At 39.1% G+C, this 66,059-nt stretch overlaps 1 protein-coding gene across 1 annotated transcript; it reads right to left on the minus strand.

The window, feature by feature from the left end:
• Positions 1-24,182: 24,182 nt before the first annotated feature.
• Positions 24,183-47,004, minus strand: LOC131946597 (fructose-1,6-bisphosphatase isozyme 2). The gene is made up of 7 exons (XM_059307478.1): positions 46,683-47,004; positions 41,347-41,509; positions 38,002-38,094; positions 37,195-37,335; positions 36,901-37,038; positions 29,551-29,667; positions 24,183-27,378 (listed from the first exon to the last, which is right to left on the minus strand). The coding sequence occupies exons 1-7, from the start codon at positions 46,853-46,855 to the stop codon at positions 27,190-27,192; spliced, it is 1,014 nt and encodes a 337-aa protein (XP_059163461.1). The 5' UTR covers positions 46,856-47,004; the 3' UTR covers positions 24,183-27,189.
• Positions 47,005-66,059: the final 19,055 nt, after the last annotated feature.

The raw sequence follows: 66,059 nt of genomic DNA on the forward strand, positions 1-66,059 counted from the left end.
TTTGCAATTAATTTTACAATTTCAATACAATACAAAACTTAATTTATAACAAAACATCTATTTAAAACAATGCTATACTTTATGATTTTTGTTTTTTCTTAAAAAGAGTATACAAAATATTTAAAAATTGTTACATTAAAAGGTTACCTCCCCTGCTCATAGACCAAATGACCAAATCTCGTATAATGAGAATTTCACTCGCAGTCATTTTTAGCCCTCTTCGAGGGCTTTGATGCTGACCAACAGTTTTTCCATACGGCCCATTCATCTATAGAGGTGTATGCAAAAAATTAGCCAGTTATACAAAGAGTAAGTACCCTAAAATTTGCGTAGAAATTACCCTGTTTTCCCCATAAAATACAAAGATTATATAGGGAAATACAACTGGTCAGTTTTGACCCCTTTTCAAAGTTTTCCCAGATATGGCGAGTTTTTTGTGACACCCCAAGGCGGTCTCCTACCACCTCACAAAATATCAATCGGGGGTCGTCGGAGGAAATTTTTTTCCGTAATAGAGCTCATATAAAGAGAATTTCACTCGCGGTCACTTTTTAGACCCCGTCGAGGGCTTTGAGTGAAACCGACAGGTCAGCCGTACGGCCAAGCCATTTACCTATAAGCATGCCAAAACTTAGCCACATGTAAAGAGGGTAAGTGCCCTAAAATCTGTTTTGAAATGACCCTCTGTTTTCCCCATAAAATACAAAGATTATATAGGGAAATACGACTGGTCAGTTTTGACCCACTTCCCGATTTATCCCAGATATGCCGAGTTTTTTGTGACACCCCACGGTGTTATCCTACCACCTCACAAAATTTCAAGGGGGGTCGTCGGAGGAAATTTTTTTTCCGTAATAGAGCTCATATAAAGAGAATTTCACTCGCGGTCACTTTTTAGCCCTCGTCGAGGGCTTTGAGTGAAACCGACAGTTTTCCCTAAAGGTCAAGCCATTTACCTAAGAGTATGCAAAAAATTAGCCAGATATACTGAGTTTAATACCCTAAAATCCGCGTTGAAATGACCCTCTGTTTTTTCCCATAAAATACAAAGATTATATAGGGAAATACGACTGGTCAGTTTTGACCCCTTTACGAAGTTTTCCCGGACATGGCGAGTTTTTTGTGACACCCCAAAGCGTTCTCCTACCACCTCACAAAATATCAAGGGGGGTCGTCGGAGGAAATTTTTTTTCGTAATAGAGCTCATATAAAGAGAATTTAACTCGCGGTCACTCTTTAGCCCTCGTCGAGGGCTTTGAGTCAAACCAACAGTTTTCCCTAAAGGTCAAGCCGTTTACCTAAGAGTATGCAAAAAATTAGCCAGATATACTGAGTTTAAGTATCCTAAAATCCGCGTTGAAATGACCCGCTGTTTTTCCCATAAAATACAAAGATTATATAGGGAAATACGACTGGTCAGTTTTGACCCACTTCCCGATTTTTCCCAGATATGCCGAGTTTTTTGTGACACCCCAAAGCGTTCTCCTACCACCTCACAAAATTTCAAGGGGGTCGTCGGAGGAAATTTTTTTCGTAATATAGCTCATATAAAGAGAATTTCACTGGCGGTCACGTTTTAGCCCTCGTCGAGGGCTTTGAGTGAAACCGACAGGTCAGCCGTACGGCCAAGCCATTTACCTATAAACATGCCAAAAATTAGCCAGATGTAAAGAGGGTAAGTGCCCTAAAATCCGTTTTGAAATGACCCTCTGTTTTTCCCATAAAATACAAAGATTATATATTGAAATACGACTGGTCAGTTTTGACCCCTTTACGAAGTTTTCCCGGACATGGCGAGTTTTTTGTGCCACCCCAAGGCGTTCTCCTACCACCTCACAAAATATCAAGGGGGGTCGTCGGAGGAGATTTTTTTTTAATGTAGCCCATATAAGGCGCCGGTCAGTCGAGGTCAGTTTTGACCCCCTCCCCGTAGACTTTTCGGCCAACCGTCACCGGCCCTCGTGTTCTATCGACCCAAGGCACCATCGTGCCAAATTTGACGCGCCTGCGGCGCCGGGAAGTGCCCTATCGGGCACCTGACCACTTTGCTTTATATATGTTACGGTCAAAGCCCGAAGTCGGCCAATGCTAGGATTGGCCGGCCAATCCGCGCATTGGCCAATATCGCCTCCCATAGGTAGGTCAAAGTCCGAAACTTTGCTTGATTTCGGCCTTTGGCCGGCCAATCCGCAGACTGGCCAATGTGGACCGGCCAAAGTCTGAAATAGCTCTTCATTTCGGCCTTTGGCCAGTCCGCGGACTGGCCATGGTGGACCGGCCAAAGTTTTAATTAGAAGATCATCTGGCTAGGGACGACCGGCCAAAGTCCTAATTAGAAGATCATGAACAGATTTTGGCTATTTATGCAGTAAGGATCATGAAATTAAGTCTTTATTGATTATTAATTACAGTAAATGACAGAAATATTCAAATTTTTTATTGTTCTAGTCTCAATCTATCAATATCATCATTTGTTACAACGAGTTGAACTTTTATGGCATTTAGAATTACATAGCAGCTTGTTATTTTTACACTTGAAGCGATTTGTTGTGCACTTAATTGTGCAATTGCTGCGAGTGTAGCCTTGGCCCCCAGTCAATGATTGTGAAGATTCGATGGTTCGTAGAGATTTTTCCTCAGTGCCAACTGACGACTTTATGAGCAGTTTTTCGTGAATAATTGAAAACTCACTTCTAGAATATATTTGTTTTAGAACACCATTGTCACCCACTTCATCCTCTTTAAATTTTGTATTTGATGTTTTAAGCATCTTAGCACCTTGAGTTTGCAAGCCAGTATGAGCTGCTGATCTGTGTTCCATGATGTCTTGTTTGTTGTGACACAATCTGAAGGTAATGTTCCCTCCGTACCCTTCGTCTGCTTCATTGGGTATTCCACAAATAGCAAGGACATCGTTGCCACAGGATCCAAAAGAATGAGCTGCACTACAATGTTTTTCACAAACTATACAGAATCGGTTGGCCACAGTATTGTTACGCAACTGGTCTGGACGTTCCGCCACGGCAGTAGATGTGTTAGCTGAGGATGTCGTTGCATTTATGGCAACCTCTATTTCTTGTTCCATGTTCTTAAGATCTTCCTCAGTAACTATTTTATCGAGAGCCCATATATGGAAACTAACATGGATTTACATTTTTTTCTTTTGACAGCCATCTGCTATGTCTGTCTCATGGACTGACGGCCCTTTTGATCCATGTCGCCTTGCATATAGAATGCTATACAAACAAGAGCTAAACAATACGTTACTCTCAATGAAAACGCACCCAGAATAATGAAAATGCGATCACAACTTAGTCTAGATAGAACATTGGCCAGGACATCCCGGCCAGTGCGCGCATTGGCCGGCCAATGTACAAAATACGCTGTCAAGTTTAAGCTCTTCGGACTTTGGCCAGTACGTCCCGGCCAGTGCGCGCATTGGCCGGCCAATGTACGAAATACGATCTTAGTTCTAAGTTCTTCGGGCTTTGGCCAAGAGAGCCGGCCAATCCTAGCTTTGGCCGCACTTCGGGCTTTGACCGTAACATATATATAGACTAGGCATACTGCCTAGCTTCGCTTAGGTTTTTAAAAAACATTTGAGAATTTGAATACTTAATTATTTAGCGATGGATTGGGTGTGGAGTGCTTAAATTTATACAGTAATGCTTACTTTAGAAAAAATGTTGTTTGATGTTTAAATTCCGTTCTCAGAGAAATTTTTGGAAAGTGCGCAATGTATAACTAAAATGGAATTAGAACTACACAGGTTCCATGAACAGTATATCTCATAATTTATGTTACAATGCCTTTTGAAATTAATTAATTAATTTAATTAGGATACGTAACTGAATTAACAACTTAATTTTGTACCAAAACAAATGCTATATCGTCATTTTCTGTTTCTGTTTAAAATAGTATACAATTATTTGAAAAATAATAGTTTTAAAAATGTTACCTCCCTTGAAAACTGACGTATGTCTGTTAATTTTTTTTTAACAAACAGTTGCTATGCTTATATAAGAAATTACGATATATGAACATATTTAACGACTATAATGGCTGTTTCCGACGGGAATAAAGTTTTTTTTTGTTACCCTCCAGGGTCGGTCTACGACGTCACATAATATTAATGTGAGCGGGTGAATGGATTATTTATTTTGTATTAATTTATTTGGTTCGAATCTGTGAGTGCATGGTGTTCCAATGGGGAACGGCCACGGGGTCCCCCTTCCGTCCGAAGCGGTCAGTATAAATTGACCGGTCGGATGATTTTCTTCCTTTTTTTTTGACCCGAAGCGAGATGTAGGTCGGGTCAGGTTTCGGTGTCTGTGTGGGCGCGTGGCGCACCTCACGCGTGGAGTGAGGTTGCTTGTGCAACTTGGCTGGGTGTTTTGTTGTATATAAATTGTTTTGTTTGGTTTAAAAAGTTTGTTGTGTACGTATTGTTTTCTACGTAATGTATTGTACGTAACGTATTGTACGTAGTGGTTTTACATAGTGTTTTGTTTGGTGTGGACTTTTGGATGTCGAGAATGGATGAAGGGAGGTTTCTGTGTGTCAGGGCCTGGACCATCCTAGACATCATAAGTCGGCGCAACACCATCAAATGGTCAAACGTAATGTTTTGTGTGGTGTAAAAAGTTTGTTTTGTTACGTTAAAGTTCTGTTTTGTTAATCTATTTTTTATTTATATAATTTTGGTTCCATGAAATAAATTTTATTAATTTGTTAAAGTTTTTCTGTTTTTTTTTTAATTTAGACTAAGGTTAGGGTTTAACCACTGTGGGTTCTACCACGGTTGCACTGACCGGACAGATTAGTTAGTTAGATAAGCCTAGAAGGGTAGATTTTAGGTATCCCCCCCCCCCCTAGCAGGGCTTACATTAATGGGATCGTTCGTCAATTTATTTATGTATATCTCATATAAGGAGAATTTCACTCACGATCATCTTTTAGCCCTCGTCGAGGGCTTTGAGTCTGACCAATAGTTTTTCCATACGACCTAGTCATCTATAGTAGTGTATGCAAAAACTTAGCACGATGTACGGACGTTAAGTAACCTAAAAATTGTGTTAAAATTTCCCGGTTTTTGCCATAAAATACAAAGATTATATGTGAGCGGCTGGAGTGTGTTTATCTGTTATTATAATTATTTGTAACTAAGAAGGCGAATGTAGCTTTTTATGTTCCTTTGAGGATTGTTGTGGTTTTTAGTTAAGTAGTCCGCTATTATGGCGCTGATATGATTTCGATTTTACAATGGTTTGTAGCCTGGTTATTGTGTCTTGTTTATATTTTAATGTTATTATTTATGCAAACTTTGTTTTGGATTGTTGCTCCACTTTGCTTTATGTCCTAAATGTTACTTATTATTGTATTAGGGACTATTTTCTTGTGCGTAGCATTGGTTTCTTTGTTCGTAGTATTGGTTTCTTTGTTGGTGAATGTGGTGTGTCGACATGGAGGGACATTCTGCTGGAATGTCGAGGCCTGTGTGTTGAAGAGTTTCTGTGTCACGTTTATGTGGTGTATGGACGGTGGTCCGAAATTGGGTGTTTTGTTCCGTTGAGTTCTGTTTCTGTTTTGTATGTCTCCAGTGTTCTGTTTTACCTAAATTCTAGTTTGTTTATAAGCTTGGTTCCATATTTATTTTGTTAAATAAATTTTATTATATTGTTTAAGTTTTTGTTTTATTTTTAGTAGTTTTATTATTTAGACTAAGGTTAGGTTATTAACCAGTCTGGGTTTATCCGGGCTTGCACTGACCGGACAGTAGTTAGTTAGATAAGCCTAGAAGGGTAGATTTTAGGTATCCCCCCTAGCAGGGCTTACATATATAGGGAAATACAACTTGTCAGTTTTGACCCCTTTACGAAGTTTTCCCATATATGCCGAGTTTTTTGTGACACCCCAAGGCGTTCTCCTACCACATCACAACATATCAAGGGGGGTCGTCGGAGGAAATTTTTTTTCGTAATAGAGCTCATATAAAGAGAATTTCACTCGCGGTCACTTTTTAGCCCTCGTCGAGGGCTTTGAGTCAAACCAACAGTTTTCCCTAAAGGTCAAGCCATTTACCTAAGAGTATGCAAAAAATTAGCCAGATATACTGAGTATCCTAAAATCCGCGTTGAAATGACCCTCTGTTTTTCCCATAAAATACAAAGATTATATAGGGAAATACGAGTGGTCAGTTTTGACCCACTTCCCGATTTTTCCCAGATATGCCGAGTTTTTGGTGACTTTTTAGCCCTCGTCGAGGGCTTTGAGTCAAACCTACAGTTTTCCCTAAAGGTCAAGCCATTTACCTAAGAGCATGCAAAAAATTAGCCAGATGTAAAGACGGTAAGTGCCCTCAACTCCGTTTTGAAATCACCCTCTGTTTTTCCCATAAAATACACAGATTATATAGGGAAATACGACTGGTCAGTTTTGACCCATTTAACGAATTGTCCCGGACATGGCGAGTTTTTTGTGACACCCCAACGCGTTCTCCTACCACCTCACAAAATTTCAAGGGGGGTCGTCGGAGGAAATTTTTTTTCGTAAAAGAGCTCATATAAAGAGAATTTCACTCGCGGTCACTTTTTAGCCCTCGTCGAGTGCTTTGAGTTAAACCGACAGGTCCGCCCTACGGCCAAGCCATTTACCTATAAGCATACCAAAACTTTGTCAGATGTAAAGAGGGTAAGTGCCCTAAAATCCGTTTTGAAATGACCCTCTGTTTTCCCCATAAAATACAAAGATTATATAGGGAAATACGACTGGTCAGTTTTGACCCGTTTCCCGATTTTTCCCGGACATGGCGAGTTTTTTGTGACACCCCCAGGCATTCTCCTACCACCTCACAAAATTTCAAGGGGGGTAGTCGGAGGAAATTTTTTTTCGTAATAGAGCTCATATAAAGAGAATTTCACTCGCTGTCACTTTTTAGCCCTCGTCGAGGGCTCTGAGTAAAACCGACAGTTTTCCCTAAAGGTCAAGCCATTTACCTAAGAGTATGCAAAAAATTAGCCAGATATACTGAGTTTAAGTACCCTAAAGTCTGCGTTGAAATGACCCTCTGTTTTTCCCATAAAATACAAAGATTATATAGGGAAATACAACTGGTCAGTTTTGACCCCTTTACGAAGTTTTCCCAGATATGCCAAGTTTTTTGTGACACCCCCAGGCATTCTCCTACCACCTCACAAAATTTCAAGGGGGGTCGTCGGAGGAAATTTTTTTTCGTAATATAGCCCATATAAGGCGCCGGTCAGTCGAGGTCAGTTTTGATCCCCTCCCCGTAGACTTTTCGGCCAACCGTCACCGGCCTTCGTGTTCTATCGCCCGAAGGCACCATCGTGCCAAATTTGACGCGCCTGCGGCGCCGGGAAGTCGCTAAGTTGTCTGGTTGCCGAGATATGGGCCAAAAACTGCATTTTTTTGGAGGTTTTTTGGCTTTTCCAGGAAATCCAGGAAGGAATCCCGGAATTTTTTTGGCCCACTATCATCCTCGTAACTTGCTTAACATAATTGCTTTTGGAACTAGTCCTCGATATTGCTTCGTTGAGGAGGAGATACGACTTAAAGCTGCGGACACACATCCATACATTCATCCATACATTCATACATCCAGAAATGACGGGTTAATAAACGCAATTCTCCAGAATGGAAATTGCGCTAACAATGCCTGCGCTTGGATCATATTTATCGGGACAGGGGTTTACCTACACTACCAAATGAAATCCTTGAATTTTCGTTAATCACTCACCGAAATAATGAGGTAGAACACACTTCGTGACCACCCATGTATCAGAAACATAGAGAGGCACTCTCGGGAGCCCCCCAATAACACTACCGCAGAGACGCAGCGTAGGGCTGTTGGCTCTTTAAAAATAACAAAGTGCCAATGTGCTAAAAGGATAACCCAGAGCGACATATAGCATCCAGAAACAATGATGCAGATTGCATCATTCGCTAAAGTTACACAAATCAAAAGGGTTTTTAACATGTACAATTATTTTTTTGTTGAAATGTTATAAACATCAGTTTGACTGCTGCAATTTGTTAGCGTTACTAATGGTATATTATTAGAAGCTCGATCTCAATTTCTGATTGGATCGTCTAAAAATAGATGCTAATTGCATCATTCGCAAAGTGACGAAACTGTACAGCGGATTTCCTCGCGTTACAATGTTATTTTTAGAAGTGTGACTTTTATTTTTTATTTGAGTTTCCCTTCTAAACTTAACTTTCTACTTAAATATTTACATTATTTTGAGAACTGTAGACTTTGGAATTCTTTGGATATTTTACGGACAATAGGAAACAGCCTAGTGTTAATAATCTAACCTTGGTTAATTTTCCTGATTATTAAAAAGAAAACGTATTACAGGGCCCACAGCAGCCCGCGTGAGCCTGTGAGGTCCGAAACTGAAATTTTTGTTTGCAGCCAGATCGCACCCTTCCAGCGAGCCGGCTGACACGCATGATTCAAATTAGTGAGCGACTGTAACGGCCCATCTTAACCATTATCTACCGCACTGTTTAGAACAAACGTAAGTGCCATTACGCTCACGGAAAAGCACAGGGCGCCAAATTAATCCTGCCGGGGAACCGATGGACGCGCCTGGTTCGATATAGTCAATGATTATTGTTGCCCATCGTGTGTTTAGTGTATAGCCTTTTTTAATAAACGTAGGCGCCATAGTGTTCTCATGAGAGCCCGGGGCGCTTTATTCGGGTCGTGCAATCTACAGGCCGCCGACGGTTGCGCCTCTTGAAGCTTTTACGCTGAGTGTAGTATTACTCCTTACCCGCTATGCAGGGCCCACGATTAGCGGATGCCACGTGCTAACGTATCCGCTCTGGAATTCTGGGCGCCAAATTGTGTATTAATGAAAATAACACCCTTGCAGGCGCCACTCATATCATATTTTCATTATTTTGTTCACAGAAACCTTCTTGTGAGTATTCTAATAAACTCCCCAAAGTTTCATGGCACATGGATGAAAGGTGTTGAACCGCATATGTTATTTTTTATATACCGTATATACAGAAAAATCGAACCCTCCCGTGGCGCCACCCCTGGAAATTTTGAAAATGTTTTATGCGCAGAAACCTCCCCCAGGAGTATCCTCAACATCTTCCCAAAGTTTGATGGTGATCGTGTGAACGGTGTCATTGTAATTCACTTTTATTATTTTTATATACCGTACATTGTGAAAAATCGCACCCTCTCGTGGCGCCGCCTTTGCGAAATTAAAAATGATTTTTTTTTCACAGAACCCTTCCCCGGAGTCTTCTAATGAACTCTTCAAAGTTTGACGGCGATCGGATGAACGCTCTCAAACCAAAATCGACTTTTATTTTTATATACCATATATAGAGAAAAAACAAATCGCGCCCTGCCGGGGCGCCACCCCTGCGAATTTGAACTTTATTTTTCCGCAGAAACCTCCCCAGAAATATTCTTAACTTCTCAAAGTTCCACGGCGATGTGATGAGATCTGTGCTATAGATCGGTGCGAATGAATGTTGGTGCGAAAGGTATGTTGAACGCAAGGAATGATGACGCGTATGGTGCGACAGTGACGTTCTGGTGTAGAGACTGGTTGCTGGGTATTGTGCGTGAGTGAGGAGGATTTTCTTGGCCTTGGTGGAAGGATGTATGTGAGTTGAGAGTACAGAATTAAAGATATGAAAAGAAGCCTGCGTTCCTCTCATTGATTGGTGGTTGTCCACGTCGTCTTGGTGAATGATGGTACGATGCATGTCTGTGGGCACAACATCTCTACATGGTAGTGGTTAAGACAAAATGGTATTGAATCAAATAACCAAAGCCACTCACTCAGCGTAACACATGCATTGCTTTATATATATATATATATATATATATATATATATATATATATATATATATATATATATATATATATATATATATATATATATAAAGCAATGTATGTGTGTGTGCCTGTTTGTTGATTTGTTTGTTTGTCTTTTGTGCAATATAGGCGATCCAATCAGAAATTGATATCGAGCATCTAATAATAGACCATTAGTAACGCTAACATATTGCATCAGTCACACTGATGTTTAAAACACATCAAATAAATTTTTTTTTACGTGTTAAAGAAAAAAACCCTGTTCATTTGTGTCACTTTAGCGAATGACGCAGTCTGCATCATTGTTAACAGGATGCTATTTGGCAATTGAATCGCCGCCGAAGTTTTCACGGGCGTCCGCGCCCCAGGGAGAGACTTCCAAAATCTATAGCGATGACGGAATGACTGACACACTACCGTTATATTATACGAGCCGACCGGCGGCATATCATACGGCGCTATTTAGTTGTTTTATTTTCTACTTTTCAGTAATTCATAATTTGTGAATTCGACAGTACCAATGCTGCCACCGAAAATATTTGCTTTAAAACACTATCAGTAGGTCGTTAAGGACAATACTACCCCCACCCTCCTTACCCCCCCCCCCCCCCCGTGAAAGCAGCCTCCTCTTAGATACCTCCCCTAAGTTTAAAATCGTTTCAAACTAAATTATCTGCCCCTAATAGCCGTCACTAAACCCGGTTCCACGAATGTAAACATTTAGCGTGAACCACAGCTCACCAGACCATGTAGGGGTGGGGGCGTTAGATAGCACGCTTACAGCTTGTTTTCTAGCGTATCCCAGAAGAAAAGTATATATATATATATATATATATATATATATATATATATATATATATATATATATATATATATATATATATATGTGTGTGTGTGTGTGTGTAACTAGTGTAGTTACTAAAGACTATTGTTAAGAACGCATTACAGTCTGACGCAATGAGTACAGGGGGTGTGGACTGATAACGAACACAAAGCCATTGCGTAGTTTGGGAAGCGATACGACAGAACTGCGTAGTTCATAGTTCTGATGCAACGGATGGAAAGGATTACGAATACGAGGGATATAATAAGACTGCGTATTGGAGACGGGACAGTTGAGAACAGAGTTGAAGACTGAACTGTGGAGACGTGTTGTGATTTGTGAGAATAGGAACGATGGACACGTGTATTCTGATATGTGAGGACTAGTGAGGACAGTGGGGGTCAGTTGGTTCATTGTATTCTTGTGGAACATTGATGCATTGCTATGTGGAGCATTTCTATTGATTCATGTAATAAAGAGATCAATGTAAACCTGCACTTCCGAGTATCTGTATTGTGGTCGATGTTGTGTGCTGGTCAAAGATAGCACGAGTAAATACACTCGGTAACATTTGGCGTTGTCGATACACTCGGTAACATTTGGCGTTGTCGGTAGTGGAATTCAACTAGACCAGCCGTCAGCGGTACCCATTGTCAACCTAGTTAATAACTGTGTTTCGTGTGTGTGAATTCGGACAATCAGGAACAGGGAAAAGTATTCTTACATAAACGGTAGGAAAGGTCTTTTTTTTTTGAAGAAAATATATAAAAGGGAAAACTGAAATCAGAATCTAGGAAATTGAAAATAACAGATATGAGACACCTTTCATTATCATTCTGGCTTGGTGTCACATGCTCTTTTGCCGCTGCAAGCATGTGGCCCAGTATACCCCTAGTTGTAGCACCAACTACCCTGGGGACAGCTATGGGCCTGACCACCAGCATCCAGATGACTGGCATTGGCATCTCCAACTGGGTTGTTGGACAAATACTAGGCAAAGATGACAACCAAGATATAGACGTAACTCTTGGACACTGGAAATATGTCATGATCTCCCTTTTGGGCAACACTATCTGCTGCATAGCTGCAACATTTTTCCTTAATGTGAATGACAGACGCAGGAGTGGTATTTTAAATATCAGAAAAAAACAAAAACTCCTGCTGGCCCAACAATCTGAGCCAGATAAAGATAGCCCAGAGATAGACAGCAGTGAAGATGGCCCTTTGCCTCCAGATGGACCAGGACAGAATTTCGACGAAAAGCCGATCCATATTGTGGTCCTGCCCAGAGAGTCCCACATAAACAAATTTTATGGGGACGGTTATTCAACCCTAACTAACAGGTTCAGTGAAGAGGTGAAAGCTGCCTGGGCCTCGAGATACATGTCACCAGAGGAAAGATTAAGGTTGTTGATGAGCAGTATAGGGGAGACGGTTAGGGCGGAGGTCGAATGCCACGATAAAGACCTCCAGAAAGACCCAAATAAGGTGCTAGATCTAATTGTGGAGACCTTTGGGGAGAGACGGTCGGGATCGCAACTGCTATCGGTGTTCGTAGGTATAAAGCAGAGACTGGCGGAGAGTGTGATGGAATATTCACACCGAATGAACAGGGCCTTTGAAGCTGTAAAAGGCAAAATACCCGACATAGATGCGCGCCTGCTGAGGGACCATTTCATCGAAGGGTTAGCAACCCCTATGCCAAGAAGATATTTGAAAGAGGAGGTATACAAAGACCCACAGTTGACCTTCCTTCAGGTCAGGAACTCAGCGATCCGCAGGTCCGAGTATGAGGACGAATCGAACTGCTCGGTAGACAAAGTCTCTGTGCCGGAACAGAAACAATCACCACCCACAGGGACCGGCACGATGGAAACCATGATGGCTCAACTGTTGGCTCACCTGGATAAGTCTGACCAACGGTTGGAGAGGTTAGAAAGCAGGTCAGCAGCAGATAATCAGGGCAAAAACTGGACAAAACATAGACAAGTTAGACAGCCGCGACCTGCCAATCCATCACTCCAGTGGACAGCTGACGGTTGACCAATCTGCCTGTCCTGCTCACAGCCCGGACATATGGCACGGTACTGTCCGGTGAAACGATCGCCCTATGTAAGGCAGGTCCAGGCTACAGAGGGGCGAGGTTATGGCTTAAGAAACAAAATGGGACAAACAATGAAAGAGTCTCAAACAAGACTTGAAGAGAAATTATCAGATATTGAAAAAGAACTTCAAATTACACAAGAAAAATTAGATTTGAAGCTGTCTGAACTTCAGAATTGTGAAACTAAGCTAACAGATACTATAGCCTTGGTGGAAGAACTTAAGAATTCAAAAGACTTGTTAATAATAGAAAAAATGAACTGTGAAATGAACTTGGATGTTGAAAAGTTTCAAGTGAACAATTTGTTGGCTAAGAAAAATGATGATAAGGAGGAAATTGGTAGACTTAATAATGAGATCTCAATGTTAACCATGAAACTGGATAGGGAAAGTTCATGCAAATTAAAAGCACAGGAGAAATGTTCATCTTTAGAGTGTCTGTTATCTGAAGAAGAAAATAAAAATATTAGACAACAGAACAGTATTGGCAAACTAGAAGAAATGATAGAAAAAGAAAGGCTATTGAATCAACAGTTGGAAAAGCAAGTATTAGAACTAATGAAAAAGGTTGAAAATAATACACTTCTTATAGCAGATAAAAGAAAAGAAGTAGAAGTTTTGCACATTTCTATTGAGAATCTTAAATCAGTGAATACAGAAAAAGAAAATGAAGTGAAGAATTATACAGATGAACTTGAATTGCTACGATCTAATACAAATATGCAGCTAAAAGAAATAGATGATGAATCTGATGAGAATGATATATATATAATCGTAGAAGATTAAAACTTGAGGAACACTATGATCCTTTTGAGGATGGAGAGCCTAGAAGGAAATCTATTCGTCGCAATACTGGTAAAGCTGCTTTTAAAACACTTGGAGCCCTTATTGGCCACACTGGGCGGGTGCATGAGAATTGGAAATCTCCCAATCAGAAGATCTTTATCCGCTCAGTGTGTGAGAAAAGATTTACCAAAAGAAAACTTTCACCTTACATGTGTGACATGTGGCATGAAACTTTCAAGCGCAGGAAACTACTTTTGGAGCATATCGGTAAAATTCATGTGTCTCATGGAGAATCAGCTAAGGCTGCAGGCATACATTCGTGAGATTGTGTGGAACTTAGCTATGATTGTTAACTGATGTTTTAGAATGTTTAGAAATTGAAACATAGATATGTTGTGATTTTCTTTCTGAGGAAGATGATGTAGACACATTTGATATGTTGAAATAGGGATAACTGTCAATCTTATACGAATGTGACGACATTGACAGTGAGTGGAACAGTAAATTTTTTTTACGGTGTTGCGTTTGACATTGGAGGAGTGCACCTGCCAAGCGTTGTTTGTGGTTGAAAACACACAAAAAAAGGCGGGGGTGGATGTAACTAGTGTAGTTACTAAAGACTATTGTTAAGAACGCATTACAGTCTGACGCAATGAGTACAGGGGGTGTGGACTGATAACGAACACAAAGCCATTGCGTAGTTTTGGGAAGCGATACGACAGAACTGCGTAGTTCATAGTTCTGATGCAACGGATGGAAAGGATTACGAATACGAGGGATATAATAAGACTGCGTATTGGAGACGGGACAGTTGAGAACAGAGTTGAAGACTGAACTGTGGAGACGTGTTGTGATTTGTGAGAATAGGAACGATGGACACGTGTATTCTGATATGTGAGGACTAGTGAGGACAGTGGGGGTCAGTTGGTTCATTGTATTCTTGTGGAACATTGATGCATTGCTATGTGGAGCATTTCTATTGATTCATGTAATAAAGAGATCAATGTAAACCTGCACTTCCGAGTATCTGTATTGTGGTCGATGTTGTGTGCTGGTCAAAGATAGCACGAGTAAATACACTCGGTAACATTTGGCGTTGTCGATACACTCGGTAACATTTGGCGTTGTCGGTAGTGGAATTCAACTAGACCAGCCGTCAGCGGTACCCATTGTCAACCTAGTTAATAACTGTGTTTCGTGTGTGTGAATTCGGACAATCAGGAACAGGGAAAAGTATTCTTACATAAACGGTAGGAAAGGTCTTTTTTTTTTGAAGAAAATATATAAAAGGGAAAACTGAAATCAGAATCTAGGAAATTGAAAATAACAGATATGAGACACCTTTCATTATCATTCTGGCTTGGTGTCACATGCTCTTTTGCCGCTGCAAGCATGTGGCCCAGTATACCCCTAGTTGTAGCACCAACTACCCTGGGGACAGCTATGGGCCTGACCACCAGCATCCAGATGACTGGCATTGGCATCTCCAACTGGGTTGTTGGACAAATACTAGGCAAAGATGACAACCAAGATATAGACGTAACTCTTGGACACTGGAAATATGTCATGATCTCCCTTTTGGGCAACACTATCTGCTGCATAGCTGCAACATTTTTCCTTAATGTGAATGACAGACGCAGGAGTGGTATTTTAAATATCAGAAAAAAACAAAAACTCCTGCTGGCCCAACAATCTGAGCCAGATAAAGATAGCCCAGAGATAGACAGCAGTGAAGATGGCCCTTTGCCTCCAGATGGACCAGGACAGAATTTCGACGAAAAGCCGATCCATATTGTGGTCCTGCCCAGAGAGTCCCACATAAACAAATTTTATGGGGACGGTTATTCAACCCTAACTAACAGGTTCAGTGAAGAGGTGAAAGCTGCCTGGGCCTCGAGATACATGTCACCAGAGGAAAGATTAAGGTTGTTGATGAGCAGTATAGGGGAGACGGTTAGGGCGGAGGTCGAATGCCACGATAAAGACCTCCAGAAAGACCCAAATAAGGTGCTAGATCTAATTGTGGAGACCTTTGGGGAGAGACGGTCGGGATCGCAACTGCTATCGGTGTTCGTAGGTATAAAGCAGAGACTGGCGGAGAGTGTGATGGAATATTCACACCGAATGAACAGGGCCTTTGAAGCTGTAAAAGGCAAAATACCCGACATAGATGCGCGCCTGCTGAGGGACCATTTCATCGAAGGGTTAGCAACCCCTATGCCAAGAAGATATTTGAAAGAGGAGGTATACAAAGACCCACAGTTGACCTTCCTTCAGGTCAGGAACTCAGCGATCCGCAGGTCCGAGTATGAGGACGAATCGAACTGCTCGGTAGACAAAGTCTCTGTGCCGGAACAGAAACAATCACCACCCACAGGGACCGGCACGATGGAAACCATGATGGCTCAACTGTTGGCTCACCTGGATAAGTCTGACCAACGGTTGGAGAGGTTAGAAAGCAGGTCAGCAGCAGATAATCAGGGCAAAAACTGGACAAAACATAGACAAGTTAGACAGCCGCGACCTGCCAATCCATCACTCCAGTGGACAGCTGACGGTTGACCAATCTGCCTGTCCTGCTCACAGCCCGGACATATGGCACGGTACTGTCCGGTGAAACGATCGCCCTATGTAAGGCAGGTCCAGGCTACAGAGGGGCGAGGTTATGGCTTAAGAAACAAAATGGGACAAACAATGAAAGAGTCTCAAACAAGACTTGAAGAGAAATTATCAGATATTGAAAAAGAACTTCAAATTACACAAGAAAAATTAGATTTGAAGCTGTCTGAACTTCAGAATTGTGAAACTAAGCTAACAGATACTATAGCCTTGGTGGAAGAACTTAAGAATTCAAAAGACTTGTTAATAATAGAAAAAATGAACTGTGAAATGAACTTGGATGTTGAAAAGTTTCAAGTGAACAATTTGTTGGCTAAGAAAAATGATGATAAGGAGGAAATTGGTAGACTTAATAATGAGATCTCAATGTTAACCATGAAACTGGATAGGGAAAGTTCATGCAAATTAAAAGCACAGGAGAAATGTTCATCTTTAGAGTGTCTGTTATCTGAAGAAGAAAATAAAAATATTAGACAACAGAACAGTATTGGCAAACTAGAAGAAATGATAGAAAAAGAAAGGCTATTGAATCAACAGTTGGAAAAGCAAGTATTAGAACTAATGAAAAAGGTTGAAAATAATACACTTCTTATAGCAGATAAAAGAAAAGAAGTAGAAGTTTTGCACATTTCTATTGAGAATCTTAAATCAGTGAATACAGAAAAAGAAAATGAAGTGAAGAATTATACAGATGAACTTGAATTGCTACGATCTAATACAAATATGCAGCTAAAAGAAATAGATGATGAATCTGATGAGAATGATATATATATAATCGTAGAAGATTAAAACTTGAGGAACACTATGATCCTTTTGAGGATGGAGAGCCTAGAAGGAAATCTATTCGTCGCAATACTGGTAAAGCTGCTTTTAAAACACTTGGAGCCCTTATTGGCCACACTGGGCGGGTGCATGAGAATTGGAAATCTCCCAATCAGAAGATCTTTATCCGCTCAGTGTGTGAGAAAAGATTTACCAAAAGAAAACTTTCACCTTACATGTGTGACATGTGGCATGAAACTTTCAAGCGCAGGAAACTACTTTTGGAGCATATCGGTAAAATTCATGTGTCTCATGGAGAATCAGCTAAGGCTGCAGGCATACATTCGTGAGATTGTGTGGAACTTAGCTATGATTGTTAACTGATGTTTTAGAATGTTTAGAAATTGAAACATAGATATGTTGTGATTTTCTTTCTGAGGAAGATGATGTAGACACATTTGATATGTTGAAATAGGGATAACTGTCAATCTTATACGAATGTGACGACATTGACAGTGAGTGGAACAGTAAATTTTTTTTACGGTGTTGCGTTTGACATTGGAGGAGTGCACCTGCCAAGCGTTGTTTGTGGTTGAAAACACACAAAAAAAGGCGGGGGTGGATGTAACTAGTGTAGTTACTAAAGACTATTGTTAAGAACGCATTACAGTCTGACGCAATGAGTACAGGGGGTGTGGACTGATAACGAACACAAAGCCATTGCGTAGTTTTGGGAAGCGATACGACAGAACTGCGTAGTTCATAGTTCTGATGCAACGGATGGAAAGGATTACGAATACGAGGGATATAATAAGACTGCGTATTGGAGACGGGACAGTTGAGAACAGAGTTGAAGACTGAACTGTGGAGACGTGTTGTGATTTGTGAGAATAGGAACGATGGACACGTGTATTCTGATATGTGAGGACTAGTGAGGACAGTGGGGGTCAGTTGGTTCATTGTATTCTTGTGGAACATTGATGCATTGCTATGTGGAGCATTTCTATTGATTCATGTAATAAAGAGATCAATGTAAACCTGCACTTCCGAGTATCTGTATTGTGGTCGATGTTGTGTGCTGGTCAAAGATAGCACGAGTAAATACACTCGGTAACATTTGGCGTTGTCGATACACTCGGTAACATTTGGCGTTGTCGGTAGTGGAATTCAACTAGACCAGCCGTCAGCGGTACCCATTGTCAACCTAGTTAATAACTGTGTTTCGTGTGTGTGAATTCGGACAATCAGGAACAGGGAAAAGTATTCTTACATAAACGGTAGGAAAGGTCTTTTTTTTTTGAAGAAAATATATAAAAGGGAAAACTGAAATCAGAATCTAGGAAATTGAAAATAACAGATATGAGACACCTTTCATTATCATTCTGGCTTGGTGTCACATGCTCTTTTGCCGCTGCAAGCATGTGGCCCAGTATACCCCTAGTTGTAGCACCAACTACCCTGGGGACAGCTATGGGCCTGACCACCAGCATCCAGATGACTGGCATTGGCATCTCCAACTGGGTTGTTGGACAAATACTAGGCAAAGATGACAACCAAGATATAGACGTAACTCTTGGACACTGGAAATATGTCATGATCTCCCTTTTGGGCAACACTATCTGCTGCATAGCTGCAACATTTTTCCTTAATGTGAATGACAGACGCAGGAGTGGTATTTTAAATATCAGAAAAAAACAAAAACTCCTGCTGGCCCAACAATCTGAGCCAGATAAAGATAGCCCAGAGATAGACAGCAGTGAAGATGGCCCTTTGCCTCCAGATGGACCAGGACAGAATTTCGACGAAAAGCCGATCCATATTGTGGTCCTGCCCAGAGAGTCCCACATAAACAAATTTTATGGGGACGGTTATTCAACCCTAACTAACAGGTTCAGTGAAGAGGTGAAAGCTGCCTGGGCCTCGAGATACATGTCACCAGAGGAAAGATTAAGGTTGTTGATGAGCAGTATAGGGGAGACGGTTAGGGCGGAGGTCGAATGCCACGATAAAGACCTCCAGAAAGACCCAAATAAGGTGCTAGATCTAATTGTGGAGACCTTTGGGGAGAGACGGTCGGGATCGCAACTGCTATCGGTGTTCGTAGGTATAAAGCAGAGACTGGCGGAGAGTGTGATGGAATATTCACACCGAATGAACAGGGCCTTTGAAGCTGTAAAAGGCAAAATACCCGACATAGATGCGCGCCTGCTGAGGGACCATTTCATCGAAGGGTTAGCAACCCCTATGCCAAGAAGATATTTGAAAGAGGAGGTATACAAAGACCCACAGTTGACCTTCCTTCAGGTCAGGAACTCAGCGATCCGCAGGTCCGAGTATGAGGACGAATCGAACTGCTCGGTAGACAAAGTCTCTGTGCCGGAACAGAAACAATCACCACCCACAGGGACCGGCACGATGGAAACCATGATGGCTCAACTGTTGGCTCACCTGGATAAGTCTGACCAACGGTTGGAGAGGTTAGAAAGCAGGTCAGCAGCAGATAATCAGGGCAAAAACTGGACAAAACATAGACAAGTTAGACAGCCGCGACCTGCCAATCCATCACTCCAGTGGACAGCTGACGGTTGACCAATCTGCCTGTCCTGCTCACAGCCCGGACATATGGCACGGTACTGTCCGGTGAAACGATCGCCCTATGTAAGGCAGGTCCAGGCTACAGAGGGGCGAGGTTATGGCTTAAGAAACAAAATGGGACAAACAATGAAAGAGTCTCAAACAAGACTTGAAGAGAAATTATCAGATATTGAAAAAGAACTTCAAATTACACACCACCCCCCCCCCCCACCCCTCCACCCCCCCCCCCCCCCAAAAAAAAAACATGCCTACCGTCCCATTCAACGAAATATAATTATATACTTTTTCCAGTGTCCGCCCCTTCCCCGAAAATTCTACCCCCGCCCCCGAAAATTTCAAGTACCCCCACCCCTCTCTGGGGAGGAAAAAGTCTAAACTAAAACCACCCCACCCCCCACACACACCACCCCCCACCCCCCACACACACCACACCCCCCACCCCCCCACCCCCCCCACCCCCCCCCCCCCCCCCAAAAAAAAACATGTCTACCGTCCCATTCAACGAAATATAATTATATACTTTTTCCAGTGTCCGCCCCCTCCCCGAGGGGGGGGGGGGGGGGGTCTCAGACATTCTTACGCGGGGGGTGGGGCTTCGCCCCTACCCGAAGAATTGTATGCAAGAAACTCTTCACGCAAACCATTAAGATTAGACAACATTTCCTTTTTATTCAATGTTAACGCGAAAATCAATGACGTCATATAACTTTGAGCACTCTCTGGGTTTGAGATTATTTTCTACTCTGTGCGCTAAATGTGTCGACGTCATACTTCGTTTTTCGAATTACTGTGCATGTTTTTATTTTCCTTGTGTTTTCTCTAGAGCGTTCTTGTCAGATAGATAGATAGACAGACAGCGAAACTATTAGTATTAATTAAAGTAAATGACAGAAACATTCAAATTTTTTTATTGTACTATAGTCTCAATCAATCAATATTATCATTAGTTACAACAAGTTGAACTTTTATGGCATTTAGAATTACATAGCAGCTTGTTATTTTTACACTTGCAGCGATTTGTTGTGCACTTAGTTGTGCAATTGCAGCGAGTGTAGCCTTGGCCCCCAGTCAATGATTGTGAAGATGCGATGGTTCGTAGTGATTTTTCCTCAGTGCTTCCTCAGTGCCAACTGACGTCAATAAGAGCAGTTTTTCGTGAAGAATTGAAAACTCACTTCTAGCATACAGTTGTTTTAAATAGAACACCATGTTCCGTTCCTAATTTGTAGAAACCGCCCTCGGCTCTCATGACAACTGCAATGACGCTTCGGGGATCACTGCGACCTCTGTCAACATCTGGAACACGGATGCGTACATTGTCACCCACTTCACCATCTTTAAATTTTGTATTTGATGTTTTAAGCATCTTAGTACCTTGAGTTTGCAAGCCAGCATGAGGAGCTGACCTGTGTTCCATGGTGTCTTGTTTGTTGTGACACAATCTGCAGGTAATGTTCCCTTTGTACCCTTCGTCTGCTTCATTGGGTATTCCACAAATAGCATGGACATCGTTGCCACAGGATCCACAAGAATGAGCTGCACTACAATGTTTTTCACAAACTATACAGAATCTGTTGGCCACATTATTGTCACGCAACTGGTATGGACGTTCCGCCACGGCAGCAGATGTGTTAGCTGAGGATGTCGTTGCATTTATGGCAACCTCAATTCCTTGTTCAATGTTCTCAAGATCTTCCTCAGTAACTATTTTATCGAGAGCCTCTCTTGGTAGATTTGAAGTGCTAAGTCCACTTTTGCTTTACATCCAAACAAGGCTTCGTATGGCGATTTTTGGATTCCTTGATGAAAAGAACGATTTTTCATAAATTGAATGAATTTGAGACTCTCAACCCAATGAGCTGATTCATTTGTTTGCATCCATGTCATCATCATGTTTTGAACATCTTGGTTAGAACGTTCGACTGAACCTTAGCTTTGGCTATACATTGGTTTTCCGTGAACTAGTTTAAGTTCAGGCCACATGTTCCTTAGTTCAGAAATAACTTGATTCACAAATTCTCTTCCATTATCTGATTGAAACACACTTGGGGCACCAATAGTGAAGATATTTATCATGCAGTCCAGTCAAGACGCGGTGATGGGTCTGCTTTATTTGGTAGTCCCCTTTTGTTGAGGAAATATGGTTTCTGACGCCCACGCCATCTCAAGTCGCTTGGACACTATTGTTCAACTTACAAGGAACGCGGCAAAGTCTTTTGAACGTTCCGTCTTGTTGCATGTGGTCGGTGACGCCGACTGTCTTTGATTTTGTTCTTTGATGATTGTCTCAACTCGTCATCATGGAGGAGGCTGTCACATACAGTTGTAGCCCATATATGGAAATTAACATGGATTTACATTTTTTTCTTTTGACAGCCATCTGCTATATCTGTCTCATGGTCTGACGGCCCTTTTGATCCATGTCGCCTTGCATATAGAATGCTATACAAACAAGAGCTAAAAAATACGTTACTCACACTGGAACCGCACCCAGAATAATGAAAACGCGATCACAACTTAGTCTAGATAGAACATTGGCCAGGACATCCCGGCCAGTGCGCGCATTGGCCGGCCAATGTACAAAATACGATCTTAGTGCTAAGTTCTTCGGGCTTGCTTTGGCCAAGAGAGCAGGCCAATCCGCGCTTTGGCCGCACTTCGGGCGTTGACCGTAATATATATATATATATATATATATATATATATATATATATATATATATATATATATATATGTCAGGGACGTAGAGGGACGCTCTCGGGGGTCTCCGATTACACTACCACAGGGGCGCATTGTACGGCCCCTGATTCCTTAAAACTAACGAAGTGCTATAGTGCTCACAAGATAACCCAGGGCGCTAAATAGCACCCTACCTGGGCGCCGGGAAATGCCCCTGATTATGTTTAGTGAACGACTCTAAGACCCCATAGTCTATCGCACAGTAACTGTTGAAAACTAACTTAGGCGCTGTAGCGGGGAGTTCCTGTACAGCCCATCAGGGTTTGTCTTACGAAAATTAAGAAGCCTTAAACGTTACAACTTTAAAAAAATTATTTTATCTGGATTTGCAACTTTGATAATGACTTTAAAGAATTAAATTCCTGAATTATTTTCAATAATTAGGGGTCATCCATAAATGACGTCACGCTTTTTTTGACGATTTTTACCTCCCCCCCCCCCTCCCTTCCGTCACAAAAAGCCAGACACCCCCCCCCCCCCTTCTAAAATGAAGTCACACCTCAGCCAACAACCCCCCCCCCTCCCCCCTCAAAATTGCAGTTGAATTTTTTTTTTAAAACATCGATATTTTTCTAAAATCTTGTCTGAACTCTGTCAAAATAGAGTATTTTAATCAATTCCTATTACAATTTATTAAAACAGTTTTCTAAAACGCGAAATAACGTCTAAAATTCGTTTGCTGCCATTGCTTTTTTATACTGCAAAAGTGTGACGTCGCACCATCTTAACCCCCCCCCCCCCCCCTCCCCTTCATCACACATCGTCACAAAATTATGGACCCCCCTCCCCCCCTACGAGTGTGGCGTCATTTATGGACGACCCCTTAATACTTTCTAATTTATTTAGGGCAGGGGTCGGAAATCTGCGGCTCGCGAGCCGCATGCGGCTTTTTTTTATGTCAATATAATAATAAATATACGCAATAAACACTCGCTATTCTATTAGAATATTTAATTACTCCCTAATTCAATGTACTTCTTTGTTTTCTAAAACTGAATTATATAAATATAAACAATGCCTGTGCATCATATTTATCGGGGCACGGGTTTACCTACACTACCGCCTTGAGTGTAAGTTAATCACTCACCGTAATATCACAGATTGTCACTCACCGCTTAAGTGTTGGGGATGGAAAGTGGCACTCTAGCTCGGTTTAATCATCGAATGCAGTGTGCTGCAATATAAATATTGTAGGGTGCTCATTAAAACTAACGTAGGTGCAGTGCTCGCAGGATAGCCTTGGGCGCCAAATAGCATCCTAAATAGACGCCGGAGGACGCGCCTGATTCGATTTAGTGACCGACTGTATTGTATCCACAGCCGATCGCGCTGTTTAAAATGGTGCTCACGGGTAAGCACGGACGCCAAATCGCCTAATGCCGGTGCGCAGGAGGGCGCGCCTGATTCGATTAAGTCAACAATATTTGTTGCCCATAGTTTATAGCCTTTTTTTTTTTAAAGCGAACGTAGGCGCAATAGTGTTCGCAGGTGAGCCCGGAGCGCCTCGGGTTGCGCAATCGACGGTTGCGCCTTTTGCTGCTGAATATAGTAGTATCCCTTACCCGCTATGCAGGACGCCCGATTAAAGGATGCTGAGTGCTAATACAGCCCTTGCGTGGAACTCTGGGCTCAAAACCGTGTATTGACAAAAATTGCACCTCCCGGCGCCACCTAATAAAAAAAAGTTCGCAGAAAAACCTACTCGAAAGTATTCTCATCTACTCTCTAAAGTTTCATGGCACTTGAATGAACGGTGTCAAATCGTATATAGAGAAAAATCGCAACCCCCCTCAAACTTTCAATTTGGCGCCCCCCCCCCCCGCCCCCTCGTTACGCCTTATATATATATATATATATATATATATATTAGTGGCTATTTAAAATCTGGGAAATTGTGTAAATTGAAACTTTTAGCTCTTCCGCCTCAAAAGGTTGCAGACTCCTGATTTAGGGTATGCTAACAATATAGGCCTATAACCTAATTATAGTTTAGGAAAAACTGGTCTTAAATGAAGGAAGTTTATTTTTTTTCTTTTTTTTTTGTAATTAAAAAAAAATTTACACTTTGTGTAATACCATTTTTAATACCTGTAGGCCTCAGCAAAAAAGTCAGCTATACACATCAAACAATACAATAGTTTAAATCATAATTAAAAAATAGTTGAAATTAGGGTAAGTAGTATAAAACAATCTGGCTAATTATGAATAAAAATCTTGGATATTTGAAAGAGATAATACTCAGGTAACAAAAAAAATTTACTCAATCTGCTGAATTTCTTTTCTATTTACCATCTATTGAAATTGAAAGCACATCATTCATATTCTTATTGATTAGGGAAACGTTTCATGATTTTATAAATAAATAAAAAAATCACACAAAATACAAGATTAGGCTGCAATTCTCGATCATAGTCTGAACATAATAAGTACTTCAATTATAACTTATAGCTGGACAATTTGATAGAATTTTTAAAAACAAAGCCAGATCTAACTAGTGCTAGTATATCCAATTAAAAAACAAATATAAACTAAGTTGAGCATTTTAATCAAACAAAAAGTATATATATATATATATATATATATATATATATATATATATATATATATATATATATATATAAAATGTCCCCACGAGAGAATAGGCCATTTATCACAATTATGAAAGAACATCTCATAAAAAGTTTAGACATGTTAAGCATTGAAAAAAAGAAAGCTAAGTGATGAGAGAACACTAATGTTGTTGTTTTTTAAATACAGTAAAAAGAACACACTAATAAGCTTGATGGGTATGGATTGATAAAAATCCCTATTGCTTTTGCTCACTTTACAACATTATGTTTAATCTATACTATGAAGCTGAAATGGACACAGTTTATCTGTTTGCATGTGATAGAAAAGCATCTATTTATATAATTTTCTTCATTGGGACCATGCGAGACACCACGTATACGCACGCCGTTTCTCCCCCGCTTTCTAGGCATATAGCTACCACCCCCACTATTCTGGAGAGCTAAGGTTCACCCCGAATGTTTACAATTTTAGAGCCGGGTCGAATTAATAACCGCTACCAGGGGCAGATAATTTAGCTTTTAAACAATTTGAAACTAAGGAGAGGTAAAAAAGCTCTGCTGGATCTTTAAAAAACTGTCGTTACGGATGGCTGCTTTCATGGTGGCGGGGGAATGGAAGGGAGGGTAGTATCGAATTCACTAACTATGTAGTACTGAAAAGTAGAAAATAAAACAACTAAATAGCGGCCTATGATACACAGCGGGTCAGCTTGTATAGTATAAAACTCCATTTGATCACCATTGTCGTGCAATATTCTTATGCTTTTAATTTTGTACTTAAACTTAACTTGATGTCTAGAAAACTCATTATTTATCATTTGTAAAATAAGCGTTAATTTTTACTTAAACCTTTTAATTAATGTAAAGTGCAAACAATTAAAAAAAGTGTGTATCCTTCACACAAAAAAGGGGGGGGGGGGGTGACGACACCGTGAGGAGCTGCACTCTAGCCATGCCTCAAGACAAAGATATAACAAAAGTTTTGACCTAATGTTTTCATCAGCACATATCAGTGTAGTTAAAGGCTGGACAAAAAAAAATAGTAACATAATTTGAACTTGATCATTTGTGCAAACATGTCTTATCTAAATGCCACAATATCCACGACGCATGTTAAAGGTTGCATTGACAACACAAAGTGGGGAATGGGGCGTGGTGAACAGGGTGGTCAGATGAAAGGTACCTGCTCGTTTAAGCCATTTTTTTTGTGCTCTAGTGCCAAACCTTATAAACTGCTTTTGTGCTCAGGCAGTTTTTTTTTTAAACTACTGCAAAAACTGACAGCAGTCACAACAAAGTAGTTTTTTAATAGTGTTCACTCTCATTAAATGGTAGCATCAGGAAAATTGTTTTCATTTTTTTAATGAATCGAAGGTGTTGGTTGACCCAGTCAGACAGTAGTTTCCCTACATTAGATGATGTATACCACGATTCTAGGACTTAGTTTAATTGATTGTACATTTTGACGGTTTCCTTTGTCTGCTGGAGGGATTCCACCTGAAGGGTGAGGTCACCTATTGCATTTATGTCTACATGGTATTGTAACAACCCTGGTGGTGATAATAGGTGCAATGTAACTCAGGATTAAATTTCTCTGAGAATGCTTTCCTTTCTAAAAATAAAGTGTTCTGCTGGATCAAAAAGGCTGTGTGGGGTCTTATTTGATAATATTTTTGCCAGAACTTAATGATATTATGGTAAGTTTAGTTCAATCTGAATTTAGTTTCATAAATTGTATAAGGATGGCTTGGGGGTCAAAAGTGTTTCAATGTAAGGCTGATTGGTTTTGGCACTCAATCGCCAGATGGCTTAAACAAGCATATTTCTTTTAGCTCCCCCCTCATATTGTTTAAGCATCCTTTAACATGCATCTCTTTTTTTGGATATTGTAGTGTTTATTATGTTGCTGTTTGTCTTTTTTCTCTCGTCTTTAACACCTACTGTGTGTTGACAAAGACCTTCGGTCAAAATGTCCCTTTTATCTGCAATTGTTGATCATTTGCAGTTTCTTTAAAGTAGCGATACTTTAAAAATTATAAAAATTAAAATTCCTTTTTTAAAAAAATAGGCAGACTTGTTTAAATCCTTAAAAAACCATTAATGACAATAATAACAGCCCTTTTTTGTAAATCCCCAAGATTTGTTTAAAACAAAATTTTATTTAAAAAAAATTAAAAATATACTTGCAGGGTTATATAATGGAAACCTAAACCTGAATTTTACAAATCATTATTTTAAAAAAATTAAACTGTGCATATTGGATACTAACACATTCATTGTTCCACAAACAATGACAATTTGGTTTGTATAATAATTAACATTATGAAGATTTTCTTTTGTACAGTTCCCAAATATCTTGAACATCCTCTTTTGAACCCATGAAAACAGCACATCGCTGGTGAATATCAGTAGGTACAATCTCAAGAATTCGTTGCTTGCCATCTATAGCCAAGCCACCTGCTTGCTCTATTATATAAGCCATCGGATTTCCTTCATACATAATTCGAAGCTGTAAAAAAAAGTTGAGCTGCATGTTAAAATTTTGTTTTAAGACATATGCTAAGTTACACTAAAATAGAAAAATTATGCTATGTATGTTTTGTAACTATACTTTTTGGTTATTGTGTTATTTAATAATTCAATGACAGACTGTAATAATAAAAACTTTACAAAAAATAGTTTCATTAAAAACTGAATTAGGGTATTTTAATGTATAATCATTGATTCCCCTGACTAGTATTTGAAAACTATGTTGCATTTTTACATTACTGACCATAGCTTAAGTCTAAAAAAATATGGAGCATTTCCTTCGTTTTAAATTGTATGAGCTTTTTTCAATTTGATGACCAATGCGTCGCGATATGTTCTTGAGATACGGGTCGACACTTAAATAGGTATATAAAGTGGTCGACACAAAGTGATTTTTATGTGATTTTATCTTCTTTATATCTTGTTGAAACACAACATAATTAACCTCTGGCTGACGGTAAGAGGGTCAATGCCTAAACTTCCAAGCCAATATCAAATCTTACAGTTCTAACTTCAATAAATGTCATTTCCCTATCAAATAATTTAATATGCTAGAGAAATGTGTGTACTGTTTGTTTATTTTTTATACCCAAAACAGTTTGAAGGGTAACACCGCATTTACACTTGCCACATATATACTATACACGTCTTAAAAAGAACTGAAAAAGTCAATTTTTGTTAGAAAAAAGTAACAGAAAAAGTCACAAAGGAAAAATTTTATTAGAAAAAAGTCAAAGAAATAAATCACAGGAAAAAGTCACGAAAATCTTTTAAGAAATATTTTGATTTAATTTTTGAGAATTGTAAAATTTTGGGTGTTCATTAATGTGGGTGGTGTTTTTTGTTTGATAGCATATTTATAAAATACGAGTCGACCCGTGGCGTATCATATGCCGCTATTTAGTTGTTTTATTTTCTACTTTCCAGTTATTCATAATTTGTGAATTCGACAGAACCAATGCTACCACTGAAAATATTTACTTTAAAACACTATCAGTACCCCCACAATACTACCCCCACCCTCCTTACCCCACCCCCCCCCCCCCCGTGAAAGCAGCCTCCTCTTAGATACCTCCCCTAAGTTTAAAATCGTTTCAAACTAAATTATCTGCCCCTAATAGCCGTCACTAAACCCGGCTCTACGATTGTAAACATTTAGCGTGAACCACAGCTCACCAGACCATGTGGGGGTAGGGTTATGCCTAGAGAGGAAGAGAAAGGCTGCTAGGTGAGCTTACAGCTTGGTGTTTTCTATGGTCTCCATGAAGAGCATTATATATATATATAGATAAAAGCAATAAGATTTATAACAATAATTAAAAATACTCTAAGAAAATTTTACACACCAACCGCAACTTTTGTTACTTATTTAGTTAAATACACTGAGGGAAAATCAATAATAAAAAAGTTTAGAGACATCGTTGTGATTTACATGTTTTTTCGCCGTAGTCTTTTCCTTGGTCGGCCTTGTCCATCCATATTGTTACGTGTTTTGTTAAATACGTGATGGGAAAATTAATAATAAATAAGTTTAGACACGTGATTTGTAAATGTTTTTTTTTTGCTGTGTGTTCCCGTTTTCCGTCAATGACATCCTTTGTACTGTGTCGGTTAACAGTTTTGATCCTATTATTTGTTATGTAATGAGCGTGATAAATGTGGAAAGTACAGTGGTTGAACTAGTGTTGCGATGAGTTGAGGACAGTAAGTCACATTAACTACATCTTTATGACATTTTACTGTACTTTAATATAAGTATTTAAAAAGCATGATGAAAACCAAGAAGGTTGGAACATACTATCAAATATTATATGTATAAGTATAAAGGAATTAAAACATACTAAATATTTTAAGTTTGTTATAAATATTACTATACGTAGGCCTATACACCCTACGCACATATATAAAAATGTTTACATTAAATTTTGTAAATCATACGTTTATTTGAATTTTCTGAATATTTAATACATAAATGCCATGGAAATACACATTTGTGACTTTATTTCCTGTGAGTTTTTTTTTTTCTAAAATGGAAAAAAAAAAAACTTCGCTATAAAAGTTAATTTTACCAGAACAGGTATGGGGATGGGGTGCATGCTACTCACGTGAATTTTTTTTCTAGAGATGTATATGCTCTTATAAAATATTTTACCTTTCCATGTGGTGCTTCAGAAGTTGCTGGGTACATAAAAATACCACCATAGCAAATTGTTCTGTGAACGTCAGCAACCATTGAACCAATATATCTAGCACCATAAGGTTTTCCATCCTAAAATGTGAAATGTATATTTACTTTGACAGAGTAGAGGATTTTGGGTAGGAGGAGGTGGGGGGAGGGAGGAAGAAAAGGGTCAAAACAGAATTCCAAAATACAGAAACGGTTAAAGGTCATCCTTTCATAAGTAAGCCCCTTCTTTGCTGGCGACATACACATTTTTTTTTCTTTTTTTTTTCTTTGTTGGTTAGCAGACTGGAACATTAAAGAGAACAGGGCAGGGAAAAGATCAGATTCCCAAACGTCTGCTTTAAGTGGAAATTTTCATAAATTTTCAAAGAAACAAATATTGACATTTAATATCACGTTGTAGCTTAACAATTGATAAATTCTAAAAAAACTATAAATAAATAACACCAGACATTTACATAACATTCAAAATGTACGTTAAGCTCTCTTATTCATTATATCCTGTTCGTGCCCAAACACATGGGGCAGATGAAGTAGAGTTCATCAACTTCAGAGACTTCTGCATATGAAGGGATAGCGTTGTCAGCACTATGCCTAGCCACCATTTTTTCCCTAACCTGAGTTAGGTACCCATCAGAGCCTGGATTCGAAATATATGCATACATAGGAAATAGGCCAAGAAAAAAAAATTCGGAAATTTTTTCAGACAAGGACCCAATGTTTTATCTATTTTTTTTATCGGAGTTAACTTAAAGTAAAGCAGTCTCACGCTGTTATTGTATTTATTGTTAAATAGAGCTTCTATTTTAAATAACAGAAGTTCATGTTACTCTAAAACACCGGAATCACATTGGCTTGAGTTCACATTAGTTTTTAAATCATTTGGCATACATTTTCCCAAACAAGCAGTACCGAACACGTATTCGGGGTAATGGTGAGGTCACAAGCACCACCGTTGATATAAGTATAAGAAGGTGCGGGTTAGTCTAGTCCAGATAGTCGACCTTTTGCTAGGAATTCAATATTAATTTTAGGTTGCGAAATAAAATAGAAGCAGAGAGAAACTGTAGATTAGGACAAGCTATATTACTGATAGATGAATTAGGCTATACCAATAGCTAAACTACCGCGGATGCAAGATTAACAACTGTAAAAAAACAGGCTTGGGAGATGTAAGTTTCATTTGAAGAGCCGCATTATTTTAGCATACTTTTTTCTGTGTTTTTGATAAATATGTAATTGAAAATATATTAGATCTTAATCTTGCACTGTTAGACCTAGCGCAATTGTCCATTTGACCTAAGTACTGAATTACTCGATTTAAATAGAAATTTGTGGAATGGGCATGTAGGCTGTTTTGTTGAAGTTATCATTTTTTCCTCTCATTTTAAAAACTTTGTAAAACTTTTTTTTTTAAATTGACGGTAAAATTCTGAGAAAATAAAATCAGCAGAGAAAAATTTAAACTGAAATAGAAAAATGGGATTTCTGCTAAAAATCGGAAAAGTCACATTCCTGATACATACATATATACATGCATATACACGCACAAATATATACTCACAAATACATACACTATGGCGCCTCTGTTATTTAAAAAAAGCTATATTATCATATAAGTTAGTGCGTTAGTTTTAAGGTGCCAAGGGCAGTACTCGGCGTCCCTGCTCCCGCCACGCCTCTTTATGTCCCTAATACCTAGGCGGTCACCAAAGTCTGTTCTACCTCACTAGTACAGCTAGTGATTAAGTTACACTCATGGCTTTCATGCTGTAGGGTAGGTAAATCCATGCCCCGATAAATATGATCCAAGCGCAGGTATTGTTTACATTTCAATAACTCAGTATTAGAAAACAAGGTCACATATAGAATACAGAATTGGTAACAAATGATGAAACTCTCTTAAAATATTGCGTCATACTTTCTTCGGGCACACTATATATTAAGCAATGTAAGTGTCTGTTATGCATTTCTACATCTTTCATCCAATCGCCATGAACTATGGGAAGTTGTTGAGAATACTCCGGGGGAGGTACCTGCGAAAAAAAATATTTCAAACTTGCAGGGATGGCTGGCGCCCCAGTAGGGCGAGATTTGATTCTTGTCTATATACTGTATATAAAAATTAAAGTCGATGGCAGTTTGAGACCGTTCATACGATTGCCATGAAACTTGGTGGAGTTGAATTCGGCAAAACATATTTTTTTCATTTTGCAAGGGTGGCGCCCTGGGAGCGAGTGATTTTTTTCTATATATGGTTTAAAAAAGGTAAAAGTTGGTTTCGTTACGACAACGTTCGTCTGAGTACCATGAAACTGTTGAGGTTTCTGCTGGAAAAAATTCTATTTCGCTCGGGCGGCCCCCGGCAGGGTTTCATTTGGCGCCCCTAACGATCCAGTGAGAACTATGGCACCTATGATCGTTTCAAACAATGCGATAGATTGGATGAAAGGTGTAGTAATGCATATTAGACGGACAGACAAAGAAACAAACATACATTGCTTTTTATATATATATAGATATATATACACATATATATATATACACACATACATATATATACACACACACATATATATATATATATATATATGTATACACCTATATAAATACACATACATATACACATACCAGGGTCCATAGCCAAATCCCAAAAGAAAATTCAAGGCTTTTTCAAGGTTTTCAAGGTGATTTTGGGGGGAATTTCAAGGTATAAACTACCACTAACGGGCATTACAATGAGGGTGATGTATGTTTTTTGAACACACAATTTTTTAAATAATGTTGGTGTTATTACAAAATTATCTAAGTCAGGAGATTGTCTGAGAGTCCAGCATAATCCCTTTTGCAATCAGTATCTTTGGTGTCAAATGACACTCCTCCAACTTCTATTTTCAGAAAAACCTCTTTCAACACTGGCTTGACCATGTGACAGAAGCAATAGATCTCTAACAATTTTCCAAATGTTCACATAAGAAATTTTGCTACCAAGCTGTTCTATGAAAAAAATGTCCAGCCTATCATGTTCTCAATTAGATTTAGATAGACAACCATTTAGAGTACATGTATCTATGAATGTTGAAAATTGAAACAGAACTTGGTCACACTCAGCTGATTTCAGTTTCCATTTGTTGACTAGGATGTGAAGAATTCCCTTCATTTTTTTGGTGAACTGGCTCTATTTTTAAACATTTACATTAGGCTAAGTCTCTCACTAATGACTAAAGTAATGGAGATTTCAACAAAAAATTTGATGAAATTCCTATCAAAGTTGTCTTACAATCAGATTTGAAATTGAGAATTTGAAGCTCACTTGCTTTTTTTACTTTTTCTAGAGACTTTATTAGAGAGTCAGCAACAAACCCAACTTCAATTGAATGACTTGTCAATGTCAAGTGATAATCAGAATCAGGTCATTATACATAAAAGGAAGCATTGGTTCGTCTGTCTGATAGTCCTTTAAAAAGGACTCTGCACACATATTCCTTTAAAAAGGACTCTGCACACATATAGAAACAAAAAAAAAACCTAGCTATGCTTGTAGAAATTATCCTGCTTAATGTCATAAATGACCTCACGCTTTTTAAAAGATTATTACCTCTCCCCCCCCCCCCCTCTGTCACACATCACAAAAAGCCAGGCCCCGCCATCTAAAATGACGTCACACCTCAGCCTATAACCCCTCCTACACCCCCCCCCCCTTGATTGCAGTTTAATTTTTCTTAAAATAGGATTTTTTTCCCCAAAATCTTGTCTGAACTCTGTCAAAATAGAGTATTTTAATCAATTCCTTTTACAATTTATTAAAACAGTTTTCTAAAATGCTAAAATTCGTTTTCTAACATTGCTTTTTAATAATGCAAAAGTGTGATGTCACACGATCTGACCCCCCCCCCCCCTCATCACACACCGTCACACGATTACGGATCCCCCCTCCCCCTTCGAGTGTGACGTCATTTATGGACGACCCCAATGTCCCCACCTATGATATAGATTTCTACATGATGACGTAAAGAAATATCGTGGAACTTTTAAGTTAGTTCATATCGCGGAATAACAGAATAAAGTTGTTTTTTAAAAACAATTTCACTAGATCTAGTAACTACGCTAGTAATACTCATGTCAGAGATGTAGCCGCCCGACAAAGTGAAAAGCGGATTTTTTTTTTACAAGCGGATGGGAGGGGGCAGTGACAGCGGCAATTTTCTCAAACACGGTAATTCGAGGCTTCTTAAACATTTCAAGGACGTTACCACAGTAAAAAACAATCAGATATAGACCCTGCTAGATGGTGTAACTAAATTATAGCAGACTTACATATTTTGTTCAATGACCTAAAACGATGCAGATCTAGTTTTTGTTTTCGCTTAAATCAAGCAGTAAGCCCAATATTAAAGATAACCACGTTAAAATTAGATAAACAGCGTTTGTAGAACTGCCTTGACCGTGAGACACTACTGTGCTCGCGCGTGGTCTCGTGTCGTAGGTCTTACGGTCAGCGCGACCTTGAAGTGAGAGGCGGTAAAAAGTGTCCGTAAAGTTGAGTGAAAACAGCACAGTCATAGTCCTTCAAATTATTTTTCTTTTCTTTTGATAAATACAAATTTTTTTTTTACGTCGGCGCAAAATCTTTCCTTTTTTTAAGAAGACAATCGGCGATGCTAATGAGCTGGTAATGTTAGGATTTAGTTTTTTTTTTAATTACACAGCCTAGCGGTAGTCCATTGATGACGTCACGTAATTAATGCGAATTTTACCCCAACCTCTATCGTCATAAATAACCAGACAGCCACGTCAAGAATGACATCAAAAAGTTCTGTCTACAGCCTCACCCATCTGATACAGTCAATGTGTATTTGGTCCATAGCCCACGTGAGATTGACGATTACGTCATTTGCTATTTGTTTTTTTAACGAACGTGATAAATATGCCTATTGGCATTAGGAAATCTTGTTGGTTAATAGTTAAAAATCTAGATCAAGATCCACGACTATATTAATTATTAATATACTGCGAGGTCACTGTAAGTTGAGATAGACCTAGAAGACCTTCTAAGGTCGCAGTGACCGAAACATCTGCTATCGTGGGGTACACAAAGAACCGTGATTGATCTAGGTTCGTAAAAACGTGTCTTCTCGCACATCTAAAATAACAGAACACAATAATTCGATAAATTATGTCTCGCTATTTACCCGTAATTCCGCAGCTACGTTTCGCCCTTTTGTGTTTAACCCACACCGAGAAAATTTTAATTTAAATAAATAGAAACCAACGCTCGCATAGTTCAGGCTATTCTTTTTTTATTTAAACCTAAGGCTTATTTTCTTGAAGAAAAAAATATTAGTTCTAGATGTAGGTTTAATTATAATCGAGATAATTTCCATGCGCGACCAGAATTTTAATGATTTAGGCCACATTCCAATTTTTTTCTTTACGGACATCACCGATCAGGAGACAACAGACCACTCGCGGGGTCAATAAAGTTCACAATATAAATAGAGCCAACGACTGCCGAGATATTGTCGGGAAGGGAGTTGGGGGGCGGGGGGCGTCGATTGTTATGATTGAAGATGTTTGAAACCATAGAACCGGATAACACGGAAATTTAACACAAGAAAAAAAAAGGTCGACACTAAATCGATTTTGATGTTTACTGTGGGCTTTTGCCAGAGGCGTAGCGACCCTTCCCGGCGCCCGGGGACATACTTTCAATTTGGCGCCCCCCTCGGGAGCAAATTTTCGATTTGCACCCCCCCCCCCCCCTCGAAGTTTTCATTTGCACCCCCCCCCCCCTCAAACTTTCGATTTGCACCCCCCCCTCGAACTTTTCATTTGCACCCCCCCCCCCCTCAAACTTTCGATTTGCACCCCCCCTCGAACTTTTCATTTGCACCCCCCCCTCAAACTTTCAATTTGGCGCCCCCCTAAGGTCGGCGCCCGGGGACATATGTCGTCCCCCCCCCGCCCCCCCCCCTCGCTACGCCTCTGGCTTTTGCGTAACATTTGCGGCCTAATTCCGCAACAGGGGTGTCAAAATCGAAAAATTACGGACAAAACCGTACAAGTAGGTAGGCCCTAACAGAAAACACTGAATCTAGATCTAGAATCTAGTAAACGGAGATACCCGAAAAACGATGCTAAATTTAGCCCTCGGCTATCTACGTCACGATCTAGAATCTAGGTTGGGAAGAGCCTATGCAAAACTGGTCAGGTTGAGGTCATACCGCGAGGCTCAGCAAAGGAGAGGGTTGGAAATAGTAGACTCCGAAGTTAACGCAGACCCACGGCAAAAAAAAATAAAGGCAGAAAAAGTTTAGATCCATCAGAATTGAATTTTTTTTTAAATTCGATTTACGCACGGTTTTCAAGGTTTACTTATAAAATTCAAGGGGTTTTGCTCATTTTTGGGGAAATTCAAGGGTTTTTCAAGGCCTTGAGATGTTTTTTGGAATTCAAGGGTTTTTCAAGGATTCAAGGTCCGCTACGGACCCTGGATCATACATATATATATTGCGCTACATTTTCGCCACAGCTTTTCTATTCGCTGGTCTTTGCTTTTTTTTGCCATGCTTTCCTCACTTTCCCACACAGGCTGTTAAAAAAAACCTGTCCATGGTTTTGTTTTTATTCCTCTTCAGAATGTCTCGGGAAATAAGTTAGGTAAGTGTCATTTATGTGTCTACAAAAGTGGTCTGTATGCTGAGTTTTTTTCAGGAATCCCTTCAAGGGGGAGGGGAAGAATTTTCTTTCTTAGTTGACATTTTTTTTCCTATCTTGGAATACTTGCATTTTTTCACTAGCATTTGTTTACTTACTTTTTCATTTCACACACACACTCACATATATATACATATATATATATATACATATATATACATATATATATATATATATATATATATATATATATATATATATATATATATATATATATATATATATATATATATATATATATACATATATATATATATATATATACATATATATATATATATATATACATATATATATATATATATATATATATATATATATATATATATATATATATATATATATATACAGGGGCCCCTAAAAATTTTCAGCTGTTGCCCAGCTGAAGCCAAGCTGAGAAGTGCACACATGTTCCTTTATATATTAGAATGTGATTTATTTTGCTTTTTACAGTTAATACTAAAATTAAACGTTAAATATAAGTATAGACAAAATAACTAAACACCAAAATTATATAAAACATTTATAATAGAATATCAAATTTAGTTGGCTACTATGTAAAATATTTAAATACAGCTAAAATTGTAGGTATTAGATTACCTTCGGTCTCTTCTTGTTATTCACATATTCTCTTGTAGGCTCATCCCAGTACATTTCATAACCTTCATTAAGGGAATAAATTTTGCCCCTTGGCTTGATTCTCATGTTTTTTTCAGTTAACAAAAATTCACCAATTGACTGCAAAAATTAAGCATATTGTAAATGGGTGTAGGCCTATCTGTTCATTTTGTGTCATTATGTTTTTAATACAAACATTTTACATACCTGCTGTTTATTTTATTTTTTTCTATTTAAATCTATGAGTAAATAAAAACTATTTTTATAAGCACTTACAGGATCATACATAAATCCATTCACTCCTTGACCAAGAGAAAGAACTACCATTGTAGCACTGCCATACAATGCATATCCAGCACAAACAAGATTTTCTCCAGGCTGAAGAACATCTTGTTTTGAAACAGGTCCTTCAGTTGTCTTTATAAAGGATCAAATAAAAAATACATAAGTTTTGCTATTACACAGCGTTTACACTTGTGACTTGTCTGCTATACATGTCTAGGTCACAAAGCCTGTCAAAAGTTGTTTTTTTTTCTGGAAAAAATTTTCTTTACAGAACATGTATACTGTAGCGTTCACAGTTACAGAACATGTTTTACAACATTTTATAAAGCAAGCGGTAACTTTGACCTGAAGCATCTGCTATATGGGCCTAGAAAGAGTAATCAAAGTAAAAAATAACGTAGCTTGCAACTTTATTATTTAAAGGGAAATGATGTAACCATGATGCTTATAATTCAACAAAGGCTATGGAAGCAAATCAAAGCAGAAAAGTGGGCTGAAATCGTAGTCAGTGGCCTATAACAAGTTGACGCGTAATACATAATTCCAACACTAAAAATTAAGAACAAAGAAGAAGAAATACAGTTTTATGGTGTTCTCTGTCACTTTGTTTGCTGATACGCAATAGGATTTTAAAAAAACTCTATACTGGTTGACACTATTGTTATAAGCACTTTTAGATGATTAGAGATAACAGAAAAAGGAAATGGTTTAAAAATAAATTAGTCATAAACATACACAATAATAAAGAAACATCAGAGGCAGTAAAGAATAAAAATAATAATTGTTATATTCAAGTACCTTTTTATAAATTCCGAAAATTGAGCCGATCGAAACTAAACAGTCAATATTAGACGAGCCATCTAATGGATCAAAGCACACAATATACTTGCCCTAAAAATGTATAGCGAAATGTTTTAAGAAAAATAATAAATATATCCTTATAATTATAAACAAACCCACAAATTTCAGTTACAAAAAACTACCCTCAATTTTGTTATTTTTAAATCCTTTATTTGTTTTTTAAAACATATACCTTCCTGTGTAACTACTTGTAGTAAACTTTTGCTGATTTAAAAAATAAAACAAAGCAGTTATACCACATGCAAATACTAGTAGCACACACATTTGTGTGTGTGTGTTCATGAACCTATCTCAAATGGTTCTTTAGTTATCGTATTGACAGAGACAGACAAGATTGCAAAAGTAAGCTTTTCTGCAGGGTTCGTACACTGTTTTGAAAATGAAATTCCAGACTTTTCCCAAACATTTTTGGAAAAATTCCTGCAGATGTGTTTGCGACTAATTAATAAAATGATGCAACATGTGTACCCTAATTATAAGTACAGTATATTTTAGGCAATTGAGCTAATGTTTATACTGAGTTTTTTGCCTACCCCACACACTCCAAACTTTATTTTTATTAAAATAATTTATACATGTGATGAAATTCAAACACTAAGTTTATGTTATTTGTTCATGATCTAACTATTGTTTTCAATTAAATTACTACTAAAATAGCAGTGCTATCAAGTTGGCGTAATACTAATAGTGAGAGTTAATTACTTTAAAGAATTATAATAAAGTAATTTACTAATTTCGGTCTGCTGTTGAAGAGTAGCCGTGAGTTATTTACCCTAGGTCTTAGAAAAGAAATTTGGAGGAAAAATTGTAAATGCACCATTATTTATGCTTATTGTAGCTGAGAAAATTTTGTCTGCTATAAAAAATTATATTCCCCTCACCACCAGACACACAACAAGACACTGTGGAAGGGTCATTAGGAGGTCACAGTAGTCAAGACTTCAGTAAGCCTGTCTAATAGGTCATCACATAAACTTTATAAGTTTTATACCCCTCCCCCAGCCAAACAGTACCAACTGTGCACTTTAGGTCATGGTGAGTTCATACAAGTTTAGATATCAGCAGACATGCCTACACCTGTCAGACAAAAGTAGGAACAATCATGCCTAAAAAGAAAAATATATGCGCTGACGCTATTTTTTTAAAAAGTTAACCAGTAACCTGAGACCCCACCCCCAATAAAAACAATAGCCTTGACAAAACATTATTGATTTGATGATTCCTGTCTTGCTATGTTCTAGGCTATATGAACAACAAATGCCGAAGGCTTCTGAATGTAATCTATCTTTCTATCTATTTATCTATCTACCTACCTACATATATATATATATATATATATATATATATATATATATATATATATATATATATATATATATATATATATATATATATATATATAAAGCAATGTATGTGTGTCTGTTTGTCTTTTATGCATTACTACACCTCTCATCACATCGCCGTCAAACTTTGGGAAATTGTTAAGATTATTCCTGGGGAGGTTTTTGCGGAACTTTTTTTTTTAAATTCGCAGGGGTGGCGCCCCAGGAGGGCGCGATTTATTTTTTCTCTATATATGGTATATAAAAATAAAAAATGATTTTGGTTTGACAGCGTTCATCCGATCGCCATCAAACTTTGGTGAGTTCATTAGAACACTCTGGGGAAGGGTTCTGTAAAAAAAAAAAAATTACACCTCTTTACCCACTATCCAAGTAATTTTCCTTGTTTGTCTAAGGTTGCATTTAGGTAGTCATATCAACATATTATGAGGGAGGCGTGTCAAGGGCCGTCTCTGTATAATTTTTATATCTGTATTTTTAATTCAATAGACTAACCCACCCCTCCTTTTCAATACGGTCACTGATACAGACACGCCTACAAACTTCCTCTATACTGTTTATAGGAAAAAGTAAAAAAACTAGTAAAAGTTTTATACACAGGAAAATCCAATTACATTGGGGCTATGCTGTTGCTTAGCAACAATAATTTAGCATAAAAATCCAATCCCTTTAATGTGCCCTTTCTTCATTTACAAATTTCATGCTTTAATATATTGATTTTTAGAAAGTAGTGTTAGACCACTAGTGTTTTTTTCCACATTATAGTGGCGTAACCAGGATCATCTCATGGGGGGCGGGATGTTTCAATTTTTCTATCATATATATAACTATAATATAAGAGGGCTGTTAGTGTGTCAGTCCTTCCTTCCTTCCGTCATCGCTATAACTTTTGGAAACATAAAAGTAAACATCGCACCATGCAGTGCTTTTCAGTGCATCGCAGTGTCTTATTATAAGTAATAGAGTAGAGTTTGTTTATATCAGGGGTCTCCAAACTACGGCCCGAGGGCGCATTCCGGCTCGCGGAGATCTATGTGTACATGGAAAAAAATGTTTGTTAGATATATATGGCCGGAGCCACAGCATGGTGCGATTTGGTGCCCTGGGCTAGACTGAGCACTTCGCAATTATGTTTGCGTTTTCTTTGTGTTTGGGTTGGGTTTGTGGTTGGGTTTGTGTTTGGATTTGGATTGTTTTCATTTACTTTTTATTTTGCGTTTTTGTTTGTGTTTTCTTTGTGTTTGTGGTTGGGTTTGTGTTTTTGTTTGCATTTGTGTTTGTGTTTGTGTTATGTTGGCGTTTTTTTGTGTTTTGGTTTTGGTTGGTTGTAGCTAAAGTGGGCTATGCCAGGTATATGTCATGGTCCTTTATAGATAGGTTTTTCACAGAGGCCATATATATATATATATATATATATATATATATATATATATATTAGCTGTACGTCATTGCTTCACTATGATGTAAAATACATTGAAAGTAGTACTCTGTAGAAATAAGAACACACAATGTAAGCCGACAAAACAAAACAATGTATCACTCAAAACAAAAAAAACAAACAAAATACACACACAACCAAAAACACAACCAACACAATCCATTTTTGTAATCATTGTAAAAAAAAAACCAACAAAAAATAATCAACTCAGAGTGAACATAGATGACTGTTCTAAACATAAACATAATATTAAACATATAGATCTATACTGATTCAGAAATATATTTAAGTAAATAACAGTGGTATTATGACAATGAATTTTTTTTTTTTAAAAGGGGTCTATGGGTTGGCGGGGTTGTAACCCCCTAACCCCCCACCCTGCCTACGCCACTGTATAACAAAGTTACATACACTACTCAGGGGGAAAAAATAAGCCTAGTCATTATAGGCATAATAAACTAGAGATGAGTTTTAAATAAGGTTAAAATACAATAAAATTACTTTAAATTTGTCCTCAACTTCAATGAGCTGCTCATTTTCTTCAGATACTAATATAGAACAAGTATATGATGAAGTTAGCATGTTGATAAATAAATCATTTGACAGAACATCAAGCTTCTTGACAGAATCCCCAGTGGCATTGGATGATCCTGAGATACCATATCTAAAATATAAATACAAAAAAAAAATTAAAACCACCAATAATTCAGGTACATACAGAATAGTGACCATTTTATTTTTTTTAATATATGTCCCAAAATGTCCAGATAAGTGCAAATGTAGGCCTACAGACATGCTTACCCATATCAGCCAAAAGTAGGAGCAGTCATGCCTAAAAAAAGGAATTTGAATCCAAAAAGAGGAACATATGTGCAGATGCTACTTTACTTAGTCAAAAATAAAAATAATGAATAAAAATTTAGTCTAATGACATTAGCAGACTTCTAGTCTATATATATAAAAAGCAATGTGTGTGTGTCTGTGTCTGTCCGTCTGTTTGTCTTTTATGCATGACAACACCTTTCATTCGATTGACATGAAAGTTTGGGAAGTTGTGGAGGATACTCCTGGAGAGGTTTCTGCGGGGGAAAAAAGAAAGTTCAAATTTGCAGGGGCGGCACCCCAGTTGGGCGCGATTTGTTTTTTCTATATATACGGTATATAAAAAATAAAAGTCGACTGCGGTTTGACACCATTTATCTGATCGCCATCAAACTTTGGGGAGTTGATTAGAACACTCCAGTTGAGGTTTCTGTAAAACAATGTCTTTTAATTTCGCAATACGGTATATTAAAAAAAAATTAAAGTTGGACGCGGTTCGACACTTTTCATCCGTTCGACACTTTTCATCCGAGTGCTATAAAACTTTAAGGATTTGATGAGAATACTCACGGGAAGTTTTCTGTTAACAAAATAATTAAAATTTGATATGAGCGGCGTCCGTTAATCGTGCATCCTGCATAGCAGGTAAGGGGTACTACTATATTGAGCGTTAAAACTTCAACAGGCTTAACAGCCAGCGCACCATAGATTGCACGAACCGAAGCCCCCCCCCCCCCCCCCCACCTGGTTCCTCTGCGAGCACTATGGCGCCTCTGCGGTAGTGTAATCGGGGTTGCCCAAGAGCGCCCCTCTACGTCCTTGACACATGGGCAGTCACCGAAGTGTGTTCTTCCTCATCATTTTGATGAGTGATTAACGTACACTCAAGGTTTTCATGCAGTAGTGTAGATAAACCCGTGTCCCGATATTTATGATCCAAGCGCAGGCATTGTTTACATTTTAATAACTCAGTTTTAGAAAACAAGCTCACGTGTCTAAGAAAATAGGTTTAGCAACACATTGAAGAAACCCTTGTTATATATTTCATTAGACTTTCTTCTATCCCTGCAGCAACGCACGGGGGCGAGTATGCTAGTTATATATAACTAGTCTCTAGGCTACATTCAAATACTGCTTAATGTCAGCTTACATTTTTAAAAGTTAACCTATTACCTAAGACCCCCCATAAAAACCATAGCTTTGACATAACATTACTGGTTTGATTATTTAATTTATGCCTTGCTATGTTCTAGGCTATATGAATAACAAATCCAGAAGGCTTAGTATGTAATAAATATAAGTTAAGAGCTAAGACCTAGATCTACCTAGTAAAAGTCCTAGTTACTTTTTACTAAGTTCTTCATAATACAACTTACAAGATAGATCAGTATTCATCCAGTATCCATTTTAGATCACTATCTACAGTATCTAGATCTAGATCTAGAAATTAGCGCGTTAGTCATGATTTTATTTTATTTTTCTCTATATATTTTATTTAGGGCATAATTTAAATCTACAATGCAATTGCAAATACTAAAAAGAACGTTCAGTAGCTAGATTGTCCACAAAATCATCTATTAGTAGATCGGTAATCTATCGTTTTAGGTACGTAAAATCGCCCGCGGCTAGTAATGTACGAAAAAGTTACCTCATTTTCAAGGCTTTAATAGAAGTATATTGTGATATATTTGTGTCAAATATTATAGATAAATTAATACTAAACCTAAATCAATGGCTAAATATATCAATATAGGCAAGAAATTAACTTTAAACAGCAGTGTTTGCGAGCAGGATTTGCTAAATAAAAAGTGGCCATCTGTAAGTTAGAGTGGCTTCCCCTGAATCTTACGCTATAAGTTTACAGTAAAAAGAAAAAAAAACAAGATGGCTGCTATAGTAAATGAGCGTTGTTGCGTCTGTTTGAAACATCGCTAGTCTAAATTTATTACTGAAAAGTTTTAATTCAGTTGTTTGAAAATAGGTACATAAATCATTAAATGAAACAAGGAAACATTTTTGTATTTTTCAAAATATAAATCCTCCTCAAAATGTGAAATAATTATTAAAATTTAAGGAGTCACCTGTTTTTCACATTACTAGTCGCGGCCGATTTTACGTACTTAAAACGATTTTCTCTGGAGGATCTCTACTTCAACTGGCATTTGATTTGTCCGTTGCTGTAGAACAGGGGTCTCCAAACTACGGCCCGCGGGCCGAATGCGGCCCGCGATGTCCTCTCATCCGGCCCGCGGAGATCTTTTTGTCCAAGGAAAAATTGTTTGTTGGTGAAGGCTGAGTAACTTTGCCCAGAAAAATCAAAGACATGCCTGAAAGAAACTGGCCCCGAACTGAAATTTGATAGTTAATGCATTGACTTTGAGAACTTTACCTTTCCCTCTGTAGATGTTCAGGCCCAGGCATGTAGAAAAATTAGAAACACTGATGGTTTAATCAGCAAAGTCCAGCTCATCCAGCTGGCTCCACTGTGTCCACCGTATACTGTTTAGCTTTTTCTCTGTTGACATCTTCATAATCCAGTCTATGGCCAGCAGGAACAGGAATGGTGAAAGTAGGCAACCCTGCCTTACTCTGGTCTGTACTGAGAAGGCCTCCGAAGTCTGTTGGCCATGCACTACTCTAAGTTTGAGACCTTCATATGAAGACATAATAATGTTGACTATTTTCTATGGCATCCCTTAGTGTCTCAACAATTTCCACTTTGACTGTCTATCTAGGCTATCAAAGGCCCTCTCGTAATCTATGAAATTAATATAGAGAGATGAGTTCCACTCTTGGGTCTGTTCAATGATGATGCACAGAGTAGCAATTTGGTTTACGCATGACCTTTCCTTCCTAAAGCCCGCTTGTTGATCTCGAAGCTGGGGTCTATTGCTTACTTCATTCTGTTTAATCATATTCTGTTGAAGACTTTGCCTGGGATGGACAAAAGTGTTATCCCTCTATAGTTTGAGCATGCACTGAGATCACCTTTCTTAGGAAGTTTCATGAGTAGTCCCTCCTTCCACTCCTCTGGTATTTGTTCATCTTCCCAGATTTTCTTGAAGAGTGTGTGTAGTAGTGTGGTGCTAGTTTCTATATCTGCTGTCTGTGCTTCTGCCTGTATACCATCTATTCCTGGAGCCCTCCAATTTTTCAGCTGCTTTATAGCTTTATGTATCTCTTCTTTTGAAGGTGAGTTGCAGTCTATAGGGAGACTCCAGGTCCTCCAGGTTGGGGGTTGAGCATAAGGTCAGCAACCTTATATGAGCATAAGGTCAGCAACCTTATATGAGCATAAGGTCAGCAACCTTATATCATAAAAAACAACTTGCTACAGAAACACAGACAAAGAGGAAATATGAAGTGCTATTTTAAATTTATAAATTCCTCAACTAAACTGATACAGATCTAGATCTGTTAAATCTCAATATTTGTAACTTTGAAAATTGACCTAAAAGAAAACTAAAACTAAAGGTAGATGTTTTGAAATACAATATGTTTTCCATAATATAATGTTGAAAGTCAATGTCATAGTAGAAAAATAGTAGTATGGTAGTAGTAGTTTTCTAGTATATTTATATGGCCGCATTTGCGAGTATCACTCAACGGTCCGTTAAATCTTCTAAAAATAGATGTCAGGACTGCCCAACTATTTTTTCCTCTTCTTAGCAATTCAGTGTTGACATAATGTTTAAGAGTTTCATTCAATACCTAAGGTATGCGCAGGTTAAAAAAAAAGAATAAAATCTAGATCTAGTATGGCAGATGATAGTCCTAGAAGTTGTTTGGTATTTATAAATTTGTGAATAAAATGCAATCTTAAATTTTAATGAACTCATTCAAATTATTTTATTCATATGAGTTAGAGCCAAATACCCGTTCAACATAGAACAATACTGGCATGTTGTTAGCTGTAAAAAAAAATGTCAGAGAGAAATTGTTTGCATTTCATTTCAAGAAGTATTGCAACTGCTTGTTACATTATTTTAATATATTAAATGCAATTTTCAAACAACATATAATAGTCCTGACATGTTTCCTAGTAAAAATGTTGGAGATATAAGTTGCAATGAGTCATTTTTAACCATTCTACATATAGATACATCCTGGTAAGTTATATTGCCAGTGAAAAGTAGTATGGTTTATGTTCCATAACACAAATCATAGCTAGCCCTCTATTACACTGATTGTTTCTTTTTCATCGTTTGTACCCTCTATTTGGCACATAGCCTTGCTGATTGGATAATTGATTATTCATTAATTTGTTTAACTCCACCATTGCCTGGTCCCAAGTCCAGAAAGAGAAAGGAGGAGGGGACAAATCTATTCTAACTAAGTAAGTAATTAATTCTTTAGCTGTCTGTTGTCAAGTATGTACAAACACACAAAAAATACAAGATGTGCTATTTGGCTAATTGCACAATCTATGTAAAAACGCCATGTCCGTTAATTAGCCTTAATTATTTTTGGCTTTCCCTTTACTGATCTTTATTTCAATTGCATATTCCTGTTGCCTGTACTCTCTAGCACCAATATCCAAAATTTTATCAATAGAATATCTTTATTAACAACAGAGCTGTGCAGTTTGACGATAGACTAACGTTGCTCTCTATATAAAAATGCCATGACCCTTAATAAGTCTTAATTATTTTTGGCTTTCCCTTTATCTTTATTGATCTTTATTTTAATTGCATATTCCTGTTTCCTGTACTCTCTAGTATCAATATGCAAAGTTTTATCATTACATGTTAAATAACAACAACGCTATATGATGAACCCAAAGAAGGACACTAAATAGGCTATTATAATTAATTAGGCAAAATTTACCAAAATCATTGAAAATGCCTATCTATTTCTATACTATACTTTGAAATATAGCCTAATTAAATAATAATAAAATAATCTAGAAATCTAAATCTAGTCTCAGGCAATTTTTACAACATACCTAAAGCGATAGATTACCTTTTAAACTATAAAATAAACTAGAGTCATTTACTTTTACAAGTCTAACTTACAGGTTATGTATTCCGGCCTTTCTGACAGCAGAAGAAATAGCTTTAATTGCAGTAAGAATGGCATTTAATAGCTGAGTAAGGTCCCCTGTTGCTTTAGGATATTTTCGCTGCTCTTCAAGAACAAATCTTGTCAGTGTAATGCAGTCTGTATCAATGGGTTGACTCCCAGACATTGCGGCTGAATATTAGATCTAGATCTACTAAATAAATAATATTAGTATTAGATTCTTAGTGTTAGAATCAAGATTTGAATATTTTTATTTCTAGACGGTCAGACTAGTACTAAGGGAGGCCTAGATCTAGATCTAGATCTAGATCTAGTCTAAATTCTATTGTTCACCTTTCTACCGAAAAAAATCGTAAAGATAAGATTTTGTCCTTGAACTTCGGTCTTTAGCCCGTTCGCTGGGTACGCGGGCTATCTACGACACAGGGGCGGAACTACAGTGCCGCCAGACCCCGCAATGCGGGGGGGCCCAGACCAATTGGGGGCCCAAAAATCCTGGCTAAATTATTTAAAAAAAAAAAATTAGGTGGAGGCCGAGTTATCTTTCTTCTACAGTTACAAACAAACACGATAGTCGGCAAACATCTTTGAGAAAAATGCACTGACTATAGCTCGAGAGACCGCCAGACATATAGACAACTTCAAAGACGAAGCATCTGAAATTTGACTGTGCCGGTACGCTTTGAAATCGGGCTGGGGAAATGTTGCGGCGAGGCGACTATCCTGGTCTTCTAGACGATCGGAAAAAGTCGGCACTATTGATGTAGATGCTTATCGGCGCTTTCTTGTCCCCTTCCCTTCCCAACTCTCCCCCCCCCCCTATCCCCTACCCCTCACTTCTACCCCTCACCACACCCTTACTTCTTACAATAAGATGTAATGCATAGATTAACGAACCGTCTATGAACTGTAAACTGACCACTTCTGCACATTTTGTTAAAGACACAGTAGTTGTTCATTTACCTGATGAACAGGGGCGGAACTACAGTCCCGCCAGACCCCGCAATGCGCGGGGGGGGGGGGGGGGGGGAGGCCGTTTAGGGGCCCACGGCTGACCAAATTTTTTTTTTTTAAATTTTGAATTTAATTTTTGCCTTAATGTTTGGTTTGTAAAAGAAAAACACCGTAGCTGCGGTACGATTATCTTTATTTTACAGTCACTATACCACGCTCTTCCGCAAAAGATAAAATCCATTACACAAACTACAGTGTAAAATATAGGCAACTCTTTAAATTTTGAATGACTTCTTTGACTCGTTGCCCCCCCCCTCCCTTTGATAGCTAAATAGAGGACACGTAACTGTTTGACCGATCCTCCAAAGTATACTGTGGCGGATGGGGCAGGGGATGGGGACCAAAAAGGGGGTTAAAAAATTGTCGACAAATTCTTTACATATTTAAAACAGTTATTTATAGTTGTATTTTTTAACCATCGTCAAGGCCGAGTTCTATTTCCCTACAATCAAACACACGCTGTCGCCGGCAAAATTCGTTTTTAAAAAACAACAAAGTCCATAGCACGAAAAGCCGCTACATATGAAGTGGGCTTGCAATACTTTCATTATGCGCGGTTCTTATTTGCGGCATTGGTAGGGGACCCGAAATCCATTGTACATTTTTCAATGTTAATATGTGTTTGTGATAGTGGTTGAATTTGTATCCTGTACTATCTTGTATCGTACAAATAATAAAAAAAATATATATATAATACTAGAAACTTCAGTTTTATATACGTTTACTTGTTTTTTATTTTACAAGAAGTATAGTAAACTTTTAAGGCCTATACTTCAAATTATCTCCCCTGAGTAAGTTTTACAATGGGCGATGCTGACATACATAGATCAAGGCGTTTTGTTGTCCCTTTCAAGTTTTTTCCCGAGCCGACCCCTATCCCATCCCTCTTTCTCAACCTCACAAGTATCGAGGAGATAAATGTATCGTTTATGAACTACTTCCTAACCGTACGATTCACCACTTCAGAACATTTTGTCAGACACTAGACAGCACTAGATCTAGTCAACACATATTAATTTACTTTCATAGTATTAGGCACATCTAATTCACAAAACAGGGCAGGTAAGATTATTTTTTATATAATTATTTAGAAATTAATTAGAACGTTTAGAATTAATTGAACATTATTAATAGTCATTGAGGTGGGGGGGGGTGTGAGGGTCAGGCTTTTTGTTAATCCCCCCCCTCCCCTAAATCAGAAGGTTATCCAACGCGTGACCTGGCCACATAAAGTTGTACATGTGAAAAACATTTTTCTCTCTATTATTATTATGCATTACTGCATCATTCACCCAATCGCCATGAAAACTTGGGAAGCTGTTGAGTACAGCCCCGAAAGGTTTCTGTCATAGGCCTAACATTTGTACATATTCGAGTGGGGACTCCTAACGGAAATATGTGATTTAGCGCCCCGTGATCCTGCATAAGCGGATGAGGTTACTACTTGAATACAACTGGCGTCAGTGTCATCCTGAGCGCATCACATATGAGCAAGTTGGCCACCACAGACAGTAGTTTAAAAGTTCCCACAACACTAGGAATAAGTCTCGCTACTACACTCGATGACTAAATCTAATTGGCCGATTCTAGTCGGAATAAGATACGCATGCGATACGCATGCGCAATGGAGAGAAACTACGACTTAGCGGCGATGTTTTCGATGGTACTGCGCATGCGTGTGTTTACAACCGCAGAACCCTAATACCAACCCTAATCCTATCCTTAACCCTATCCCTAACCCTATCCCTAATCCTATCCCTAACCCAAACACTAGCCCTAATCCTATCCCTAATCCTATCCCTAACCCTATCCCTAATCCTACTCCTAACCCTCATTCTAGCACTAACCCTAGCCATAGGTCACTGCGCATGCGCAGAACTATCTTTTGCCGAAAAATCTTATTCCGAGTAGACACTTCGAATCTAATTAGGTGTCGCACCAATGTTTCTTCCAGGGTAGACTGTTTTCGGGGGAGGGGAGGGGGGGGGGGGGGAGCTCTGCCGGAAGAAACAATGTGTCACACCCATCACCCGTGCAGTAATGTAACCGGTAGGTCCAAGAGCCCCGTGACTCCCCTGACACCTGGGCCGTCGCCGAGGGATTTACAGCATGCCTTGGCGTGTCTAGTTGTTAGTGTGGACAAACCCGCGCCCTAAGATCCAAGAAATGAACTGCCGACATTGTTAACATTTAATTCAACTTCTGGAAAACAGGGCACACGGTTAGTAACGTTTTGATGAAAGCCTCAGTTTAGTGTGTTGGACTAGATTTAGAAAGGGGCCAGCTCGTGTGTTGGAAAACCTCTGATTTATTCGTGTACCAGATGGAATTTTTTTTAAATTGAGAGCGAACCTTGTTATATATATATATATATATATATATATATATATATATATATATATATATATATATATATATATATATATATATATATATATATATATATATATATAGGGCCCAAAAAAATTCTTCGGGGGGGGGGGGGGGGGGGGCTTTTTTTCTAGTTCCGCCACTGATACACATGTTGTTGTGGTTAGTTTTAATTGAATTTTTTTTTTCAAAACCGATCAGGCCAGATATGAGTATCCTATGTTCGTATTGCGTGTTTATATTTATATATATATATATATAAATATATATATATATATATATATATATATATATATATATATATATATATATATATATATATATATATATATATATATATATATATATATATATATATATATATATATATATATATATATATATATACATATATGGGGGGCCCAAAAAATTTTTTTGCGGGGTGGCCCATTTTTTCTAGTTCCGCCACTGCTACGACACTACGACTCTCAATGACACTAGGTTCGCCGAGCGACTAGTGGCGTTAACTTTCAATGCTGCAACCTCCCCAAATGAGACAGGTCAAGCAGAGTTTCTTCCAGGCATCTCTTCAGGGGGGGGGGGGGGGGGCTCCGAAGAAAGTCTACCGCCCCCCGACCGAAATGGAATGTATATAGAAAATATATACTTTTAACAGTGAACGCCCCCCCCCGGAAATTTTAGTCCGCCTCCCCCCCCCCCCCCCGGGGAGAAAAAAGTCTAGAAGAAAGAAACACTGAGGTCAAGACATTGAATAATTACTGACACTCTAATGCCGGGTTGGAAATACCATGCCGCCAGACCCAGCAAAGTGGTGGGGGGGGGGGGGGCTGTCTCTTTCAGATTTTTTTCTCCGGGGGGGGGGGGGGGCAGTGTTTCTTCCAGCCATCTCTTCGGGAGAGAGGGAGCTCCGAAGAGAGTCTGCCGCCCCCCCCCCCTCCCCCGAACGGAATGGAATTTATAATATAGAAAATATATACTTTTAACAGCCCCCCCCCTCCCCCCTGGAGAAAAAAAGTCTGGAAGAAACACTGGGGGAGGACAACATTTTCTGGGTGGGGGGCGAACACTGGTAAAAGTATGTATTTTCTATATATCTATATAAATTTCCATTTCGTTCGGGGGGGTAGGGGGCTAGATGAAGAGATGCCTGGGAGAAACACTGGGTGGTATGATAGCGTAGGCAGGCCGTAATAATTTTTGTTTAAATGTAAACATTTAATTTTCGTGCCTTTTTGCTGCGTTTGGATTATCTTCTAGTCACTAGACCACGCTCTCCCAAAAAATAAAAATAAAAACCACTACACAGACTGTAGTGTAAAAAATAGGCAAAACTGCCAAAACCTCATATTTTAAATTAGTTCCGTTTGAGAGCCGATTAGAGGGCATGAAACATGTTCACACACTGGCATTATAACTGGTTTACCGGACATCGAAAGTGTGCTGTGGCTGGGATGGAGTCAGGGCAGGCGCTACTTATAAGGCGAATTATGCGGTCGCCTAGGGCGCTATCCATAACGGGCGCAAAAATGTGTAATAGCTATTATTAAAAAGTACCTAACAATTAGTAGCTTTGATTATATTATATAAACTAAAGAAAGGGTAATATTCAAAGGCGTAGCGATCTATCACGGTGCCCAGTACGAGCTATCAATGTTGCACCCCCTCCTCAAATTAGGACTATATGTAGTTATTCGCACGGGTAAAAATTCGCCCCCCCCCCCTCTCTCTTTCTCTCATTTGGAAAGGTCGGGGCGCTGTTTACCAGTCTTCTTGGCTTTTTATTTTGGTGTCACGCAATTGAAGCACATAAAATTGAAAGAAGTCCGCAATGCCAAGTAGCAGTCAACATTTCGACTGTATATAATTTAGTAATGAGCTTTTTATATTATTATCTACCATGTTTAGCGCCCCCTTTGAGTCGACACCTGTGGCGGCCGCCCCACCCAGAGGCGTAGCGACCCTTTCCAGCGCCCGGGGATAAACTTTCAATTTGGCGCCCCCCCCCCCCCTCAAAACTGCAGCTAAAATGAGCTTTTAATTTTTTTTCAACCAATTTATATTGTCTAATCTTAAATGTGGTCTGCATGTAGAGTTTCTTTTCAAATATTTTATTTACTTATTTTCACATCGGGAATTAGTGAGACACAGGGCAGGCAAAGTAGAGTTCACCTGTTTCTGTGACAGCATATGAAGAGGCAATGTGGTCGGACCCATTCTCAACCGAAATCGGTGTTTCAAAAAACAAAAAACATGTTGTCTGAGGTGTGACATCTTTTAAAATGTAGGGGTTTAGCTTTTAGTGACAGTAGGGAGGGAAAGGGGTAAATAAAAATCGTCAAACGTGACCAGTGTTTCTTCCAGAATTTTTTCTCCGGGAGTGTGTGGGTGGGGGGGGGGGGTGGAGCGACACCGGTAAAAGTATATATTTTCCATATAAATTCTATTTCGTTCATGGGTGTGGGAGATAGACGTTTTTAGGAGTGGGAGGGGGGGGGGGGGGTCGGGAGAAACTCTGAACATATTATTTAAAACCCTCCATCGTTAGGAGTCGATTTCTTTGCTGCCCATGTTAACATCCTAGTTAGGTTACTGATATATATGTGTGTGTGCGTGTGTGTGTTACCGGCAAAGTATGAATTAACCAGAATATATATATACAATCACTGGCGTTTTCATGTAAAGTATCAAATATCGACGTCGTTATATACCTTCCCTAGGCTTTACATAAAATACCTAGACCTTGTATAGAATGACAAGAACTATTCAGGCAGTATCGGCCAACGAAAATTCGTTCCGTTTGCTGCCATAAGGGGTCATTCAGTAATGATGTCCACACGCGGGGGGGGGGGGGGGGGGGGGGGGTGGTCCGAAAAAAATTGACTTTTGCGAACGCGAGTGGACTTATATAAGGGAAATATGCGGATTTTTGTGGACGGGGGGGGAGGGGGGTGTCCAAAATCCAAAAAAATTGTGGACATCATAAATGGATGACCCCTAATCAGAGTTTCTTCCAGGTATTTCTTCGGGGAGGGGCGGGAGCCCCCCGAAAAATGTCTCCCCCCCCCCCCCCACCGAACGAAATTTGGATAGAAAATATATACTTTTACCAGTGTCCGCCCCCCCCCCCCCCCCGAAAAATTCAAGAACACCGCCCTCCCGGAGAAAAAAGTATGGAAGAAACACTGGCCAGAATCTCGCGAGGCGATTTTAAGCATGTAATTAAGCTCTAGTCGAAACACATTATTATGGTTTTACAAAATAAAAATTATCATTCGCTAATCAAAACTTGGCTGGAGAATTTAGTTTTTTAAGTTCTACTTTTACATAATATAATAGGCCCTCGTACAGATAATAATTTAATATAGAATATGGATCTAGATGTAACACCGCGTTTACACTTACGACATGTATACTAGACTTGGCCTACTTAAATGTATACTAAACATGTTATGGGTATATGGAACATCTTCCGAGTCGCAGGGCACAAAATCGCGCCCCTTTTTATGTTCTGGACCAAGTTTTTGTTTTCGCACGCTGAACGAAAACAGAACATGTTCTGAATTTTCAGATGAGTGCGCATGCGTCGATGCGTAGTAAGCGAATGCTCTCGGCTGATTGCAAAATGTAACATCTATCTTATATATATATATATATATATATATATATATATATATATATATATATATATATATATATATATATATAATTACTAGGCATACTGCCTAGCTTCGCCTAGGTTTTAAAATAAAAATGAGAAATTGAATGATTAATTAGTAGGTGATTGGCTGCTTTGTTAAATGCTTATTTTTTTAAATTTTTTTTTTTTTTTTTTAATTTATTTTTATTTTTTTTTTGGAATAAAAAGATATATTGTAGAGCAAATATTGATTGAATATTCGCAAACTTATTACTCGCGCTGTTATTAGAACTGCAAGGGGTTGCTCAATGGTATCAATCTAATATTATAATAAATCACTTTCGCAATAATTTTTACAATATCAGTACAATGCAAAACTTAATTTGTAACAGAATATTTATTTAAAACAATGCTATACTTTATGATTTTTGTTTTTTTCTTAAAAAGAGATTACGAAATATTTAAAAATTATTACATTAAAAAGTTACCTCCCCTGTTAATAGACCAAATGACCAAATCTCGTATAATGAGGATTTCACTCGCGGTCATTTTTCGCCCTCTTGGAGGGCTTTAAGTGTAACCAAAAGTTTTTCCATACGGCGTAGTCATCTTTAGAGGTGTATACAAAAAAAATAGCCAGATGTAAAGAGGGTAAGTGCCCTCAAATTCGTTTTGAAATCACCCTCTGTTTTTCCCATAAAATACAAAGATTATATAGGGAAATACGACTGGTCAGTTTTGACCCATTTACCGAATTTTCCCGGACATGGCGAGTTTTTTGTGACACCCCAAGGCGTTCTCCTACCACCTCACAAAATTTCAAGGGAGGTCGTCGGAGGAATTTTTTTTTCGTAATAGGGCTCATATAAAGAGAATTTCACTCGCGGTCAACTTTTAGCCCTCGGCGAGGGCTTTGAGTGAAACCGACAGTTTTCCCTAAAGGTCAAGCCATTTACCTAAGAGCATGCAAAAAATTAGCCAGATGTAAAGAAGGTAAGTGCCCTCAAATCCGTTTTGAAATCACCCTCTGTTTTTCCCATAAAATACAAAGATTATATAGGGAAATACGACTGGTCAGTTTTGACCCATTTAACGAATTTTCCCGGACATGGCGAGTTTTTTGTGACACCCCAAGGCGTTCTCCTACCACCTCACAAAATTTCAAGGGGGGTCGTCGGAGGAAATTTTTTTTCGTAATAGAGCTCATATAAAGAGAATTTCACTCGCGGTCACTTTTTAGCCCTCGGCGAGGGCTTTGAGTGAAACCGACAGTTTTCCCTAAAGGTCAAGCCATTTACCTAAGAGCATGCAAAAAATTAGCCAGATGTAAAGAAGGTAAGTGCCCTCAAATCCGTTTTGAAATCACCCTCTGTTTTTCCCATAAAATACAAAGATTATATAGGGAAATACGACTGGTCAGTTTTGACCCATTTAACGAATTTTCCCGGACATGGCGAGTTTTTTGTGACACCCCAAGGCGTTCTCCTAACACATCACAAAATTTCAAGGGGGGTCGTCGGAGGAAATTTTTTTTCGTAATAGAGCTCATACAAAGAGAATTTCACTCGCGGTCACTTTTTAGCCCTCGGCGAGGGCTTTGAGTGAAACCGACAGTTTTCCCTAAAGGTCAAGCCATTTACCTAAGAGCATGCAAAAAATTAGCCAGATGTAAAGACGGTAAGTGCCCTCAAATCCGTTTTGAAATCACCCTCAGTTTTTCCCATAAAATACAAAGATTATATAGGAAAATACGACTGGTCAGTTTTGACCCATTTAACGAATTTTCCCGGACATGGCGAGTTTTTTGTGACACCCCAAGGCGTTCTCCTACCACCTCACAAAATTTCAAGGGGGGTCGTCGGAGGAAAATTTTTTTCGTAATAGAGCTCATATAAAGAGAATTTCACTCGCGGTCACTTTTTAGCCCTCGCCGAGGGCTTTGAGTGAAACAGACAGTTTTCCCAAAAGGTCAAGCCATTTACCTAAGAGCATGCAAAAAATTAGCCGGATGTAAAGACGGTAAGTGCCCTCAAATCCGTTTTGAAATCACCCTCTGTTTTCCCCATAGAATACAAAGATTATATAGGGAAATACGACTGGTCAGTTTTGACCCATTTAACGAATTTTCCCGGATATGGCGAGTTTTTTGTGACACCCCAAGGCGTTCTCCTACCACCTCACAAAATTTCAAGGGAGGTCGTCGGAGGAAATTTTTTATCGTAATAGAGCTCATATAAAGAGAATTTCACTCGCGGTCAATTTTTAGCCCTCGGCGAGGGCTTTGAGTGAAACCGACAGTTTTCCCAAAAGGTCAAGCCATTTACCTAAGAGCATGCAAAAAATTAGCCAGAAAAAAGACGGTAAGTGCCCTCAAATCCGTTTTGAAATCACCCTCTGTTTCTCCCATAAAATACAAAGTTTATATAGGAAAATACAACTGGTCAGTTTTGACCCATTTAACGAATTTTCCCGGACATGGCGAGTTTTTTGTGACACCCCAAGACGTTCTCCTACCACCTCATAAAATTTCAAGGGGGGTCGTCGTCGGAAATTGTTTTTCGTAATAGAGCTCATATAAAGAGAATTTCACTCGCGGTCACTTTTTAGCCCTCGGCGAGGGCTTTGAGTGAAACCGACAGTTTTCCCTAAAGGTCAAGCCATTTACCTAAGAGCATGCAAAAAATTAGCCAGATGTAAAGACGGTAAGTGCCCTCAAATCCGTTTTGAAATCACCCTCTGTTTTTCCCATAAAATACAAAGATTATATAGGAAAATACGACTGGTCAGTTTTGACCCATTTAACGAATTTTCCCGGACATGGCGAGTTTTTTGTGACACCCCAAGACGTTCTCCTACCACCTCATAAAATTTCAAGGGGGGTCGTCGGAGGAAATTGTTTTTCGTAAAAGAGCTCATATAAAGAGAATTTCACTCGCGGTCACTTTTTAGCCCTCGGCGAGGGCTTTGAGTGAAACCGACAGTTTTCCCTAAAGGTCAAGCCATCTACATAAGAGCATGCAAAAAATTAGCCAGATGTAAAGACGGTAAGTGCCCTCAAATCCGTTTTGAAATCACCCTCTGTTTTTCCCATAAAATACAAAGATTATATAGGGAAATAAGACTGGTCAGTTTTGACCCATTTAACGAATTTTCCCGGACATGGCGAGTTTTTTGTGACACCCCAAGGCGTTCTCCTACCACCACACAAAATTTCAAGGGGGGTCGTCGGAGGAACTTTTTTTCGTAATAGGGCTCATATAAAGAGAATTTCACTCGCGGTCACTTTTTAGCCCTCGGCGAGGGCTTTGAGTGAAACCGACAGTTTTCCCAAAAGGTCAAGCCATTTACCTAAGAGCATGCAAAAAATTAGCCAGAAAAAAGACGGTAAGTGCCCTCAAATCCGTTTTGAAATCACCCTCTGTTTCTCCCATAAAATACAAAGTTTATATAGGAAAATACAACTGGTCAGTTTTGACCCATTTAATGAATTTTCCCGGACATGGCGAGTTTTTTGTGACACCCCAAGACGTTCTCCTACCACCTCACAAAATTTCAAGGGGGGTCGTCGGAGGAAATTTTTTTTCGTAATAGAGCTCATATAAAGAGAATTTCACTCGCGGTCACTTTTTAGCCCTCGGCGAGGGCTTTGAGTGAAACCGACAGTTTTCCCAAAAGGTCAAGCCATTTACCTAAGAGCATGCAAAAAATTAGCCAGATGTAAAGACGGTAAGTGCCCTCAAATCCGTTTTGAAATCACCCTCTGTTTTTCCCATAAAATACAAAGATTATATAGGAAAATACGACTGGTCAGTTTTGACCCATTTAACGAATTTTCCCGGACATGGCGAGTTTTTTGTGACACCCCAAGACGTTCTCCTACCACCTCATAAAATTTCAAGGGGGGTCGTCGGAGGAAATTGTTTTTCGTAATAGAGCTCATATAAAGAGAATTTCACTCGCGGTCACTTTTTAGCCCTCGGCGAGGGCTTTGAGTGAAACCGACAGTTTTCCCTAAAGGTCAAGCCATTTACCTAAGAGCATGCAAAAAATTAGCCAGATGTAAAGACGGTAAGTGCCCTCAAATCCGTTTTGAAATCACCCTCTGTTTTTCCCATAAAATACAAAGATTATATAGGGAAATAAGACTGGTCAGTTTTGACCCATTTAACGAATTTTCCCGGACATGGCGAGTTTTTTGTGACACCCCAAGGCGTTCTCCTACCACCTCACAAAATTTCAAGGGGGGTCGTCGTCGGAAATTGTTTTTCGTAATAGAGCTCATATAAAGAGAATTTCACTCGCGGTCACTTTTTAGCCCTCGGCGAGGGCTTTGAGTGAAACCGACAGTTTTACCAAAAGGTCAAGCCATTTACCTAAGAGCATGCAAAAAATTAGCCAGAAAAAAGACGGTAAGTGCCCTCAAATCCGTTTTGAAATCACCCTCTGTTTCTCCCATAAAATACAAAGTTTATATAGGAAAATACAACTGGTCAGTTTTGACCCATTTAACGAATTTTCCCGGACATGGCGAGTTTTTTGTGACACCCCAAGACGTTCTCCTACCACCTCACAAAATTTCAAGGGGGGTCGTCGGAGGAAATTTTTTTTCGTAATATAGCTCATATAAAGAGAATTTCACTCGCGGTCACTTTTTAGCCCTCGGCGAGGGCTTTGAGTGAAACCGACAGTTTTCCCTAAAGGTCAAGCCATTTACATAAGAGCATGCAAAAAATTAGCCAGATGTAAAGACGGTAAGTGCCCTCAAATCCGTTTTGAAATCACCCTCTGTTTTTCCCATAAAATACAAAGATTATATAGGGAAATACGACTGGTCAGTTTTGACCCATTTACCGAATTTTCCCGGACATGGCGAGTTTTTTGTGACACCCCAAGGCGTTCTCCTACCACCTCACAAAATTTCAAGGGAGGTCGTCGGAGGAAATTTTTTTTCGTAATAGGGCTCATATAAAGAGAATTTCACTCGCGGTCAACTTTTAGCCCTCGGCGAGGGCTTTGAGTGAAACCGACAGTTTTCCCTAAAGGTCAAGCCATTTACCTAAGAGCATGCAAAAAATTAGCCAGATGTAAAGAAGGTAAGTGCCCTCAAATCCGTTTTGAAATCACCCTCTGTTTTTCCCATAAAATACAAAGATTATATTGGGAAATACGACTGGTCAGGTTTGACCCATTTAACGAATTTTCCCGGACATGGCGAGTTTTTTGTGACACCCCAAGGCGTTCTCCTACCACCTCACAAAATTTCAAGGGGGGGTCGTTGGAGGAAAAAAAATTTCGTAATAGGGCTCATATAAAGAGAATTTCACTCGCGGTCAATTTTTAGCCCTCGGCGAGGGCTTTGAGTGAAACCGACAGTTTTCCCTAAAGGTCAAGCCATTTACCTAAGAGCATGCAAAAAATTAGCCAGATGTAAAGAAGGTAAGTGCCCTCAAATCCGTTTTGAAATCACCCTCTGTTTTTCCCATAAAATACAAAGATTATATTGGGAAATACGACTGGTCAGGTTTGACCCATTTAACGAATTTTCCCGGACATGGCGAGTTTTTTGTGACACCCCAAGGCGTTCTCCTACCACCTCACAAAATTTCAAGGGGGGTCGTTGGAGGAAAAATTTTTTCGTAATAGGACTCATATAAAGAGAATTTCACTCGCGGTCAATTTTTAGCCTTCGGCGAGGGCTTTGAGTGAAACCGACAGTTTTCCCAAAAGGTCAAGCCATTTACCTAAGAGCATTCAAAAAATTAGCCAGATGTAAAGACGGTAAGTGCCCTCAAATCCGTTTTGAAATCACCCTCTGTTTTTCCCATAAAATACAAAGATTATATAGGAAAATACGACTGGTCAGTTTTGACCCATTTAACGAATTTTCCCGGACATGGCGAGTTTTTTGTGACACCCCAAGGCGTTCTCCTACCACCTCACAAAATTTCAAGGGGGGTCGTCGGAGGAAATTTTTTTTCGTAATAGGGCTCATATAAAGAGAATTTCACTCGCGGTCACTTTTTAGCCCTCGGCGAGGGCTTTGAGTGAAACCGACAGTTTTCCCTAAAGGTCAAGCCATTTACCTAAGAGCATGCAAAAAATTAGCCAGATGTAAAGACGGTAAGTGCCCTCAAATCCGTTTTGAAATCACCCTCTGTTTTTCCCATAAAATACAAAGATTATATAGGAAAATACGACTGGTCAGTTTTGACCCATTTAACGAATTTTCCCGGACATGGCGAGTTTTTTGTGACACCCCAAGACGTTCTCCTACCACCTCATAAAATTTCAAGGGGGGTCGTCGGAGGAAATTGTTTTTCGTAATAGAGCTCATATAAAGAGAATTTCACTCGCGGTCACTTTTTAGCCCTCGGCGAGGGCTTTGAGTGAAACCGACAGTTTTCCCTAAAGGTCAAGCCATTTACCTAAGAGCATGCAAAAAATTAGCCAGATGTAAAGACGGTAAGTGCCCTCAAATCCGTTTTGAAATCACCCTCTGTTTTTCCCATAAAATACAAAGATTATATAGGGAAATAAGACTGGTCAGTTTTGACCCATTTAACGAATTTTCCCGGACATGGCGAGTTTTTTGTGACACCCCAAGGCGTTCTCCTACCACCTCACAAAATTTCAAGGGGGGTCGTCGGAGGAACTTTTTTTCGTAATAGGGCTCATATAAAGAGAATTTCACTCGCGGTCACTTTTTAGCCCTCGGCGAGGGCTTTGAGTGAAACCGACAGTTTTCCCAAAAGGTCAAGCCATTTACCTAAGAGCATGCAAAAAATTAGCCAGAAAAAAGACGGTAAGTGCCCTCAAATCCGTTTTGAAATCACCCTCTGTTTCTCCCATAAAATACAAAGTTTATATAGGAAAATACAACTGGTCAGTTTTGACCCATTTAACGAATTTTCCCGGACATGGCGATTTTTTTGTGACACCCCAAGACGTTCTCCTACCACCTCACAAAATTTCAAGGGGGGTCGTCGGAGGAAATTTTTTTTCGTAATAGAGCTCATATAAAGAGAATTTCACTCGCGGTCACTTTTTAGCCCTCGGCGAGGGCTTTGAGTGAAACCGACAGTTTTCCCAAAAGGTCAAGCCATTTACCTAAGAGCATGCAAAAAATTAGCCAGATGTAAAGACGGTAAGTGCCCTCAAATCCGTTTTGAAATCACCCTCTGTTTTTCCCATAAAATACAAAGATTATATAGGGAAATAAGACTGGTCAGTTTTGACCCATTTAACGAATTTTCCCGGACATGGCGAGTTTTTTGTGACACCCCAAGACGTTCTCCTACCACCTCATAAAATTTCAAGGGGGGTCGTCGGAGGAAATTGTTTTTCGTAATAGAGCTCATATAAAGAGAATTTCACTCGCGGTCACTTTTTAGCCCTCGGCGAGGGTTTTGAGTGAAACCGACAGTTTTCCCTAAAGGTCAAGCCATTTACCTAAGAGCATGCAAAAAATTAGCCAGATGTAAAGACGGTAAGTGCCCTCAAATCCGTTTTGAAATCACCCTCTGTTTTTCCCATAAAATACAAAGATTATATAGGGAAATACGACTGGTCAGTTTTGACCCATTTAACGAATTTTCCCGGACATGGCGAGTTTTTTGTGACACCCCAAGGCGTTCTCCTACCACCTCACAAAATTTCAAGGGGGGTCGTTGGAGGAAAATTTTTTTCGTAATAGGGCTCATATAAAGAGAATTTCACTCGCGGTCAATTTTTAGCCTTCGGCGAGGGCTTTGAGTGAAACCGACAGTTTTCCCAAAAGGTCAAGCCATTTACCTAAGAGCATGCAAAAAATTAGCCGGATGTAAAGACGGTAAGTGCCCTCAAATCCGTTTTGAAATCACCCTCTGTTTTTCCCATAAAATACAAAGATTATATAGGAAAATACGACTGGTCAGTTTTGACCCATTTAACGAATTTTCCCGGACATGGCGATTTTTTTGTGACACCCCAAGGCGTTCTCCTACCACCTCACAAAATTTCAAGGGGGGTCGTCGGAGGAAATTTTTTTTCGTAATAGGGCTCATATAAAGAGAATTTCACTCGCGGTCACTTTTTAGCCCTCGGCGAGGGCTTTGAGTGAAACCGACAGTTTTCCCTAAAGGTCAAGCCATTTACCTAAGAGCATGCAAAAAATTAGCCGGATGTAAAGATGGTAAGTGCCCTCAAATCCGTTTTGAAATCACCCTCTGTTTTCCCCATAGAATACAAAGATTATATAGGGAAATACGACTGGTCAGTTTTGACCCATTTAACGAATTTTCCCGGATATGGCGAGTTTTTTGTGACACCCCAAGGCGTTCTCCTACCACCTCACAAAATTTCAAGGGAGGTCGTCGGAGGAAAATTTTTTTCGTAATAGAGCTCATATAAAGAGAATTTCACTCGCGGTCACTTTTTAGCCCTCGGCGAGGGCTTTGAGTGAAACAGACAGTTTTCACAAAAGGTCAAGCCATTTACCTAAGAGCATGCAAAAAATTAGCCGGATGTAAAGACGGTAAGTGCCCTCAAATCCGTTTTGAAATCACCCTCTGTTTTCCCCATAGAATACAAAGATTATATAGGGAAATACGACTGGTCAGTTTTGACCCATTTAACGAATTTTCCCGGATATGGCGAGTTTTTTGTGACACCCCAAGGCGTTCTCCTACCACCTCACAAAATTTCAAGGGAGGTCGTCGGAGGAAATTTTTTTTCGTAATAGAGCTCATATAAAGAGAATTTCACTCGCGGTCAATTTTTAGCCCTCGGCGAAGGCTTTGAGTGAAACCGACAGTTTTCAAAAAAGGTCAAGCCATTTACCTAAGAGCATGCAAAAAATTAGCCAGATGTAAAGACGGTAAGTGCCCTCAAATCCGTTTTGAAATCACCCTCTGTTTTTCCCATAAAATACAAAGATTATATTGGGAAATACGACTGGTCAGGTTTGACCCATTTAACGAATTTTCCCGGACATAGCGAGTTTTTTGTGACACCCCAAGGCGTTCTCCTACCACCTCACAAAATTTCAAGGGGGGTCGTTGGAGGAAAAAAATTTTCGTAATAGGGCTCATATAAAGAGAATTTCACTCGCGGTCAATTTTTAGCCCTCGGCGAGGGCTTTGAGTGAAACCGACAGTTTTCCCTAAAGGTCAAGCCATTTACCTAAGAGCATGCAAAAAATTAGCCAGATGTAAAGACGGTAAGTGCCCTCAAATCCGTTTTGAAATCACCCTCTGTTTTTCCCATAAAATACAAAGATTATATTGGGAAATACGACTGGTCAGGTTTGACCCATTTAACGAATTTTCCCGGACATGGCGAGTTTTTTGTGACACCCCAAGGCGTTCTCCTACCACCTCACAAAATTTCAAGGGGGGTCGTTGGAGGAAAAAAATTTTCGTAATAGGGCTCATATAAAGAGAATTTCACTCGCGGTCAATTTTTAGCCTTCGGCGAGGGCTTTGAGTGAAACCGACAGTTTTCCCAAAAGGTCAAGCCATTTACCTAAGAGCATGCAAAAAATTAGCCAGATGTAAAGACGGTAAGTGCCCTCAAATCCGTTTTGAAATCACCCTCTGTTTTTCCCATAAAATACAAAGATTATATAGGAAAATACGACTGGTCAGTTTTGACCCATTTAACGAATTTTCCCGGACATGGCGAGTTTTTTGTGACACCCCAAGGCGTTCTCCTACCACCTCACAAAATTTCAAGGGGGGTCGTCGGAGGAAATTTTTTTTCGTAATAGGGCTCATATAAAGAGAATTTCACTCGCGGTCACTTTTTAGCCCTCGGCGAGGGCTTTGAGTGAAACCGACAGTTTTCCCAAAAGGTCAAGCCATTTACCTAAGAGCATGCAAAAAATTAGCCAGATATAAAGACGGTAAGTGCCCTCAAATCCGTTTTGAAATCACCCTCTGTTTTTCCCATAAAATACAAAGATTATATAGGAAAATACGACGGGTCAGTTTTGACCCATTTAACGAATTTTCCCGGACATGGCGAGTTTTTTGTGACACCCCAAGACGTTCTCCTACCACCTCATAAAATTTCAAGGGGGGTCGTCGGAGGAAATTGTTTTTCGTAATAGAGCTCATATAAAGAGAATTTCACTCGCGGTCACTTTTTAGCCCTCGGCGAGGGCTTTGAGTGAAACCGACAGTTTTCCCTAAAGGTCAAGCCATTTACCTAAGAGCATGCAAAAAATTAGCCAGATGTAAAGACGGTAAGTGCCCTCAAATCCGTTTTGAAATCACCCTCTGTTTTTCCCATAAAATACAAAGATTATATAGGGAAATAAGACTGGTCAGTTTTGACCCATTTAACGAATTTTCCCGGACATGGCGAGTTTTTTGTGACACCCCAAGGCGTTCTCCTACCACCTCACAAAATTTCAAGGGGGGTCGTCGGAGGAAAATTTTTTTCGTAATAGAGCTCATATAAAGAGAATTTCACTCGCGGTCACTTTTTAGCCCTCGCCGAGGGCTTTGAGTGAAACAGACAGTTTTCCCAAAAGGTCAAGCCATTTACCTAAGAGCATGCAAAAAATTAGCCAGATGTAAAGACGGTAAGTGCCCTCAAATCCGTTTTGAAATCACCCTCTGTTTTTCCCATAAAATACAAAGATTATATAGGAAAATACGACTGGTCAGTTTTGACCCATTTAACGAATTTTCCCGGACATGGCGAGTTTTTTGTGACACCCCAAGGCGTTCTCCTACCACCTCACAAAATTTCAAGGGGGGTCGTCGGAGGAAATTTTTTTTCGTAATAGGGCTCATATAAAGAGAATTTCACTCGCGGTCACTTTTTAGCCCTCGGCGAGGGCTTTGAGTGAAACCGACAGTTTTCCCAAAAGGTCAAGCCATTTACCTAAGAGCATGCAAAAAATTAGCCAGATGTAAAGACGGTAAGTGCCCTCAAATCCGTTTTGAAATCACCCTCTGTTTTTCCCATAAAATACAAAGATTATATAGGAAAATACGACTGGTCAGTTTTGACCCATTTAACGAATTTTCCCGGACATGGCGATTTTTTTGTGACACCCCAAGACGTTCTCCTACCACCTCATAAAATTTCAAGGGGGGTCGTCGGAGGAAATTGTTTTTCGTAATAGAGCTCATATAAAGAGAATTTCACTCGCGGTCACTTTTTAGCCCTCGGCGAGGGCTTTGAGTGAAACCGACAGTTTTCCCTAAAGGTCAAGCCATTTACCTAAGAGCATGCAAAAAATTAGCCAGATGTAAAGACGGTAAGTGCCCTCAAATCCGTTTTGAAATCACCCTCTGTTTTTCCCATAAAATACAAAGATTATATAGGGAAATAAGACTGGTCAGTTTTGACCCATTTAACGAATTTTCCCGGACATGGCGAGTTTTTTGTGACACCCCAAGGCGTTCTCCTACCACCTCACAAAATTTCAAGGGGGGTCGTCGGAGGAAAATTTTTTTCGTAATAGAGCTCATATAAAGAGAATTTCACTCGCGGTCACTTTTTAGCCCTCGCCGAGGGCTTTGAGTGAAACAGACAGTTTTCCCAAAAGGTCAAGCCATTTACCTAAGAGCATGCAAAAAATTAGCCGGATGTAAAGACGGTAAGTGCCCTCAAATCCGTTTTGAAATCACCCTCTGTTTTCCCCATAGAATACAAAGATTATATAGGGAAATACGACTGGTCAGTTTTGACCCATTTAACGAATTTTCCCGGATATGGCGAGTTTTTTGTGACACCGCAAGGCGTTCTCCTACCACCTCACAAAATTTCAAGGGAGGTCGTCGGAGGAAATTTTTTTTCGTAATAGAGCTCATATAAAGAGAATTTCACTCGCGGTCAATTTTTAGCCCTCGGCGAGGGCTTTGAGTGAAACCGACAGTTTTCAAAAAAGGTCAAGCCATTTACCTAAGAGCATGCAAAAAATTAGCCAGATGTAAAGAAGGTAAGTGCCCTCAAATCCGTTTTGAAATCACCCTCTGTTTTTCCCATAAAATACAAAGATTATATTGGGAAATACGACTGGTCAGGTTTGACCCATTTAACGAATTTTCCCGGACATGGCGAGTTTTTTGTGACACCCCAAGGCGTTCTCCTACCACCTCACAAAATTTCAAGGGGGGTCGTTGGAGGAAAAAATTTTTCGTAATAGGGCTCATATAAAGAGAATTTCACTCGCGGTCACTTTTTAGCCCTCGGCGAGGGCTTTGAGTGAAACCGACAGTTTTCCCTAAAGGTCAAGCCATTTACCTAAGAGCATGCAAAAAATTAGCCAGATGTAAAGACGGTAAGTGCCCTCAAATCCGTTTTGAAATCACCCTCTGTTTTTCCCATAAAATACAAAGATTATATAGGAAAATAC

The sequence above is a fragment of the Physella acuta genome, unplaced genomic scaffold (assembly GCF_028476545.2).
Source record: "Physella acuta isolate Inbredline_101_S28 unplaced genomic scaffold, ASM2847654v3 ptg000565l, whole genome shotgun sequence".
In the NCBI taxonomy this organism is placed as follows: Eukaryota; Metazoa; Mollusca; class Gastropoda; family Physidae; genus Physella; species Physella acuta.

Coding starts and splice junctions, on each gene's coding strand:
- LOC131946597 (XM_059307478.1), bottom strand. CDS start 46,855: ATGTCTGGGAGTCAACCCATTGATACAGACTGCATTACACTGACAAGA. Junction 41,510..46,682: donor AAGGCCGGAATACATAACCT/GTAAGTTAGACT, acceptor TTTATATTTTAG/ATATGGTATCTCAGGATCAT. Junction 38,095..41,346: donor AAGTTGAGGACAAATTTAAA/GTAATTTTATTG, acceptor ATACATTTTTAG/GGCAAGTATATTGTGTGCTT.